Genomic DNA, 66,413 nt, shown 5'->3' with positions numbered 1-66,413 from the left:
AAAACTTTTTTTAAGATTTATTTATTTTATGTATATGAGTACACTGTAGCTGTACAGATGGTTGTAAGCCTTCACTTGGTTGTTGGAAATTGAATTTTAGAACCTCTGCTTGCTCAGTCCCTGCTCNCTCCGGCCCAAAGATTTATTTATCATTATACATAAGTACACTGTAGCTGTCTTCAAACACACTAGAAGAGGGCATCATTTCGGGTGGTTGTGAGCCACCATGTGGTTGCTGGGATTTGAACTCAGGACCTTTGGAAGAGCAGTCAGTGTTCTTACCCGCTGAGCCATCTCGACAGCCCCGACCTTAAACTCTTGATCCTATTGCTTCTGCCTCCCAAGTGCTGGAATTACAAGAATGTTCCATCACATCTTGCAAAATTGCATGTCTTTGAAAGGCTGGACTGAAAGCAGTGTGCTCAGAGAACAGTCCTTCCATTTAGGCATGGGAGGTAAAGAGGATTATAAAATACTGAAGACACAGAGAAATCTGCTTATCAGAGTTAGACCTGAGAGCCTGGTGAAGGAAGGGATAGGTGAGGATAAGACCTTAAAGACTTGAGTTTCTGGATGATTGTCTATAAGTTGAGCTGTAAAGTAGAGAAGTATTTAATTCTGCCATCCTTGGGATGAGGGTGGGAAACCAGACTTCTTTCTATATTTCCAGGACATTGCTTCAGAGTGTCAAGGCTTGGTACTCTTGATTTCTTCCTAAGGCTTCGTATGTTGCAACAGTTTGAGTCATAAAGGTTTGGAGTAACCACTGAGGTACACNGAAGAGGGATCAAGGACACAGGGAATTGAAAAGCAGCTTTGATGGTACCATGGGCTAAAATTTGTGGTGAGACTAGTTGTGTGTCCTCTTCCAGTGAGTGGTTCCACCATCCTCATGTAGGAGTTGAAGAATGGAAACCAGAACGGATTCAAAGCTAAAGGGGAGAAATCGCTGTTCTCTCCCCAGAGCTTCCCTTGCTGCTTCCTGATGTCTACCCTTCTATCTCTTCTTCCAGTGGCTGCCATCTGGCTTGGCCATCCTTGCCTCTCCTAGTTTATTAAGACCTGAATCACTGACTCAGAACTTTCTTCTTCGTACAACTCTCATCATTCTAGATGACGTTAGTGCTGTGGATGCTCAGACTCTTTGACTTCTCTAAAGCTTTAATCTCTCTGTTCACCACCCTGTCATTAACAGAAACTGTTCTATACCTGGAATTTCAGCTTGAAATCTTTCTTTCCCCAGTTGATTTGCTCAAGTACCTGCATGGTCAGTGTTTTACCCTCACAACTCTTCTGTAAGCCTCAATTCCTGTCTTCAGTTGACTGGATCCCATGATATATCAGGATTATGCCACTTCCTTGGTCCCTCTTATAACAATAGCCTTCCCTGGGAAAAGACCCTACATCTGGATAAATCACACTATCTACTCTGCCTTTGCTGGAGTAGCTGGATGGTTTTTGGAGAAATAACTCATCAAGCTATTTTTATTTTAAAACAAGGTCTTGGAAAATAGCTCAGTCAGTGAAGTCCCAGACATGAAACCCGAGGTTAGAACTCCAGTGCCCAAGCGAGATGGAATGTGGCAGCGTGTGCCTGTAATCCCATTATTAGGAAGGCGGAGGCAGGCAGATCCCCAAGGTGTGCTGGCTATCTAGTCTGGTTTCAGGTTCAGTGGAAAACCTGTCTCAAAAATAAGATGGCAAGAAATTGAGGAAAACACCTGATATTAAACTCTGGCCTCCACAAATGTGTGTATACAGGAAAACACAACAAATTTTGCCATGTAGTCCAGACTGGCTCTAAACTTGCTGTCTTTTTGCCTCAGACAACTGCGTGCTTAGGTTACAGGTGGGTACCACCTCAAAAAATTCCTTCCTTTCTCCCTTCCTTCCTCCTTTCCTTTCCTTTCCTTTCCTTTCTTTTCCTTTCCTTTCCTTTCCTTTCCTTTCCTTTCCTTTCCTTTCCTTTCCTTTCCTTTCCTTTCCTTTCCTTTCCTTTTCTTCCTTCTTTTCTCATTTTCTTCCCTCATTTCTTTCTTTCTTTCTTTCTTTCTTTCTTTCTTTCTTTCTTTCTTTCTTTCTTTCTTTCTTTCTCTCTCCTTTCCATCTCTCACTTTCTTCCCTTCTTTAGTCCTTTCTTAATTTTTAAAAATTGTTATCATATTTATATGTGTGGGCATTTTGCCTTAACATGTCTGTGCCCCAACATATGTGCCTGGTGCTCTCAGAGGCCAGAGAGTACCTTTGGATCTCCCAGAACTGCAGTCTCATGTGGTTGTAAGCCACCATGTGAATTCTGGAAATCAAACCCAGTCCTCTGCTGAGCCGTCTCTCCAGCCCTCTGCGTCTGCCGTTATACAGGATCTCACCATGCAGTTTAGATTTGTCTCAAATTCATGATCCCCCTTCCTTAGCCCCCGAGTGCTGGGATCACAGGCTTGTGCTATCAAGGCCAGTTAATGACATAATTTCACACATTAAAATGACCTTCCACACCGCTGGCAAATCCCGTTATGTTTCTCTAATGGGTCCATTTATCATTCTTTCACTTTGTTTGTTTGTTTATTGTTTTTAGTCCAGGCAAGGTGGTGCATGCCTTTAATCCCTGTATTCAGGAAGCAGAGACATGAGGATCTCTGAATTCTAAGCCAGTCTGGAGAACACATCTAGTGAAATCTTTCAAAAAAGTAAATAAATACATAAAACAGGAAATAAAAATATCTATGTGTGTGGGTTTTTTTTAATTTTTTTTATTACGTATTTTCCTCAATTACATTTCCAATGCTATCCCAAAAGTCCCCCATACCCTTCCCCCCACTCCCCTACCCACCCATTCCCACTTTTTGGCCCTGGCGTTCCCCTGTACTGGGGCATATAAAGTTTGCAAGTCCAATGGGCCTCTCTTTCCAGTGATGGCCGACTAGGCCATCTTTTGATACATATGCAGCTAGAGTCAAGAGCTCCGGGGTACTGGTTAGTTCATAATATTGTTGCACCTACAGGGTTGCAGATCTCTTTAGCTCCTTGGATACTTCCTCTAGCTCCTCCATTGGGGGCCCTGTGATCCATCCAATAGCTGACTGTGAGCATCCACTTATGTGTTTGCTAGGCCCCGGCCTAGTCTCACAAGAGACAGCTATATCAGGGTCCTTTCAGCCAACGCTTGCTAGTGTATGCAATGGTGTTCTATGTGTGTTTTTTGCAGCATGTATTTATACGTATCACATATGTACTCAGTGCCACATGGGAAGCAGTAGAGGGCATCAGAGCCCCTGAAACTGGAGTTACAGATGATTGTGAGTTCCCATGTGGTTCTGGGAACTGACTCTGTGTCCTCTTGCAAAAGCAGCAAGTGCTCTTAACCATGGAGCCATCTCTCTACCCCAGAATTCATTAAATCGTTGCTGAGTTGATTTCATTTTATGTTATATTGGTCTCTCTGTATAACCAGTTAGCCTCAAACGTGTTATGTAAATCAGGCTTGCCTCCAGCTCAACAGAGATCACCCACCTCTGCACCCTGAGTGCCAGTGTTAAAGGTGTGAGCCAGCCATCGGGCAAGAATTTTGTCCTTTCTCTTTCATTCCCCTTCCCACACAGCTTCCCAAACAGCTAGCAAATTCTGTGAACTCTAGAGACACTCTTAAATCTTCCTGCTCTTACCATTTCACCTCTACCACCCTTGTCCAAGAAACCTTGGTGTCTTCTCTGAGCCACTGCCCGCATCTCCTAAGCACTCACCCTGCTTCCTCCCTTGCTCCTGTCTGCTCCCCAAACACACGACTTACTTCAAACCACACTAGTTCTCTGCTGAAATCCTTCCTCTAAAGGCATTTGCTCAGAATAGAAGTCAAAGTTCTTTTTTGTGCTCTTTTGAGACTGGGTCTCACTTTGTAGATCTAGCTGGCTTGGAACTTTCTATGTAGACCAGGCTTGGCTCAAATCCACAGAGATTATCTTGTCTCTGCTTCTTGGGAAGTGACTTAAAAAAAAAATGTTAGTTTTTGAGACTAGGTCTCAAGTAGCTCAGGCTGGCCTTGAACTCCAGATCTTCCTGTCTCTCCCTCCCAAGTGCTGGGATTACAGGCCTGTGCTACCAGGTCTGACTAAAAGTAACTCCGCACCTGTAACACTGACCACAGCCCCGCTCCTTCTCCAGCTGCTCGCTCTTGTCTGAGAGAGGAAGTATTTGTTCTGCCCCTTTCTCCACTCACTGACCTTCCCACTACCATGTCCTGCTCCTCTGATCAAGCCTCTGCTTTTCAAAACTCTGAGTCTACCTGTCTTACCAATCCTGCATCCAGTTAGTTCCTTTAGTGTATAGGCTGTGCTGTTTCCTCCTTAATTTCCAGCAATGTCCCGCACATAGGAGATACTCTATAGATTTGTTGAATGGAAAACAGATTGAGGCAGCACTAGACTTTGAAGCTTTGTTGACTGAAACATGCTTCGATATTTTCTTCTCTGATGGTCTTCTCTGACTCCATTATTCAAGTCATGTATATTATGTATATTTGTGTGGCATTTTTCCTCACTGGATTGAAAACTCTGGGGGGGGGGGTAAGAAGACTGCATCTTACTCATCTTTCATCTGAACTGGTATCTAGGGAGTGTCTGGCATAAAGCAATTTGTTGGACGAATGAGTGAATGACAATAGTGAGGAAAAAAAAAATACTACACTTTTAAACGTTCCCTGAAGACTGAGACAGATTGAAAAAAAACAAGTTAAGAACAATGAAAACAGAGGCTAATTATATAAGACAAGAGCTGGTACAAATAAACAGGCAGGTGACAGGGCTGAATGAGAATGCAGGAGTCAATCAAGAAAGGCTCATGACATGTAAAATCTGAGATGTTTTCAAACACAAAAGAGACATAACTTAAGAGTAAATTAAAAGCCAGTCATAGAGTTTTGGTGAGGTAGGGCAAAATGAGCAATTCATAACTAAAGCTTGTTTGTTAAGCAGATCTGTTTAACACCAGGCCTTTTTCTTGGCTATCTAAGCAGGCATGTTCATTCATTCTGTGTCTTGGTATTTCCAGGGCCAGCCCAACATGAGGACTTTATGTTCTCTAAACACTCAAGAAAGGAAGTTTCTGTGAAAATATGCAAACGAATCTGTCCTGTGGGACTGAGCATTTTGCTAACCCTGGCTCTCCAGGGAGATGAACTTCCTCCCCATTTCCAGTGTTAACGACTTTCCTTAAAAGGTATGATAGGATAGTCTAGAAAACATTTTGTTAGGTGAAGATCCAAAGAAATCAAGGATGTATGAGTGAGGACTGAAAAATATAACTGATAGAAAGGCCTCTCCTAGACATGCTCTCTGCTCATAGGACACAGGTAAAAATCTATGGTGGTGCATAGTCAGTTTGGGGTTCAGACTGTTTTTCTAAGACGGAACACATGACTTCTTTCATTTTCCATCTCCTCCTCTTTCTTTCTTTCTTTTTTTTTTTTTTTTTTTTTTTTTTTTTTTTTTTTTTTTTTTTTTTTTTTTTTTTTTGGTTTTCAGAGACAGGCTTTCTCTGTGTAGCCCTGGCTGTCCTGGAACTCTGTAGACCAGGCTGGCCTCGGAACTCAGAAATTTGCCTGTCTCTGCCTCCCAAGTGCTGGGATTAAAGGCGTGTGCCACCACTGCCCGGCCCTCCTCTTTCTCTTAGGTAGGGCCTCACTAGGTAGATCAAGTTGACGAACTCACAGAGATCCATCAGCCTCTCCTTCCAGAATCCTGGGTTTAAAAGCATGAATCCTGGGTTTAAAGGCACGTACCATCCTACCTTACTCTTATAAATACTCGACTCTTAAGAAATGTTCCTCATTTTAAGAGCCAACATTTTACAGCGCGGAAGGCATATCAAGTCCCACAGAATCTCTTGAGGCTGAGTTGGCAACTGTCTACTAAGATAACCTAGTTTTCAGGGTCAGTTTTCTTAAACATTATGCCAGGTCCACTTCCCGGAATCCACCGCCTTTCTACCCTTCGTGGAGGTAAGACAATTTTTGTTTACTGCATGCATGGAGGAGCTGAGTTCAGATATTTTATTTCCTAACAGATTCCACAGTGGGAGCGCTTCAGCACAGGGAGGCATCTAAATCCCTTATGCTGCCCTGAAATCGACATGGCAGCAAACAATTTAAGTATAAACTGAGATAATTCTAAACCCTCAAAAGTCATCCCCAGGTAGTCAATGTCTCCCTGCGCTGCCCAATCGCTGGGATGTGATTGGGATGTTGGGGGGAAATCACACTGGTTTGGGGTGATGTCACACTAGCTGAGATGACATCTAACTGTAAGAAACCCGACCGCCACCAAACGCCGGTTAAACCACCTCGGAGACTGCTGTGCGGAGAGGACTGGGAAACCGGTCCCCACACACTGTCCACGCTGGCTCCCCACGGAGGCCCACCCACACCCGCGGCCCGGGGCAAGATGCAGTGATCTCAGTCCTCCCGCTCCTCCGCACTTCCGCCTCAGTAGGTGTCATGGCGCTAGGTGGCTGAATGGTTCCGGCGAGGCGGGGCCGGCCGGATGGAGGCGGTCGCTCGGGGCTCCACTTGTCGGGTCTGGTGACAACGGCGGCTGCGGAGCGAAGGGCCGGGCCGTGGCCCGGGACCGCAGGGGAGGCCGAGGCGGGAGCACTCGGCGCTGAGGCGGCGGCGGCGGCGGCGGGAAGGGGCCGGGTGGCAGGGCAGGCGGGAGGCTGGCGAGGCTCCGGCCGCAGGACGGGCGCGGGGACGGCTCCGGGGGGCGGGGGCCGGGGCCCGGGCCGGCTCGTGCGGGGGGTATGATGACCCGGCGGCGGGGCCCCGGATCGCGTCTCCTCCGCCGCCTCCTCGCGGCGGCCCCGACTCGAGGCTGAGAACTACACACACCGGCGGTGAGTCAGGCTGGGCGAGGGGCTGGGGTCGTGGACTGCGGGAGTCGGCGCCCCGAGGTGGGACGGAGCGAGCCGCAGACTCCCTTGGGTAGCCGGCTTGCTTGGGGTGCCTCTCTCGCCAGGCCCCGCGCGGCCCTAGGCGCTGGGTCCCGCGCGGCCAGGCGCGACTGCGTGCCGGAGAAAATGGGCAACTCCCCCTGCCTCCTGCCTTTCCCTCCCGATCGTGTTGTCCTCAGGTGACAGGGGTCCGTCTGGCATCTCCCCACCGTACAGATCTCCACCCCAACCGCGGGCTGCGGTGGCAGGTTCTTGTGCTTGTGCATGTCACCCCACTCCCTGTAGCTGTAGTTTGGGCGTATTTGTGCCTTTGGGGACTGGGAAACCGCATCTAGAGAAAATCGTGGTGGTCGGGCTGGTATGAAAGCTTTTCTGTTCTCTTGGTTCATGTTCTGCATCTTTGAGTATGTAATTTGTGATGGTGGTAACGCTGTGTGGGGACCAGCCCACCTATATGTTTATCTCTGCCAAAGCTAGAGGTCTAAACTTTTGCAGTCCGTCGTCGCCTTTAAAGCCAAGAACAACAAGATCCAAAACATTAAAGGAAAAGATGGAAACAACCAAAAGCCTTTGGGTAGGACCCACACTATAAACAGCTCCGTGGGGCAGCGTCCCCCTTTTGTGCTTGGCAACCGAGACCTAAAAACTTGGTCTCTAGGAGCGTTGGTCTAACCTCCAGTTTGTTGTGGTGACGAACCGTGAGCAATGGCCTGTGTGTTTATGCTGGGCGCGTTTTCTTTCCTGTTTGGGAATGGGTACTGGAACGGGAAGCGGGAGAGGGGGTGGGTGGGGGCAAGCTCCAGTAAGTGAATCTTTTCTCTACATAACCAGTGACTCAGTTGTGGATACTCATAAGATGCGCATTCTTGTCTCTTTGGTGACACTTTGAGAATTCTCAGTAGTGTAGTGCAGCCACAAACAAGAGTTTCAAGTGTAGACTCCGTTGCCCCAGTCCGCCCTTTATCTTGTTTCCTAGTAACTGATGAAAACAGCAGCATGGCTTCCTGCTCTAGACAGAGTGGGGTTAAATTAAGTGGCGGATGGCCTCAGCAAAACCTACAATTTTGTTCTTGTTTGTGTAACGTTATTTTTGGTTCATGGTCTGTAAGATTTTTTTTTTTTTTTTGGTTAAGATTATAGAGAATGCAAACCATTGCCAATTTTTTTGGGGGGAAGGGGGGGCTCAGTTAAAAGCCTAAAGCTTCCTGTAAAACATTTAGAAACCTAACGAACGACTCATTTTACCTCATCACTGTTATTCAGCTGGTTATTTTAAGACTTTGCATGCAATTTTCTCAGGACTCAGTGTTGCAATGTGATGGAGTCTTTTAGATACTCTCCTTGGAAGCACACACCTTTAATGCTGGCACTCCAGAGGCAGAGGCAGGAGCATCTCTGTGAGTTCAAGGAACAGCCAGGCCTACACATAGAAACCCTGTCTCAAAAAACCAAACCAACCAACTGAACAAACAAAAAAAGATACCTTCTTGGTTTGAAGAATATTTTGGTAAAGTTTTTGAGATTGAAGCTAGAGGCTGCCAAACCGGTAAAGCAGCTGACAAAAATGTTGGCGCTGGTTGGCGGGTTGTTTTTTTTTTTTTTTTTTTNATAGCGTCCTGAACAGTTGATCTCTGGACATTGTAGTTTACAGATTTTAGAGGAAGTTGATCAGTAATGAGATTTAAAATCAAACCAGATCTTCCTCCTGAAAGGAAAAAAAAAGAGAGTTGACATTTCTCTGGAAAACAGAATTCATTCCTTTTTTGTTTTTGTTTTTTATAAGCACAGAACTAGCAATGCTTTGTTGGTATCGATCAGTGAGCCAAACCTGCCTGTGAACTTACACTCGGAACTTGTGCAGCTTGTTAGCTTTGTATTTTAATTGGTTCTTTGGTAATTTGAATAATTTTGTAAGCCTGAGCAGCCTGATCTGTCAACTGTCCTTTATTTTGGACTGTGTGACAACAGTCTGTGTTTTGTTACAGACCTTTCCCCTACTGCTTCTTAGCCAGTTTCTCCCCTTACAATTCATGCCATTTTGGACACAAGTTATTAAAATCATTTCCTTGAACTAACACTTACTCTGATTTTCTTTTTGTTTGCTGTAAAGAGCACAGGCTAGTGCTCTGTTGACCAGGCTTGATCCCACTCCTGAGCTGAAGGGGTGGTCCTGCCCCAGCTTACTGAAACGTCACGGTGCCTGGGGTGGGTCTATTTTTGGTTTTGATTTTGTCTCTTATCTTTTTTTAGTTGTAGAAATTCACCTAGTATATGCAGCATAATGTATTTCTCAGTAGTGTATATTTGTTACATTTTGTGTATGCGTGTCTGACAGGCACGTTTGTTCAGGAAAAAACAAATTTTGGGAATTGGTTTTCTCTAATGTGGATCCAGGGGATAAACTCATTTTTTAAGGCTTAGCAGCAAGTGCCTTTACCCAATGAGCCATTTTGCTGGCCCTCTAGTGCCTTTGATACTTTGATTTTATTATGTTTTATTTTTTCCTTTTTTGGGTGCCATATCCAGCAGCTGTCCGTCTAAGAGTATTGAACCCCCTGTGGCTTCCCTAAAGGCACCTGGTACCGTATTTTCTTTGTTACTTTATGAAAGGAACCAGCATTTTGCTCATTAGCTCTGGGTAAAACTTAATTTGGCCTTTTTGAGTTTCTTTCTTTTCTATATTAGAATTAGGGATTTAAGAAAGATTTTTAAAAAGTAGCTGTAAAAGTCAAGTACTGTCTTTTTGTTTTTTTTTTTTTTTTTCTGTTTTTTTCTCCAGTTTGTTTCTTATTTTTTTTTTTTTTTTTTTTTTTTTTTTTTCTGTTTTTTTCTCCAGTCAAATACATTTCCTTCCTCTACACAGGCACTCGTTTTCCACATTCCTTGTAGCCTGGCAAAGGTACTTTATTCTTTCTGAAAGAGCCTTGGTGTACCTCCCATCTGCCAAACCATTGTTACCTTCTTTAAGCCAGGCTTCCGTTGGATCTTTGCTGGCTGATCTGATCAGGGCCCTCACTTGGTATTATTTGTGTTTTATGGTGATCTCTACTTGTTAGTCTGACTCTGCTCTTATGTTGGAAACTCTTAGTGCTGTCATTTTATTTCAAACTTTATAGACCTTGTTGGCTGTGTCTTGTATACATAGTAAAATAATGCCTTTCCCCAGTACTCTCCTTTTGTTTTATTGCTATCGATTTGCTATGCAGAACCAGTCTAAGCAGGTATTGAGACTTGGGAAAGCACGCTACCCAGAAGGGAAGTATCCTTTAGCCGGTTTACCAAAACAGCAGAGCAGTTTTTAAATGACTGAGGGTACACAGAGCTGTAGGTGTTCTCCTGGCAGCTAATCTCACCTTTCCACACCCTGTTTTGCAATACTAGTTGGGAAACTTGCTTGTAATCCGCAGGCCCGAATGCAGGGAGGAAGGAAGGAAATACTACTGCAAAGGGGTGGCTAACTTGTTATGCAAATGCTGTCCTTCAGGGTTTAAACTTAGTTTTTTGCTTCTGTGTTACTATGCTTACAGCAGTAATACTCTATGACAGACCATAGACTAGTTTGTCACATGTGTTTCTCTAATTCAGTTGGGATCATTGCTGAGATTCCCTTACATTGATGTAAGGAGCAGTAGTGTGATCTTCATAGTCAGTCATGTTAGGAAGTAATTGACACACACTGTATGGCAGCCATTATGATGGATAGTGATGCAGAAAAGAAGACAACGAGAAAAATAGCAATAGTGTCCCACTCACCACCCTGCTACTGAGGACCACCCTTACAGAAATTAAACTTGAGAAAAGAAGTTGGCTTTTATTTTTTAAATTATTTATAAAATATATTTATTTTATGCATATAATTACATTGTAATTGTCTTCAGACACCAGAAGAGGGCATCTGATCACTTTACAAGATGGTTGTGAGCCACCATGTGGTTGCTGGGAATTGAACTTAGGACCTCTGGAACAATAATTGGTGTTCCTAACCACTGAGCCACCTCTCCAGTCCTTAAAACTATTTTATACATGTGTGCGCACACCCGGCAAGGGACAGCTCTCTTCTACTCTGGTTCTGGAGATTAATCTACTCAGCTATCTCACTGGACCTGAAGTCACCTTTAAAATTTTCTTTCTTGGTTTTATTTATGTGTATCAGTGTTGTGCTTGCATGTGAATATGTACCATGTGTATACCTGGTGCCTGAGGAGATCAGAAAAGAGTGTCAGATTCCCCATAACTGGAATTGCATATGGCTGTGAGCCATCATGTGAGACCTGGGTACTGAACCCTGGGTCATCTGCAAGAGCAACAAGTGAGCCAACCATGGAGCTGATTATAACTTCCACCTCTGTCCTCAGAGGTCAACTTTTAAATAAGTCTAAATGGTGATGCTGGAAAAAGTTAGAGGAACTACCCCTGCTTGCCTCTTTGGGTTCTGCATCTGCCTTTCCCATTCTTCTCTTACACAGAAGATACAGGCTATACACAGAATATCCCTATCTGTGTACCAACTGTTCTTGGCTATCATTTAGATCACTGTTTAAATGCCAACACCATAAAAAGATTTCTTTGACCACCATCTCATGTTTTTTTCATAGCTTATCACTAGTTGCATATCTATCTGTCTATCCATCCATCTATGCATGAGTGTTGGGATGTACAAACTATCCACACTTGAATATGAACTCTAAAGAAGGTTCTCTCTCTCTCTCTCTCTCTCCTCTCTCTCAGACAGCATTTCTCTGTGTAGCCCTGTAGCCCTGGCTGTCCTGGAACTCACTCTGTAGACCAGGCTGGCCTCTAACTTAGAAATCTGCCTGCCTTTGCCTCCCAAGTGCTGGAATTAAAGGCGTGCGCCACCACTGCCACTAGCTAGCTCTCTCTCTCTCTTTTTAAGACAGGGTTTCTCTGTATAGCCCTGGCTGTCCTGGAACTCACTCTGTAGACCAGGCTGGTCACTGTCTCTTGTGTGTAGAACAGTTGCTAGCAGCCAGGCAGGCAGGTCTTCAGTGTATGCTTGTTAAGGGACTCAGTTAAAGAAGTGTGACTATAAAGGAAGTCTGTGCTGTGGGAGCCTTTCGGGAGCCTGACCGACTATAAAATAGCCCCAGGGAAGACTTCTGAGTATTTTTATCTGACTAAATAATCTAGTAGAGGAAAAATTGTTTCTGTTTTATGGAACAGCCTAATTGTAAATGTTCTATGTCACAGTGGTGTCCAAGCTTACTAACCTGCTCTCTGCTGCAGGGCCACTCACAGACCCATGCTTCTTCCAGCTTGTTACTCTACTATTACTTGGGTGTCATCTCAGGGTGGAAGCTTGGATCTCTGAAAGCCTTATTTTATGCATTGTTCTCAACTGGTGAGGAAGACTGGTCAACATAGTCTAGCCATGTGCCTAATAAAGGAGAAAGTAGATTTAGACAACTCAACAAGCCTAACACACTGAAGTAAGATTTATGTGGGAAAGAGAAGGCGAAGAAGGGACATGCAGTTCAGGAAGAGCAAGTGCATTTACGTGAACAAGCACTGGAACTTAGGACAGAGTGCCCTGGGGAAAGAGAAGATAAAACAAAGCGGTGAGAAATCACAGGTTGGACTTTATAAAGTGTGCTAATTAAAAAAAAAAAAAAAGAGGGAGCTTTTGGACTTTATCATGAAGGCTTAAATGGTGGGACAGATGTTTATTATTTTTCCAGATGTGCATTTTTTAAGCAGGCTAGTAAGTGAAGAGTGACCTGGAAAAGTGTGCTCTGACAAGATGCTTAAGAGCATCACTTGTAGGCTGTCTGACAGGTTCAGAAGGTGAGTGTTGGGCGAGTAGTGTGGGTGGGCTGGAGGAGGCTGAGAGGAGTCAAAGGTAGTTAGGGTTCTAGACAAAGAAGTCTCTTCCTAAATTTTCATTTTGCTTTTATGTTTGTAGGGAAAGGCATGACTGTGTAGAGACCAGGTTGATGCTGTGTGTCCTCTATTAGTAACCACCTTCTGTTCTGAGACTGGGCCTTTCACTGAACCTGGAGCTTGCCCAATTGGGCAGAGAGCTCCAGGGATCCACCTATCTCTTTCTGCCCCAGCCCGCCTGCACTTCAGCACCTAACTGGGTGCTAGGGATTGAACTCAGCTCCTCATGTGCACCTCATGTGCTTACTTACTGACCCCGCCCCCCCCCCCCAGCACCTCTTGTCTGTCGTTTCTTTCTCTTTCCTCCTCTTCTCTTCCTCACTTTTCTTTCGTTTGTTCTTTTGTTTATTTTATTTATTTTATTTTATTTTTGTGACTGCATTTCTCTGTATAGCCCTGGCTGTCCTGGAACTCCTTCTGTAGACCAGGCTGGCCTCGAGCTCAGAGATCTGCCTGCCTCTGTCTCCGGAGTGCTAGGATTAAAGGTGTGCGCCGCCACGCCCGGCTCTTGTTTTACATTTACAAACACTGCATTCTTGAGCTGGAAACATGGCTTAGTGAGCAGAGGTGCCTGTTAGGCCCCTGGCCTGCTATGGCCAATTGATGTTGATCCGAGGAACCTATGTAAAAGCAGAAAGGAGCTGATTCCTCACTGTTGTTTTCTGACCTCTAGACATGCACTGTGGCACATACGACCACCACCATGACATGTAGATACATGTAAATGTAACTTTTATTCTCCTGAAGTAATTGCCTCCATCTGCTAACCTAGGCCTAGTCCTGGAAGCTTCTAACAATCTATGTCTAGAATGTTTTCAGCTTCTGAGACTTAATGCCGAATTAGTTAAATAGCTCACCTTTTCTTGTTCTTTCTGATCTCTGGCTGGCTGGTTCAAAACTCAGCTGTTCTCTCTCGAACTCCTCGAGAAGCTGACTAATTCAATCTCTCTCTCTCTCTCTCTCTCTCTGCCTCTCTTGACCTCTGCACTTGACCTCAAGTTAACTCTAGCAATCGTTCTATCTTCTGGCTCCTTCTCTTTCTTTGGCTTTACCTTTAGCTGTGTCTAGCTTGTTCTCTCTTCAGCCTGTGTAGTCCTAGCTATCCTGGAACTTACTCTGTAGACCAGGCTGGTCTTGAACTCAGAAATCCGCCTACCTCCGCCTCCCAAATACTTGGATTAAAGGTGTGCACTACCACTGCTGGGCTTCTGCACTGCATTCTTGTTTTTTTTTTTTTTTTTTTTTTAAGATTTATTATGTGTAAGTACACTGTAGCTGTCTTCAGACACTCCAGAAGAGGGCGCCAGATCTCGTTACTGATGGTTGTTAGCCACCATGTGGTTGCTGGGATTTGAACTCTGGGATTTGAACTCTGGACCTTTGGAAGAGCAGTCGGGTGCTCTTACCCACTGAGCCATCTCACCAGCCCTGCACTGCATTCTTAAGTAGCTTCTCTCTCTTACCTTTTGTAAGAGTTGGACAGATCCTATTCTGACAAGTCTTTCTCTGATCTGCAACTCAATTAGACATCACTTTCAAACATGGCTGGCTGCTTCCTTCTACAAACTAACTTGACCTTCATTGTGTGATATTAAAGTGTTTACTAAGGGCGTGTCTATATTACAGCCAAGGGGATTAAAGTTGTGTGCTAAGGGTGGAGCCACACCACAACTAGAAACAGGTTTTTCCAGTAAACAACACAATCTTGGGCTTCACAAATGTGATCAAATGTCCTGTAATATATACACTCACTAATAATATATATAATAAATGAAAGCATGTTCTTTTACTTCCCTGTCTAATGTTAAGAATGTGTATCAGAGTGTATATTGGAGAATGTATACTTCCTTGACCATGTAAGTCAGGACTAATGACTGGAAGAACTCAATATAAGATATTGGTTTTAGGTTATTTAGGTCATCGGTTGTTAAATTGTGCCAGAGAGGAAAGATGACATTGAACAAAAGCAGCATGAATTTAGTATAGGTACATGGGGGAGGGGGTGAGGAAGTTACACACGCTTTTGGTCCCAGCACTTCGGAGGCAGAGGCAAGGGCATCTTTGAGTTTGAGGCCAGCCTGGTCTACAGAGTGAGCCTTAGGACAACCAGGGCTGCACAGAGAAACCCTGTTTTGATAAAAGGGGACAAAAGCTTTGAGAAAATGATTATCTTTGCTGTGACACCAAACCACTCCATTCAGTGTTACAATTTTTTAACTCCTTATAGTAATTGCAGTATGGAGTCTACGCTAGAGTAGAGAAGCTCTGAAATAAACCGTGTTTGAAAGCCTTTCGTTCCAGCAAAGGCCAGCTCTCTTTTGAGTAGTAAACACAAGTACTAAACAGCCTTTGCCTGTTAATTCTAGTTTGGGATTATTGCAGGGAGCAAATTTGTTATTATATCACATTAGTTGTCACTGGAAAGTGATTTTTTGAAATGAAACTTTGTTTATTGCTAGATCCAAGAGGTGAAACATTTCAGGAAGTCAGAAATAGCATTTGATTTATTGGGAGCTATCTTCTTGTGCACTGAAAAGTTTGTGGTTCAGAACAGAGCGTTCTATACAGGAAAATACCCACAGTTGTTAATTCTGCCCCATATTTTTTGGGAAATCTTACCTAGGAAGAGAATTGATCCTCATTTGCAAAGGCAGATTTGTGGGACAGTATCTGTGCCTAGAAATGACTTTTTAAAGCCTCACCTGAAAGAGTGGAGTATAAATAACAGTGTTGGGTTTTCTAGGCCATTTTGAGTCTGTGTTTACTTCTCACCTTGTTACTGAGGTCGAGTGAGTGTCAGCTACATGAAGAGTTTCGGTGCTGCAATATGTACCTGGGAGAACGGCTCATGAAATTCTGGGGTTTTTTCTTTTGTTTTTGGTTCTGTTTGTTTGTTTGCCTGGTGTGGACTAGGTGTGTTTTTCTGAGTAAATTATATTCAAAATGTCCTAGAACATGTTCTCATGTTCTCTCCCTCCCTCCCTCCCTCTCCCTCTCTCTCCCCCTCTCTCTTTCTCTCTCTTCTCTTAAGGTGAATTAAAAACTTGAAGTTTTTGCAATTTTGCTATAGAGTCAAAAGTTGGTGATAACATCATTCTAAAGATGTAATATTTTTTAAAGGCTACCTAGTTATGAACTTTACAAAAAAAAAAAATGGCCAAGAGTCATGGTGCCTGCGAATCCTGTGTTCAGAGGGTATCGAGAGGAGGAGCAGAAGTTCAAGGGCATCTTCAGGTACATTGTAAGTTTGAGGCCAGCCTGAGCTCTGTGAGAAACCATCGGAAAAAAACCGGAAACAATAAATAAAAGAATATTTGTGAGTTCTTTGCAGTGTGACTTTATGACCTTGTCTTTTTTGTTTTGAGGAAGGATCATAAAACCTATGCCAATCTCACAGTGGCCGCACTTAGCCTGATTCTCCTGCCCTGCTTTTCAAGTTCAAGGACTGCCAGTATGTGCTACCATGAACCTCTGCCCTTTTGTAGTTGCTGCAAACAGTAAATTTTATATTGCATAAATATTATGGTTGAATTTTTAAATTTCTATTTCAGTAGGGAAAACAAATCAGATGATTTACCTACTGTTTTTTAGTTTGGCTCAATTTTATGATGGCAAGTAATGCTTTGCATGTATTTTAATAGGTAAATTTAGTAAAGGAACTACTTGGTTTCAGGTTTTCTTTTTATATTTGGTTTTACATAGGTGATGAAAGTAGGCCAGGATGCTTTGCATATTCATGACTTTGTAAGTTGAAGTGCACTGGCCTTAGCTTTCAACTTGTGCTTTTTCTCTCTTTGAGGTTCATATAAATTATGGAAACTCTTGCTTAGAGTAAATTTAAGCACCATTTTAGAAATTGAAGGTTGGAGATATATTTTTTTCTTTGCAGCTGACTCCATTGCAGATAGCTTTAAGTTGTAATCAAGCACAGAGAAGTGCACACGTGTGCCCCCTCCCTGCTCTTTCTTTATACACAGTGCCAGGGATCAAATCCCAGTCCCATGCATTCTGGGCAAACACTATTTCAGACCTCAGCTTCAGCCCTATCAGCCCTACACAGTGCTTTTGATGCTCTGTAACATCCGTTGTCATGCCTCCTTCCTTTCTAATTGTATGTTTATTTACTTATGACTTGTAAAATTGTGCTATGTGGGTTCCAGTGGTGACTTCACCGATATCTTTTTTTTTCGAGACAGGGTTTGTCTGTATAGCCTTGGCTGTTCTGGAACTTACTTTGCAGACCAGGCTGGCCTTGAACTCAGAAATCCGCCTGCCTCTGCCTCCCAAGTGCTGGGATTAAAGACGTGCGCCACCACCGCCCGGCTACTTCACCCATATCTTAAGAACCATGCAGATAAAACAGAAGGACGTGTAAAGAAAAAAAAAAAAAACAAAGCGAAACATTTGAGAATACAACAGTTTATATACAAGTGATAGTGAGTTGTAGATAATGAAGTTGGTAGGCAGGAGTCCCGTCTTTCTTCCAGCAAATACTGCGTTTATGTTACACTAATAGAATGTGGAGGGACCTGGGTGATAGACGGGAAGAAGAAAACAGAAGGCAATTTATAGTGGAAGGGATGGCTGTGGGTCACTGAGATATTGGGGTGTGTGTGGGTGAGAGGAAGAGAAGAGTTTTGTGTTAGCAGCCTGATGGAGTTGCTTTGCAGGAACTAGTGAGCTGGGTATAGTGGCATATGCCTGTAATCTCAGCCCTCAAGAGGCTGAGGCAGGAGGAGGCGAGTCCAAGTGGGGATGCTGGCCAGCAAGGACATTCAGAGAGGTTTCTGGAGAGTCTGTGTACATGTTTGTGTGTTTGCAGGTATTACGGGTGTGTATGTAGGCTAGAGGTGGTTGTCGTGTGTCTTGTTCAATTGCTCCCCATCTGAGTTTACTGATTGAGCTAGACTGGACCACCACCAAGCCTCAGGAAACCTGTCTCCATCTCCCCTCTGTTGGGATTACAGGTGCATATTGCTGTGCCTGGTCTTTTTTGTGGGTGCATGCATCTTAACTCAGGTCCTCATCACCCCACTGATCTAGCCATCTTCCTTGCCTCTTGGTGAACATTTTTATCTCCACCCCCATGTACTGAGGATTGAATCAGTGCTTTGCACATGTTAAACTTTACAAGCTAAGCTAACTTTTTACCACTGAGCTATAGTCCCAGCTACTGCCACACCCACTCTTTCTTATTGTTATTTTTGTTTTTCAACTTTATTTTGAAACAGGGTCTCTCACTAAGTTACCCAGACTGGCCTTAAATTCAGTCTTAATTTCTTTTGATTCTCCTGTCTCTCAGCCTCTTGAGAAGTTGGGATTAAAGGCCTGCACCACAAGATCTGTTTTGAAGATCTTTAGCTTTAATGCCCAAAGAATGGAAAATTTCTGGGGGAAATGGGAAGAGATTAAGAAAAGAGGTTAAGAAAAGACTGCTTCTAGCCTGCTGTTTAAAAGCAAAGATGTCAAAAGTTCAATGCCTTCCTCAGCTACATAGCAAGCTTGAGGGCATCCTGGATACTAAAGGTCCTGTCTCAAAAACAAAACAACAAAAACAACCCCAGCAACAAACAAAAGCAAAGAACCCCTTGAGTATTTAAGGCAGTTCTTTTTTTTTTTTTTAAAGATGTATTTATTTATTATATGTAAGTACACTGTAGCTGTCTTCAGACACACCAGAAGAGGGCGCCAGATCTCGTTACAGATGGTTGTGAGCCACCATGTGGTTGCTGGGATTTGAACTCCTGACCTTCGGAAGAGCAGTCGGGTGCTCTTACCCACTGAGCCATCTCACCAGCCCTTAAGGCAGTTCTTAAGAGGCTGTTTGCATGGTGGAAAAAATGGGTGACTTGAATTATACTTAGACTATAGTTCAGCCAAGTAGTAGTCTGTGAAGAAAGGGGGAAGAGTGAGTATACATACAATGAGTATGTGCTAGAAGCTCCCGCTTTGCCTGTGTTGAATAGCTGCGTTCTCTGAATAGCTCCAAGAGGTGGCTATTGCTAGCGCTGGTGTACAGAAGAGGAAGCTGAGTGAGGCTCGTTGTCCCCTGGTTTTTGACTTGCGTGACTGGGTGTTTGGTGTATTCCATAAGTGAGAGAAAATTGAGTGCAGTGGAGGCTTGTAAATCTAATGTTGGACATACAAAATTTAAGGTGTCTGTCTTCTAATCAAGTGGGCATAAGATAAGACTTGGATAAGATTTGCAGATTTGGTGATAAGAGTAGAAAGAGGAGTGGAGAAGAGGAGTCTGGATTTGAGATAGAAATTTTTTAGATTTTTTTTTTCTTTTTTTGCAAGTGACATACTAGGTTATAATTACTGCAAAGAGGGAAAGTATAGGTCTAGGAAAGGGGTTTACTGTCGAGCTTCGAGGCCTCTGAAGTCCTGATGGCAATCGGAGAACAGATGAATGTGTGCTGGGGCTGGGTGTTTGGGTAGTCTTTGGGCTTACTGAGCTTGAGGGATCTGTGGGATATTCAGGGCAGTTGGACTGTTCTTACTTCCTCTCCCCATATCTTCTTTACATTCTTTACAGTTTTCTCTCCCTCTTTCTCTTCCCTCCCCCAACCCCCAATGTATCCAGCATGATTTCATGTATGTGATAAGTATGTCATGGTAAGACTGTGGGAAGACTGTGGAGGCCATTGGACAACTGGTGGGAGTCACCTGTCTCTTTCCACCATAAGTGTCTGGGAAGAAAACTCAGGTTGTTGGGATTGTCAGCAAAGCACTGAGCTACATTGGTTTGACTTGTACAGAGTAGTTAGCCGTTGCTTTGGCACAGTGTGGACACCATATGTGTGAATGGCGGTTGACACTGCGTTTGCCTTTGAGAGCAGGGAGACAGTACAGTGTGGTCTTATCAGCTACACCTGTCCTCACAGTGCTGTTGGTGAGCTTCGTATCGTGAGCCCTGTGGTCTCACTCTTCCTTCTCTCCATGTAGGTATGGCATCACAGCTGCAGGTGTTTTCGCCCCCATCAGTGTCGTCGAGTGCCTTCTGCAGTGCAAAGAAACTGAAAATAGAGCCCTCTGGCTGGGATGTTTCAGGACAGAGCAGCAACGACAAATACTATACCCACAGCAAAACCCTCCCAGCTACACAAGGGCAAGCCAGCTCCTCTCACCAGGTAGCAAATTTCAATATTCCTGCTTACGACCAGGGCCTCCTTCTCCCAGCTCCTGCGGTGGAGCATATTGTGGTAACAGCTGCTGATAGCTCAGGCAGCGCCGCTACAGCAACCTTCCAAAGCAGCCAGACCCTGACTCACAGGAGCAACGTTTCTTTGCTTGAGCCATATCAAAAATGTGGATTGAAGAGAAAGAGTGAGGAAGTGGACAGCAACGGTAGCGTGCAGATCATAGAAGAACATCCCCCTCTCATGCTGCAGAACAGAACCGTGGTGGGTGCTGCTGCCACGACCACCACTGTGACCACCAAGAGTAGCAGTTCCAGCGGAGAAGGGGATTACCAGCTGGTCCAGCATGAGATCCTTTGCTCTATGACCAACAGCTATGAAGTCCTGGAGTTCCTAGGCCGGGGGACATTTGGACAGGTGGCAAAGTGCTGGAAGCGGAGCACCAAGGAAATTGTGGCCATTAAGATCTTGAAGAACCACCCCTCCTATGCCAGACAAGGACAGATTGAAGTGAGCATCCTTTCCCGCCTAAGCAGTGAAAATGCTGATGAGTATAACTTTGTCCGTTCTTATGAGTGTTTTCAGCACAAGAATCATACCTGCCTTGTGTTTGAGATGTTGGAGCAGAACTTGTACGATTTTCTAAAGCAGAACAAGTTTAGCCCACTGCCACTCAAGTACATAAGACCAATCTTGCAGCAGGTGGCCACAGCCCTGATGAAGCTAAAGAGTCTTGGTCTGATTCACGCTGACCTTAAACCTGAAAACATAATGCTAGTCGATCCAGTTCGCCAACCCTACCGAGTGAAGGTCATTGACTTTGGTTCTGCTAGTCATGTTTCCAAAGCCGTGTGTTCAACCTACCTGCAATCACGCTACTACAGGCAAGTACAAAATACTGTGTTTAACATGCATAGTATAGAACTGTAACTGTTCTACCCAGGAGCCTACTTATTTCTAGATTCCAAGATGGCAGCAGGATTTGTCTCAGCTTAATGTGTATATGTGAAGTTCCTATAAGTAACACACAATTCTTGCTTCAACCCTATTTAGTACTAGCAAATAACTCACATTTAATTCTGAAGATTGCTGGCTGAATTGTGCTAGTATCTGGTTCATTCCTGACTACCATTACATCTAACTAACTTTTCCCACTTGAAGGACTGTACAGAGATCAATCTCCACAGATGTTGTTTTTCCTCAGCTCATACCTTTGTATGTAAAATGTTTTGGGAATATCTTTAGGTTTCACTATAAAAGCAGTTTATTCTGTTTTTTTTTTTTTTTCTCCTGATAGCAAAAATTGTATTAGATGATTGCTGTGGTCTTCTGTTTGAACATTCTCAACAAGATAGCTTAGTGATTTTTATTTCTAGATTAGTACTTCTAATACAAGATCCTTTTATGATATTAAAATTCTTATAACAGTACTCAAATGTTATATACACAATTTTGTGTGTACTATAACCAAGGCTTTAAAATATTCTTTTATTTTTCAGATCTTTATTTTATCTAATTATTAATCTTAAAAGAATCTGATATCTAATTTAATATATATAAATTGAATATTGATTATACAGGTGTCCAATCAAGAAATGAGCATGGGCTGGGGTACATACAGGGCTTGCCTAACCTGTGTGAGGCTGACTTTAATGCACCCCAAAATAAAGACCTCCACCAAAAATAAGTAGTTAACCACAAAATATGTTTTCTTTTTTTTCCTTTGAGGGAGGTATCTTTTTGGGGGGACAAGGTCTCACTGTCTAGCCTGGAACTTTCTGTATAGACCAGGCTAGACTTGAACTCAGAGATCTGTCTGAGTGTTTGGATTAGTAGATTTACTATCTGGTTTTTGTTTTGTTTTAAGATTTATTTATTTATTATAAGTAAGTGCACTGTAGCTGTCCTCAGACACTCCAGAAGAGGGAGTCAGATCTCCTTACAGATGGTTGTGAGCCACCATGTGGTTGCTGGGATTTGAACTCAGGATCTTCTTGAAGAGCAGTCAGTTCTCTTACCGGCTGAGCCATCTCTCCAGCCCCTGGTTTGTTTTTTAATTATTTTTATTTTGTTTATATTTTTTGTCAGTATGTGTGCGTCTGTGTACCAAGAGTGTACCTGGTGCCCTCAGAGGCAAGATCCAGTCCTCTGGACCTCGAGTTACGGGTGCTTGTGAGCTGCCATGTGGATGCTAGGAATTGAGCTTGGGTCCTCTGGAAGAACAACCAGTGCTCCTAAGCACTGAGCTATCTAGCCAGCCCCATCCCTAGATCCTCTGACTCTGAGGTCAGTCTACTCTGTAGCACTCATCAGGATGCCGCCCCTTGTCGGGTTGAGTGGTGTTACATTGTATGTACTTACATTTGTTTATCCATCTTTGAGAGGCACTTGGGTTGTCACCACCTTTGGGCTCCTGTGAGTGATGCTGCTGTGAACATTGCTGTCTGTGTATCTCTGTTCTTATTCTCAGGCCTATAGAGCGTGGGTAGACTTGCTAGGTCCTAGGGAATTGTAGTAGCTTTGAGACGCTACTAGACTTTTCCATTCCTACCTGCAGCACATGGGAGGCCCAGTTTCTCCATGTATCCTCCAACACTTATCATTTTCTATGTATTTTTATAGTAGCTCTCTTTATGAGTATAAAGGTCTCAGGTAGTTTTGATTTCCTAATTAGTGATACTAACAGTTTTTCATGCCCTTATACTTTGCTTGGAGGGATATTCATTCTATTCCTCTGACCAAATTTTCAGTTGATTTTGTTAAATTTTAGAAATTAAAAAAACCATTCTGGACATTAATAGATGTGATTTTCAAATATTGTTGTCTCTGTTTATAGTTTTTGAACCTGTGGCTAGTGTTTAATACACAGGTGTTCTGAGCCTTGGTAGAGTCTGGTTTGTCTGCTTTTTTCCTGTTTATTCTTCAGGTGTTTTCATTACAGATCCAGCATCATGTAGTTTAACTTCTTTTTGCTTCTCCAATTTTGGGCTTTTAGCTACTGCATTTAGCTATTTCATTTTGAGACAAGGTTTTGCTGTATAACCCTGGTTGGCCTGGTGTCAGTGACTCAGGCTGGCTTTGAACTCAGCACTTCTTTTTGCCTCAGCACTCATTGGAAGTGCTTGGATTGCAGGCTGGGCTAATGCACCTTGTTCAGTTGTTACTGTTTAAGGTGATGGTCAGATTTAATTCTCCATGGGATTGTTTAGTTCACACAATGACTTTTGCTCTAAAAACTGCTTGTTCCTCCACTGAGTGGTCTTGGGAGCTTTGACCATATATTTAAGGGGTCCCCCCCCCCGACTGCCTGTCTATAGGGTAGATTTTTCTATTTTTTCTTCAAAAAAAAAAATAGAATTTAATAAAAGTAACATTGACATAGTACTGACATTTAAATGATAGTCTTAATATATTCTCACTTAAAATTTTTTTATAGTTTTATAAAACTCTGACCTGTTTTACTTGCAAGGAACTTAGAGAGCCTGTGGTTTCTGGTTTCACGCCTCCTCTCTTGGCAACCTTGGCTAATTTTGAGAATTTCACTTCAGCTTATTTATGACTTGGGATATTGAGGATCCATCTACGTTTGCTCTGATCCCCTTTAAGTACACCCCCCCCCCACACACACCCCTTATAGTACCAGTGCACCACATGCTAACGGGTGTTGAAGGGCTGGTGCTTCCCCCCCCCCACCCCCCCACCCCCCCACGCTCACTTGACTGGGGAGGTTAGTGGGATCAGCTCTGCCTGCCTGAGTCTCAGTGTGTGCAGGTGCTCAGTAACTGTCCTCAGAAACAACCAAGCAGCTTTAAAACTGAAAAAGGCTGAGCAAAAGGAGATGCAAGTTATTTTACAAAATCATTTTTGGCACCATTTTTACATAAAGACTCAAAGCGAGTTGTGGGACAGAGTATCCTGCTTAGCCTTCCCTGATTGGCAATCCACATGACTAATTTTCAGTATTAGGTTGCAAGTCTTTGGACCTTTTCGTATCCTTTTAATTTTGGTATTGATTTTACAAAAAATAAGGTTTCCTAAGTTTTAAAGTGTTCTTCAAAGCTTCTTACAAATTTAGCTGTTGGCTTTAAGAATACTTTCAAGAGGAAGTAAGTTTCCTTCTTAAAAGTTCATTCTGCTCCGACACCATCACTGCATGCAACTCAGTGGCCAGGGGCTGTGACTGGGGCTAGGATTTTCCTGTGTGCTCTGTTGTCTCACAGTAGTACTTGATCCTGAGGCTGAGGCAGGAGGAAGAGCTAGCTGTGCAGGCTGACTGTGTGGCCCTCCCCACCACCAGTCTCTCCTCAGTGGGCCTTAAGCTGCCTCATATGCCTGTGTTGTCAGAGGTCACTAACACCTTAGATTCTTGTCTTTTGCAAATCTCTGTGAAACCCTTGGGGATAGTGAAGCTGCCTTCAAATCCAGCTTTCTCACCCTTCTTTTAAGTTTATGTTGCTTTGTCCTGATGATAAGTATGCTCAGCGACTGCATATTTGGCAGAAATTTGCCACACTGTTAGCCATAGGCATGGCAAAATGACTCAGGCCCTGGAAATGTTTCTCTAGCCTGCTGATGTACCCTGACTACTCCAAGCAAAGCTGTTGTCTTTGGAGCTTGAGTTTTAGGGACACAAGTTTGCCACACTTAACAGTCCCAATGCTTTTACTCTTTTAAACAAAGTAGCTAGCATTTATTTTAAGCTCAGATTACTTTGTTATTTATGGGCGGACACTGCCTAAAAGAGAAAAGTATAGCTTAATTTATCTGATACAAACAATCTAATTTCCTGTAACAGTGAAACTACAGTTTCAATTTAAGCCACAGATGCAGGAAGTCGGACTTTATGTAACATCTCTAATCTGGTAAATAAGTAGGTTTGGTGCCTCAGATGGGAAGAAAGAAACTGAGTGTGTGTGAAACCAAGCAGAGAATGATTTGTGCTCCCTTGCTGTGGATGCCAGGGAACAAGGGCTCTCTGACCTTGGAGGAGCTTTTCAGTATGAGGAAGTTGAAGTTCGATGAACCTGCGGGGGCTGCTGCTCTGCCACTGGGCTCTTGTAATTATGCCCAGTGTTTGTACTTTAAGCATGGGGTTGTACCCTCTAAGTTCTCAACCTTCCTGGTGCTGCGACCCTTTAATACAAATACTCATGTTGTGGTGACCACCAACCATAAAATTATTTTTGCTGCTACTTCATTACTGTAATTTGCTACTATTACGAATTGTAATGAAAATATCATTATATAAAATATCTGATATAAGACCCCCAAGGAGGTCACGACCCACAGGTTGAGAACCACTACTCGAGGGCTTGTGACCTACTACTTCCAAAGCACAATTGACCGCATTTTCGCCATCATGGTTGTCACAGCTCCAGCTTTCTCCTATCCTTGTAGTCTTTTATTGCCTTATGTTTACTATAATCTTAGAGCTGAAACAGATGAGTAATTACCTAACTCTTCCTTTTTTAAAATTTTATCTTATTTTTGAGACAGAGTCTCAGTTATAGCTGGGCTGGCCTTAAACACTCATCCCTCCTGCTTCTGTTTCTTTCCTAAGTGCTGAGACCACAGGTGTGTACTTGGCTCACCCTTCTTATACAGAGTAGGACCAGGGTTTTCATGTCCATAGGATCAAATGCAGGGCCTTGTGCTTGTTAAAGATGGTCCCTACCACTGAGCTATCCCTCCATAGATTTTATATTGAGAGTGGAGAGAAATTAAAGCCAAGAGGAAAATACTGTGAAACTTGGAGGTTAATGATGTCATTTTCCAGTAAAGGGGAAATGCTCCCTCCTCACATCCTAGAAGTGAAGGTGAATATTTATAGTTTTAGGTCCAAGTGATGAAAACACCCAGTGAAGCTTTCTTTTTCTTTTTCCTTTACTTATTCTTTGCCTGCCTGCCTTCCTGCCTTCATTCCTCACCCCGCCCCAGTCCACTTTTATCTGTATACGTTTCCATTAGTTTAAATCCTGCAGTTTTCTGTGGTCCTTGCCTCTGAGTAAGGGAGAGCTGTTGTCAGGGCTGAGCTCTCCCAAGAGTCCTTAGCTGCTTTTGTCATTCCAGAACCAGCCAGAACCAGCCAGAACCAGCCAGAACCAGGAGACTGGAAGATTCCAGATTCCACCTGATCTTCCTTTGTTTTGTTGTGTTTTGTGTTGGAAAAGCTGGGGTTACTATTAAGCTGTGTTTTTTGGCCTTTCCTCCTGATCTACCTTTTCAAAACTGTCTTCTTATAAGATGGAACCGTTAAATCCACCCGCTGCTCAGTTGATGCTTTGGAATGTTCTCAACCCAGTTTTTATTTTGGCACCAAGCCGTGTCCACTTGCCCTGCCAGCTATTTCTGGTGTTGTCATGAACTTGGAAATTAATGTTGCTGCACACTGAAAGTCAGACATTTTTTTCCTTTTCACTTTTAGAAAAGCTTTTATATTTTTTCCTGGGTACTCTCATTCTCAGCTTTATTAATGCTCCTATCAGGTTTGTGTGATCATAAAGGCATACTATAGTGGTTGGGATTTAATTGAACTGTGAAGTTGCATCCGTCATAAATGGCTGCAGTTGCTTGCAACATCGTACAACACCTTTCTTTCTTTCTTTCTTTCTTTCTTTCTTTCTTTCTTTCTTTCTTTCTTTCTTTCTTTCTTTCTTTCTTCCTTCCTTCCTTCCTTCCTTCCTTCCTTCCTTTCTTTCTTTCTTTCTTTCTTTCTTTCTTTCTTTCTTTCTTTCTTTCTTCCTTCCTTCCTTCCTTCCTTCCTTCCTTCCTTCCTTTCTTTCTTTCTTTCTTTCTTTCTTTCTTCTCCTTTCTTTCTTTTGTTTCTTTGGTGTTTTTGTTTGTTTTTTGTTGTTGTTTTACAGACAGGTCTTAGAGCTACATTGTAGACCATAGACCAGGCGGGCTTCAGATTTGCAGTGATCTTCCTGCTGGAATTACAGGAATGTGCAAGCATACCCATTCGCGGTATACCTTTTGAGGGTTGTTTGTTTGTTTGTTTGGTTGGTTAGTTGTATTTTTTAGTGAACAAAACTGAAGTTTCTATCAAATGCTACAAAAGCTGCTATTAGCTGTTCTACTCTAGCTGTCTAGTAGAATGAGTTTCAAAGGCCTAGATTTTCTACTATTTCAAGGTAAGGATCAGAAAATGGCTTAGAATCTCTGGAGTTTCCCATTCTACCTGTTTCCTAAAGATATTGATATTTGATTGCTTGTAGAAGCTACCTTTTGGGGAAAATATCCTAGCTAAGTCATGGTGATGCATGTTTATAGTCCTAGCGCTAAGGAAGCCAGGAGAATCCCAAGTTCAAAGTTATACTGGGTCATAAACAGTGTGGCTACACAGCAAGACCCTGTTTCAAAATATCAAAACAGTAGACAAGAAAAGCCCAACCACAATAGTAATCAGTGGGTCTTTTGTTGTTTTTCTGATACAGGGCTTACTTGTGTAGCCCTGGCTGTCCTTAGAACTTGAGCTGTAGACCAAGCTGGCCTTGAACTCAGAGATCCACCTGCCTCTGCCTCCCAAGTGCCAGGATTAAAGGTGTGTGCCACCACTGCCCAGTGGGTGCTAAGATTTCAGTGGTTTTGTTTGTTTAATTTGTACATGGGGGAACATGTATCTGGAGGTCAGAGGATAACTTGTGGAGGTGTTTCTCTCCCACCATGTACACTTCTGGGCTAGAACTCAGGTCTACAGGCCTGACTTTTCTTTTGATCCATCTCACATTGTGTGCACCGTCATCTTAATCATCATCTGAGAAAGCCCATTTATGCATGCCACCATTCCAGATACATTTATGGAGATGTGAATGTAAATACCTTTTATGTATTGAAAGTTAGCATGGTATATTTAATTCTGGAGTCAGATTTCTTTTTTTTTTTTTTAAGATTAATTCATTTATTTATTATATGTAAGTACACTGTAGCTGTCCTCAGACACTCCAGAAGAGGGCGCCAGATCTCTTTACGGATGGTTGTGAGCCACCATGTGGTTGCTGGGATTTGAACTCTGGACCTCTGGAAGAGCAGTCGGGTGCTCTTACCCACTGAGCCATCTCACCAGCCCCAGATTTCTTTTTTTTTTTTTTTTGGTTTGTTTGTTTGTTTGTTGTTTTTTTTGTTTTTTGTTTTTTTTTGAGACAGGGTTTCTCTGTGTAGCCCTGGCCGCTCTGGAACTCACTTTGTAGACCAGGCTGGCCTCGAACTCAGAAATCCGCCTGCCTCTGCCTCCCAAGTGCTGGAATTAAAGACGTGCGCTACTGTGCCCGGCTGGAGTCAGATTTCTGAGTCAACTTTATCAGTTACTAACTGTAGTTTTAGGCAAATCTGTGCTTGTTCTGTTTCCTGCTCTATCAATGGTGGTGATAATTTCACTTCAAATGTACTTGAAGCATTATAAATGAAAATGAAATTTATAAAAGTATAGTTTCAAGACTCACAATCATGGAACTCTAATAATAGTTACTTTATACCTAACATTTACATATGCATATTGTGGGCCAAGCCCTTGCCCAAGACTTTACTAATTTACTTAAACTTTGTGGTGACTTTGTGTGCTACTGTCTCCATTGTCTATCAGGAACCCAAGACACAGAGTGGAAGGTAAATGGTGGCAGCTATTAAGTGATGAGCTCAAGTTCAAACTCTCTCAGGGTGGCTTTTGAGTCTGCTGCAAGTATTATCTTCTCAGAGATCATTTTTATGAATGAAGATAGTAAAACAACTAAGGTGTTCAGAAGAAAAATTATGATCTTATATATATAATTGTAATATTAAAAAACAGATATTAATATGCTCAATTATGTGGCACTGTCATGAACTCCAGTGGAATTATGGGATATGTAGATTATGTTCTATATTATCTTTCTGCAGTTCAAAACCTGTGAATTCTGAAACACATCAGGCCGTAGAGTTTTGACTCTATAGTTGTGTACTGATGGTTGGTTTCCAGTCCCTTGAACAAGTATGTCTGTTGCTGACACTGCAGCAGAATTTAGTTACCACAGTTAATTTCCCCAAGTAATGTTTGTTATTTTATCCAATATCTTTGTGTTTTGCTATAGAGCGCCTGAAATTATTCTTGGATTACCATTCTGTGAAGCTATTGACATGTGGTCACTGGGCTGTGTAATAGCTGAGCTGTTCCTGGGATGGCCTCTTTATCCTGGTGCTTCAGAATACGATCAGGTAAGAGTGCTTATTTGTATGGACATGGAAGGCACCACCCCTTCAGATTGCACAGGTCCACACATACAGAGAGTGCTTTCACAACAATTTGAAAAACAGACCACACAGCCCAGGAATATTGAAAAAATTAAGGGTGTCCGAAGTACATAAAATAGATGTTGACAAATTGTCTATTATTACCTACAAACATACTCTCTTTTAAAAATACTTCTCTCTCTCTCCTTTTTTTTTTTTTTTTTTTTTTGAGGTTGTAATTACATCATTCTCCTTTACGAATCTAGTCCTAAAGCTTAAAGCTTTCTGAAAACTTACCAAATGACCACCTGTGATGCGGTTTTTTTTTTGTTTTTTTTTTTGAGACCAGTCTCCCTGCCTAGCCCTAAGACTCACTGTGACTTTGTAGACTAGGCTGAGGGATAGGATTAGAGACCTGAGCCATTCTTTTTTTTTTTTCTTTTTTTTAAGATTTATTTATTTATTATATGTAAGTACACTGTAGCTGTCTTCAGACATTCCAGAAGAGGGCGCCAGATCTTGTTGCGGATGGTTGTGAGCCACCATGTGGTTGCTGGGATTTGAACTCTGGACCTTCGGAAGAGCAGTCGGGTGCTCTTACCCACTGAGCCATCTCACCAGCCCGACCTGAGCCATTCTTAAACAGAAACTCAAACATGACAGTGCAGTGCTAAACCCTAACTTGGTGTGTACTGTGCTGTTGTAGCCATCTGGCAGACACCTCTTGGTGATGATAGACTTAACTCAAAGGGCAGTGTGCACCACTTAAGATGTTGTGTGCCAATAAGCACTTGTCTTGTTGATAGCTAGAAAAACTTGATCTCTTGTGCTATGTGGTAATGACCTCTTTATAGTTTTGGTAAGGTTTCTGCCTTAACACTAGGCGATAAGCAGCTAAGTTTGGGGGATCCAAATCAGGGCAGAGATGAAGCTTAAGTGACAGTGCACTTGTCTAGCTACCATGTGGGAGAGCTGAATTTGATACCCAACGTTGGTTTGGAAGGGGGATGTGCAAGACTGACTATAATACAGGATGGAGCACTGGTGCCTTCGTCCTGGTGTGGTTCAAGGGTTGGTCAGCTGTAGTTGTTAGTGCGATAGATTCTAGAGAAAGAAATGTGCTAACAGTGATTAGGTAGAAGAAAAGGAGTCTAATTGTTACTGAAGGTTCAAAACTTTTTTTTTTTTTGGCTAGGCGGTAGTGGCACACACCTTTATTCCCAGCCTTTGGGAGGCAGGGGCAGGTGGATCTCTGAGTTCTAGGCTAGCCTGGTCTACAGAGTGAGTTCCAGAATACCCAGGTCTATACAGAGAAACCCTGGCTTGAAAGCAAAAACAATTTTTTTCCTCTACCACTCATTTGATCTAGAGTTATGTTTTCATCTCTGTGATAAACAAGCATTTTATTTTCTATTTCCTATGATTGGCATTCTCCTAGCTCTGTACTGATTAATTCTGATTTAGTCAACTGTACCTTATGAGTTCAGAGATGAAAATGAAGTAAGGCTTACCTGGAGTTCGGGGACTTGGACTCACTCAGAGCTTTCATTATTTTATTACACGTTAGATCCTGAAGGCTGTGTTGCAGATTAACTCTCTTCTGACACAGGTTCTATGAGAGCCATCGTCTGAGGTAGAAAATAGCTTTTGAACTTACGGTGGTGTAGAGACTGGCCTTGAATTCCTTTTCCCCTGGCCTCTCCCAAACCCTGGATGGGTGTGTGCCACCAACTGATGAACTGAAAAAGTAATGCTAATATGTAAGGTGAGCTACTGTTTCTGAAGAAATTGAACCATCATTCAAGAAAGTTTGGCTGTGGAAATAATTTCAATTCCCATTTCTTGCTCTTAAAAAAAAAAGGCTGCACAATAATCGTCAGCTCTTTAATAGCAAAGACTTGCAGTTCACTAGTCTGCAGGTGCATACGCTGCTGTTTTGTTGTTGTTGCTGTTTTGTTTTTTGGGTATTTTTGGTGTTTGAGAAATAATTATTTGTAATTAGAAAGTAAAAAGGCAAACCCTTTTCTCTTACCATTGAACTGTCTCCTTTTTGAAGCAACTTGGAATGAGTTATGAAATAGGTTGTTCGTAAGTAACCAGTTATGTTGTGCTTTGTAAGTTTTTAATCTTTCCTACCTTGCAAGAAACAAACTGGCTTTCTAATCTACAAGAAAAAAGTACAAGGGATAGGAAATGATGCACATTCATGATCTCGATGGACTCAGAACATTCCTAGTCCTTTTAAAACTCTTTTGAGAATATAACGGAAGCTGTTGATTCTGCCCACCAAATAGACACACTTTGATTTGCACATCTTGAGGGGATTCGTGGATCCTGCTCTAAGCAATTATAGCCTCCAGGAATGCAGTTCCTAGCCTAACTATTGTGTAGCACCAGCTCAAGTGTCATAGCGGTCCTAGGAAGTGGAAACAAGAACAATTGGATTTAGAAGCAGAGATAGTCATCAGAGCTTTCCTTGTAAAGAAAGGATATGGTTGGTCCTTGTGTAAATTTCTGTGCAATTTGTTAATGGGAGGTAGGAGGAAGTAGTTTGCCTGGGCCAAATAAATAGGATGCTGCTGGCGAGCAGGATTTGGGAATAGATTATTTTGGTCCATCTGGGCAATACAAAAGGATTCATATAGCAGGGTCCAACTAAGATTTTTTGTTTGCTTTTATAAAAATAATGATATAGAGTTAGAATTTACATACTGTCAAACATTGACGTGTACAGGTTGGTGGGTTTTTTTTAGTGTGTTTACAGGAATCCACAACCATTATCAGTTTTAGAACATTCTGTCATTGGATGACATCTGGAATCTGTTAGCTGTTAATTTTATCCTCCAAACTTTTCAGTTTCTCTTAGTTCTATACAAGTACTAATCTATTCTTTCTCTCTATAAATCTGCCTACTCTGGCATATCATAAATATTCATCACATGGAAAGTGTGCTGTTGTGTGACACACATCCTTTACTTGTATCAGAGCATTGCTTTCTATGGCTCAGTGATGCTTCATTGCGTGTTCACACCACGAGTTGTCTGTTAGTAGCCTGCCCATGAGTACTGCTTCTGAGTAAATATCCAGTGTCCATCTTTCCTTCCTTTTTCCCCTTGGTTTAATAGTGCTACATACAACCTTATACATGTAGGTAATTATTCTGCCAAATGAGCAAAATCCTACATTTTCATATGTAGCTTGGAGTGGAATTGCTAGGTCACAGAGTAGCAGTACTTCCCTTTCTGAAGGGCCACTAAATATTTTGGAAAGAGACCTCAACATTTCAGCAGCAATACCTGAGTGTTTCCATTCTTCCCAGGTAGACAGTATGTAGTTTTGCTTTTTCTAAGATTAGCTATCTTTGTGAATGTGTTCTGTTGTCACTTAGATTTGCACTTCTAAATAGTTAGTGATGCTGGACATTGTTCTCCATGCCCTTCTTGATCATTGGGATATTTTATGTCTGTTTAGGTTCATTGCTGATTTTTTTTACTGTGGTTATTGGTTTTTAGTTGTTAAGTTGTAGTTCTTTCTACTCTGTATTAACCATTGCCAAATGGGATTTTCCCATGCCTCCTTCCACTCTGTGGGCTCCTTTTCAGATTGATGATGGTGTTTGGAACACAAATATTTTTTACTTTGATGCTTAGTTTGCCTGTCTTTGCTTCTTTTGTTTGTACTTTATGGTATTATAGCCAAGAAATAGTTGAAAAAAAACCAAACAAACTAGTATTATACAGCTTCCATATTAGTTTTCTTCTGATAGCATTATAATTCTAAGTTCTTATATTTAGGGTCTTTGATCCACCCAGGATTTGGGTTAGTGTAGGAACTCATTGAGGAGTAAAAAATGTTTGTCGTCTCTCAGGCTGTAGATCAAGAAAGACATTATAAGAAAGATTACATGCTGATAACTGCATAATACACTTGATAAATTCTTTTAAATGTATATAGTTTGAGTGTTTTGCCTACATGTATGTCAGGGCCCTTAGAACTGGGGTTAACAGTTGTAAAATGCCCTGTGGGTGCTGGGGACTGAACCCAGATCCTCTGCCAGAGCAGCAGTGCTCTTAACTGGAACCAGTGCTCTACTAGTGCCCACAGTTCCCACGTAATTTGCATGTGTGTGTGACATGCACACGTGAGACTGCATTAACTGTGGCCTCAGCACCTCTCAGCTACATCCCGGCTTTCCACTGCTCCTGCACTGCTCCAGGCTCTTCGTTACTTATTCTGAACTAGGCTAGGAACTGTTCTGCTCTGTCCCAGAAATCTAGGTTTGTTTGTTTGTTTGTTTGTTTTGCAACTTTTTATTAAAAGTCTGACATGAGAAAAAAAGATTGCACTAAAAATATTTCAGAACTGAGTTTTGTTAAAAATTGTACTTCACAGTAGTTACTAAGTAAATAGTTGGCTATTCCCTATGGCTGTGCATTCTGTGTATAGATTTTTACAGTGCATTTCAGTTGTGCTGGTCAGAGAGTTACTTCATGACACACTCCTTTTCTGGCCAGAGTTACTATTTCAGTGTAAAAGCTTTTGATAATTTTTTTCCACTTGAAATTGATGTTTGATGGTTTTGATGTTTCAGATTCGCTATATTTCACAAACACAAGGCCTGCCAGCTGAGTATCTTCTCAGTGCCGGAACAAAAACAACCAGGTTTTTTAACAGAGATCCTAATTTGGGGTACCCACTGTGGAGGCTTAAGGTATGTCTTCCTACTGTACAGCCCATTTCTGTACCCCTACCCCAACTTTGGATTTAGATTTTAGTGAATAATGTCTTGACTTAGAGGAGGGAAAGTGGGGGAGGGGTATGTTTGCAGGAGAGAGAATCCCTTGAAAACTTATTATAATCTGTTTAGCCTTATGCTGGGATAAAAACCGAGATAATGAAGCCAATTCAGCTGGCTGAGGCTGTGCTGCATAAACAGGATCAGTAGCTGAGGGGAACTGGAGAGCAGTGCTCAGTAAGTATGGGAGCTAGGGAAGTGGAGTGATGGCTGCCACGGAGATCTCACTTCTAACTCCTCACACTCAGGCCTTAGAGGTCTCCTGAAATAAGAGTCTTTAATTCTGAGCCTACTCCTTCATTGTGAGAAATCAAGTTACCTCAAGATCCTCTGCCTCTGAGTCTAGTAAACAGTATTGGCATATGGTGTCCATGTTCAAGAAGTGTTAAGAGACAATAACATCCCAGTCACCTGACCTTCAGTGCTCTGGGGCATGACCGCACCAGCCCCCTTTAGAATTGCTGAAAGGATGGCCATACTTCTCCACTGCAAAATTTTCAGGGTGCTATCTTTGCCTTCTGTAGTTGACACTGTACAATACAATCTCAGTATTCTGGCTTCAGATTAAAATGAAAATGTAAAAATAATGTAAAGTTGTAAAAAAATTCATGTTTTATAGACACCTGAAGAACATGAATTGGAAACTGGAATAAAGTCAAAAGAAGCTCGGAAGTACATTTTTAACTGTTTAGATGACATGGCTCAGGTAAGTGTGACATGCTTCTCTAGAGACATTTTTAATAATTATATGTGCTAATACTTTGCCATGTGTTAAATAAAAGTGTAAGGGTCAGTTGTGATACTTCAGACTCAAACAATATGGAAGAGCAGAAGACCAGGGGTCCCTCAGTCCAAAATGAGCTCTCAGGCTAGATTTAAAGCACATTAGGGGATTCCTGGTGACCTCTAGCCTACTCCATCTCTAAGGGCATCCCATTACCTGGCATGGGGGTTGGAAATTGTTACTGAGCAAGTCTGGGGTAAGTGGCCTTTATCTTAGTCCATCTTTGAGGACATTCCATTACCTAGGCGTGGGGGCTGGAACCTGTTACAGGGACCTGGAAATCCCTGACCCATTGTCCTTGCTTCAGGTTAGGTGGCCGGGCACTTTCTAGTTCCTGACTAGCTTCCTGAAGCCTGCCTGGGGTTTTTCCTAGACCACCAATTTGAAACTTTTCATGGAGTTAGCCTGTCTCAAAAGAACATCTGAATCCTAATAGTGGATACTGTGGTCCTAACAATCTAAGTTTATCCCTGACTAGCTGACACATAGATGAGGCTCATACCACGGTTATTTTATATGGCTCTGACAATTACTGGGGTCACCTCTAATCTACTCTGCTAACTGCTGGCCTGGCTACCTCCCCAGCAGTGTACCCCAGATACTTGCTGTTTCTTCTGGCCATGTGCTCATGGGTCCTCTCCCCTCACCTTGGCTTCCTCCTTCTTCCTCATGCCTCCTCTCTCCTCCTCCAGCCTAAATCCACCTACCTCTAATCCCTCCAGTTATTGGCTGTAGTCACTTTTATTTAACAAGGAACAAGGTTTACACAACCAAAGCTTGTAGGCCTAGACTCTTGGGAATAGAATTTAGCATTACAATGCATAGTGTTAGACCAAATCTCAACAGGATACTTTGAAGATGCTTGATTTGAATTTTCTTTAACCCAAACATCATGAAACTCAAATCTGTAGCTCTTTAAGCACCAAGAGGTACTAAAAAACCTTTCAGATTTTGAAGGTTTCAGAGTTGGAGTTTTTGGGTTAAGGTTGTTAAACTGATGAAGACTGTGCAGATATTCTGAATTAGTTTTTATTGTTGTTTTTGCTTTATTTTGTTTCAAGACAGGGTTTCTCTGTGTAACCCTGGCTGTCCTGGAACTCACCAGGCTGACCTCAAACTCATGGAGATTCACCTGCCTCTGCTTTTGAGTGCTGGGATTAAAGCCCCCAAGCTTGGCTATAAATATTCCAAAATCTCCAGGCTCTAAAACCTGAAACCTTTTACCCTCGTAAGCAGCAGTCAGCCTGCGTCTGTTCTCCTTTGTTTTTGCTTACTGATCTTGTTATTTTGGAGGAATATTTATAAAGGTTTCTCTCTTGTCTTGTCTTGTTTTCTCTACCTCATAAGTAATTGTCTAAGAGCTCACATTTACTGCCAATTGTGTTAGCTAATGAAGAGAGCTAGCATTACATTTGAAAGTTTCGTTCTGGGCTGACAGGATGGTTCCATCATGAGGAAGGGGGCCTGCTACCACACCCCACATCCTGAGTGTGACTCCCACAGTCCACATAAGAATGCTTACTGCATTCCAAATTTAACTGCTTTGTACTATGCCATTTCATTTTTTCAATAATAGAAACTTGTTTATTTCAATAATAACAAACTTATTTTTGCTGAATAACTTTCAAAATGTTAATGCCAACAGTCAATTTAGCTCTTTTGTACCACATAGGCAGAGAGTTTCCTCCTGTGGAATTATTATTCTGTAATTAAACTTAATTTCCCCAGTTTTTTCTTTTCTAAAATGCTTATATTAAATATCTGCTTTCTCTTGTTTGGAGAGAAAAGCAGACACAGTAAGCTCTTAATCTACTATTTAAGTCAAGAAATACAATATTTCTAATTTTCTTTGCTTCCAAAGGTAAATATGTCTACAGACTTAGAGGGAACAGATATGTTAGCAGAGAAAGCCGATCGGAGAGAGTATATTGATCTTCTAAAGAAAATGCTGACGATTGATGCAGATAAGAGAATCACGCCCCTGAAAACTCTCAACCACCAGTTTGTGACAATGAATCACCTCCTGGACTTCCCACACAGTAACCAGTGAGTATGGGATAGTCGGGTTTGTGCCGTTGTGTGCCTCTTGGTGGAGTTGCCATCTTATTTTCAGGGCGCTGTCAGGTCAGCAGTCATTTTGTTGCCGGTGTATTGACTCACTGGTGCTTTTCTTTCTGAAAAGTTGTGGGACTCTGAGAGAGGTGTCTATTTTTCTTCTTGTTATAAAAACCCTTGGTTCTTCTTTCTGAAAATATTTGGAAACAAATACTTTGTTCCATGTCTGTTTTAAATTTTTTGTTGTTTTAACTCCAGCATTCATTTAGTGTATTTCTAATCTTTTTCAGCGTTAAATCCTGTTTCCAGAACATGGAGATCTGCAAGCGGAGGGTTCACATGTATGACACAGTGAGTCAGATCAAGAGTCCCTTCACTACACATGTCGCTCCAAATACAAGCACAAATCTAACCATGAGCTTCAGCAACCAGCTCAACACAGTGCACAATCAGGTACTCAGTGAGGGACTGTGGGAACTCGAGCCTGGGTGGGGCAGAGGCAGTAAGAGAGACCAGTCCTATGCTGCTATTTCTGTTGCTTCTTTAGCATTTTCTGCATTTTCTGTGTGAGGGCCTGGGCAAGATGGCTCATCAGGTAAAAGTCCTTGCCATGCAAGCCTGGGGGCCTCAGTTTGATCATGAAAAGTCATGGTAGAAAACTATGTTTGTCCAAAAGTTGTCCTCAGACTGTGGAACACGCATGCCCACACTCACAGGTATCATGCATGTGTGATAATAATGCAGGCCATTTTCGGGCTCAGTCTTCTCTGTTATGAGAAAAGAATTGGCAAACATAATAAAAGACCAACTAAAGGTGTACCTGCCAGCCATATTCGGACAGTATTTAAATACATGTCCTTATAAGACTGAGTGTACATGGGCTCTGAATATTGAATTACTTGTTGCTGCTAGATTACTAAGCTTGATCAAGTAATTTACTCTTTTTCAATAGGATTTTATGTGTACTCATATACATAAATAAACCTTTAAAAAAAGTGGTATTATATTTGCTTGCTAATAAGAAAAGTCTCTCTAAAAGTCTTTCTAAGAATATAAGCTCAGTTTTTTAGTTTGGTGTACTTTTTAAAAACCTGTAAGTGCTTATGAGTTTCAGTGGACTCTCCTATGAAGCATGCTGCTGACATAGCAAGCTTTGTGACGTCACATCCCAGACAGAACCAGTGTAACCATGTGCCACTCCTCATGTGCTGACTCTCCTTCCCTTCATAGCACCGCTCTCTGCTTGCTTATTTCTGGTTCTGGAGATGGGATCTAGGCAAACACTGTATTACCGTATTCCTGAGCTGTGTATTCCTGGCCCTGGAAAACTTAGAGAGTTATTTCAAAGATAACTAGTATTACATTTTAAAGTTTTGTTCTGGGCTGACAAGATGGCCCCATCATGAGGAAGGGCGCTTGCTGCCATGCCCCACACCCTGCCTGTGACTCCCAGAACCCATATGGTAAGAAGGGAGCTCTGACCCTCCCTCAACTTGTCCTTTGACATCATTTGCAGATGGTGCAATAAACAAATAAATGCTTTAAAAAAATAAAAGGCTATAAAGCTGGATGTAGTGCTGTACACCTTATTCAGGCAGAGAGAGGTAGACAGGTCTCTGAGGTCTCAGCCAGCCTGTCTACATGATGAATTCTAGGCCTTCTAGAACTACATAGGAAGACCTTGTTCTAAAAAACAAAACAAAGTAAATAAACCTTTTGTTCTGTTTTAATTTTTATTTTTTTAAGACTAGGGATATAGCTCAGTTGACAGAGTGCTTGCTAGCATGCATAATGGCCCAACATTATATCCTCTGCATTGCATAAAGCAAGTATGGTGGTCCCATACCCAGATGATGAGACAGGATCAAAAGTTCAAATGTCACTCTTGGATAGATAAGGACTTTGGTGCCAGCCTGGACTACATAAGAGTCAGCCTCAAAAGTTTTTCTTTAAAAAAAAAAATTTGAGAGCTAGGAGGGCAGGGTGTGTGAGTAGTGCACATGCCTTCAGTCCCAGCACTTGGAAAGGAAAAGACAGGGGGATCTCTGTGAGTTCAAGGCCAGCCTGGTCTACAAAGTGGGTTCTAGATCAGCCTTGGGTGCACAGACAAACCCTGTATGGAAAAACAAAACAATGAAGATGTGCATATTGTGTACTTCCATCTTCTAATACCGTCTCTGTGTGATCTTGATGTTTCAGGCCAGTGTTCTAGCTTCCAGCTCTACTGCAGCAGCAGCTACCCTTTCTCTGGCTAATTCAGATGTCTCGCTGCTAAACTACCAATCGGCTTTGTACCCATCGTCGGCAGCACCAGTGCCTGGAGTTGCCCAGCAGGGTGTTTCCTTACAACCTGGAACCACCCAGATCTGCACTCAGACAGATCCATTCCAGCAAACATTTATAGTATGCCCACCTGCTTTTCAGAGTAAGTGCAGAAACTCTTCTCTCTGTAGAATTATACATTGGACTTGCCTGCTCTAGAAGATCTAGTTGTTCAGTTCTGATCTTTGACAAGTTTAAACTCAGATGTAGATGACTGAAATTGGGAGCTGCCACATAGATTTTTTTCCCTTTACATTGATTTTTCTTGACGGAGTTGCTGTATAATGTGTTTGTTTCCATTGAAGGAAAATATTTGTATAAGCATATACATGGCAGTCTATAGAATATATATATCTTTAAATTGTTATAATCAGAATTTTTATGTGTTGACTCTAATGTGACTTTATTATAGGATATAGTTAAGAATATAGAAACTAAAAATGTCAGTCATACAGATTGCTGTTTTTTGAACTGAAAAATTGTACAAAAGGAAGCCCTTGTAGGGACGGCACGGAGACATCTGCTGAAGCCTGGGATTCTTAGTTTTCAAACTCCATTTCCCAATAGGATTAATTTTCATATTTCCATGTTTCCTTATTTTTCATGTTGTTTTGTAATCCAGTCTGTTCAGTTCTTTTTTTCCCCCTAGAACTTGGGAAATGTGTGTTGGAAATGTCTTTTGGTAAGCTATTTGGAAGGTTAAATTATTTTGACTCTTTTCTGACAACACACTTAGCTTTCCCTTAGGAAGTCAGTGACAGGGTGGTTGTAGTGGCTCAGACCTGTAATCCCAGCACGAGGACTGTGGAGCTAGTCAGGTGTTAGAGTAAGACACTGCCTCCAAAACCAAGTCAAAGTAAAAACAAGAAATAAGCCAGACTCAGATAACAAATACCATGTTTTCTCTTATATGTAATTTTTCTTATATGTAATCTATAGTTTTCTCTTATATTTAGACCCTGGATTTAAATATGCATTCTGTGACAGTGCATGAGTCAGAGTGTGTGTGTGTGTGTGATAAAATCAGAAGGGGGATTGTGGTAGGAGAAGAGATTTGTTTGTTTGTTTGTTTTTTGAGACAAGGTTTCTCTGTGTAGCCCTGACTGTCTTGGAAATCACTCTATAGACCTTAAACTTAGAAATCTGCCTGCCTCTGCCTCTGCCTCCCAAGTGCTGAGATTAAAGGTGTGCACCACTACTGCCCAGCGGGGGAAGAGATCTTAAGGAAGGTGGAAATGGAGAACATGTAATTGGAAAGCAGAGGAGGGACTCTTAGTCCTTACTGCTGTGAGCAGATACCATGACCAAGGCAGTCCTTGTAAGGACAACATTTAATTGTGGTTGGCTTACAGCTTTAGAGGTTCAGTTCAATATCATCAAGGTGGAAACATGGCAGTGTCCAGGCAGCCATGGTACAGGCAGAGCTGAGAGTTCTACATCTTCATCTGCTGTCCTCTAAGAGAAGACTGACTTCTAGGCAGCTAGGAAGTGGGTCTGATAGCCCACACCCACAGTGACACACCTACACCAACAGGGTCACACCTTCTAATAGTGCCACTCCCTGGGCTGAGCATATACAATCCATCTCAGGGACTAACTGGGAGAGGGAAGAGAACTGCCTGCCTGGAGTCGGGAGGGGCAGGACACTAGGAAAGGGAATGAATGAGACGAAGTGTTATGGCGTGTCTGAGGGTGCTATGATGAAACCCACTGCTCTGTAGACAAACTTGAAACCCTTAATTTTGAAAAAAGAGAAAGAGAAGCTTGGTATGAATGTGGGAATAAACCAGGATCCAGGCTTCTCATAGCATTTTATATAGAAGCAGGTAGCATTTTTATCTTTTTACTTAAGTTACTTATTGATTGTGACTTTTGTTTGTTTGGTTTCTGACAGAGTCGGAGCAAGCGGAAGGAAATGAGGGTCTGGGGGAAACTGAGAGCTTCCCGGGAGGCCAGGAGAGCGGTAGCGGTGTAAGCCAGGGAGAGACCACAGGGGGAGCGCAGGAGCAGATTCACAATCCGTAAATGCAAATTTAGCCTAACTTACCAAATTATTTTCTATATATACCTCATAGGAGTAGATTCTATATTTTGGGTTGTCACAAACTGATTCGTCTATAGACTGTAGCAAATTAGCTATCCCTCTTCTCACCCTTTCTAAAGTAAATTCTGTGGGAACAATTTTCAAATGTAAGATTCTGAGATTCTCTGCCCACTCTCAAATGATACTGAGATAAAATAATATAAGAACATTTGAGTTCTTTACAGAACAAAATGTAAACTCAGACAGTACGGGAAGTGTGGGAGAACTCATTTTGGTATAATTTGATAAATGTAAGCTTGGGAGTTGGGGGTTGTGTGTGGATCTTCCAGTTTAAGAAGTCTAGATAACCTGAGCACCTATAGAACAGATTTAAAATGTTTGGATGAGAAGGGGTTTATAATAAGGTGGTGATGATGATACCTGAAGTCCATTATCATATGTGCCAGACAGTCCTTTACAGGTATCAGTTTATCCTTATGTATGGCTCTAGGAGGTGGGTCAAGTCAACCCATTTTATAAATGACGAAACCTGCTTAGGCAAAAACCTGTTTATGCTTTTGGCCAAAAGGCCAAAAGTAGTATAGTAATTTATGGTAGAACCATTAGAACCTAGGCAGTGGGGTCATCGTCACGTATGTATTGAAATACTCCATACTGCCTTTCAGGATTAGTTGTATAAAGTTGCTGGTTACCCACCAACCTCAGCCATGAGTTGATTTTGTCCAATAGTCTGTGACTTCAGAGTGCTCACTCTTCTATCTTCTTTTACAAAATGGCTTCACTTAAGACTATCAGGCAGTGTTTACCTTCTTTCCACATTTCTCTAGTTCTCTATTTGAAGTACTAAATTCAGAAAAATAAAGATAACAAAAATAACTCCTGTTCTCTTAGCTCAGGATTCCAGGACAAATGAATGCCCTTTGGTAGTCTTGTTTTTATTTGTGGTAGAAAGAAGCAGCTAGTTGTAACTTAGCCACACTGCTGTGCTTGTGCTTCAGCCTGAGCAAATGCAGCAGTCTGGCATTCATAGGTCAGTTCTGCAAATGCCTTTCCACACTTCTCCAGTTGAGCAGTGTAGTATCCGTGTGCTTGGTTGTAGCTAGTCTGTAATCCTGTCCCCGTTTATTTTACCACTCTGGGAGCCATAGATGAGCTACTACAGTGAGCATTCCTCCCAGTGTCTGCTTCATAAGTTCCTATGAGTTTTGGGAAGCTAATATACAATACTGTCCCAGAGTCAGTCATTGTCCAAAGACTGTATACAAGAGTTTTGCATGGGTTAGCTTTCTTATTGGATAATAGTGCCACAGGCTGCATGGCTGACAACTTTAACATTTTAGCATCTTAATATCTTTAAATTTTAATTATCTCCAAAAGTTTTAAATCTGATTTTACTATTCCGTTTTTGAACTTTTCTAGAATACTTTTTTTTTTAAATCATAAAGTACTAACAGAAAATTGAAGGACTGACTGGAAATAGCAGTACTGCGCTCACGTGGCACTCTATAGGAACGCTCAGAGTAGGCCAGGAAGAGGGACACACACCTGTAGTCTCAGCATTTGAAAAACCAAAACAGGAAGATCACAGAGTCGTACCAGTTGGGGCTCTATGGGAAGACACTGCTAGAGTGAGGGAAGAGGCAGAGAGGGATTAGGATTGCCCATAGCTTAGGAGTCTTCTAATTAACATGCTGTGTCTTCACTTAGGCATTAATAGACAGGAGGGAGGCTGGACAGAAATGTGAACTCTGGTGAGAGGGCTGGCAGGAGGGTAGGTACATAGAAATCTTCCTGGGCTCTGTAAGCTTGACCAGATGAACTGTGTGGGGCCCTTTCCCCCAGAACAAGACAATGCCATTTACAGGAAATGTTGTTTATGCCAGAAGCACAACCGGGTGAGATAAGTAAGACTGCACTGTTGGCAAGCAGCAGTTCACTCTCCCAGCTGCCCTGTAACTAGGAGAGTTAGGTGAGAAGCTCCAAAAAGAGCCACGAACTAGAGTAAGAACCGGGCTCTAGAGGGCAGCGTGCCTGCTTTTTATTCTAGGCATCACATCTTCTTTGCTGTTGACTTTACTTTTTTTTTTTTTCTTTCTTTTTTTAAAAAAAACAAAAAAACAAAAAAACTTCTATATTTAGCTATGACATGTAACTAATATTTGAGCTAGGTTATATTTTTTTTTGAAGAAAAATGCCCATTAAGACATTCTACACAAGAGGATACCAGTATAAAGTATCAAGTGATGTTCAGTTCTCTGTTCTTGATAGATTACACTGTGACAGCTCACTCTTCCTCACCCATTCCCCTAGTGAACTGCAAGGTAAATGTGACTTAGGAGTGGAGGTTGTCTGGCTTTTGCCTGTACTGATAATGGGGATGAAATAGGTATTTGAACAGTGAAGAGTTTATATTCCCTTAAGCCAGCCTTCCCTGCATTGAATGCCTTGCACTAATTTCACTTGATGGGAGCAGCCTCCTTTTCTTAACTGTGGTGTCTTTGAGTGGAAAGGTTTTGTCTTAACTGTCCAGAGTTAAACCTGAGCAGTGAAGAGAACACACAGTAATGACCCAGCAGAGAGGTTTCACTGTCATGTTTGCTTCACCAGCTGGACTACAAGCAACAACAAAGCATTCTGGATTCCCTGTGAGGATGGATAATGCTGTGCCAATTGTACCCCAGGCGCCTGCTGCTCAGCCGCTGCAGATCCAGTCAGGAGTACTCACACAGGTAAAAGCCGGAGCAGCACTATTGAGAAACAAATATTTTGTCCTGAAAAAAAAAAAGTGGTATTTGCTTTGACTATAAGATCTTTCTTGCTCATGATTCAGACGTCTTAAAATGAAATCTCTCTAAGAAAACAGAATATTTATTCCTGTCTTTTACAACTCTCATTGTCTCTTTAGACTTGTAGAGATGGCACTCTGTACATTGAGAAATGTCACGATAGTACACAGAGTTTTCCCGATTGAGAAACTGAGGTCATAGACAAAATCATGACGGATGTGTATAGTATACAACATTACACTTTGAATTCCATGTGTAAATGTTTGTGGTCCACAACATACCAGAAATTCTGAAATCCAAAAACTTATTTTGTGAGTAGAAGGAAGATTTCTTCATAAACGAAATGCCTGTGTTTTATAGGATGTTCTGAATCTGGTCCAAGACCTATACCTATAGCTTATACCTAAGATTCCTATACCTCTTTTTACCTGATATCATTGACTTTTGGCATAGTGGGCTAAAGCCACTCACGGCTGAAAAGGAAAGGTTGTGTTTGGCATGTGTGCTTAGGTGGTAGGAAATTAGCTCATTGTCAGATATAACTTGGGGGGATGCAAACCCGTCTGAACCCAGATAACCTGCCTCGGTGTTCATTCACTCACCTGCCTGATCTACATTTCAGGGAAGCTGTACACCACTAATGGTAGCAACTCTCCACCCTCAAGTAGCCACCATCACGCCGCAGTATGCGGTGCCCTTTACCCTGAGCTGCGCAGCAGGCCGGCCGGCGCTGGTTGAACAGACTGCTGCTGTACTGGTAATTCCCTCACTTGATTGTGTTACTAACGGAGTTTCTTTGGTTTCTTTCTTTTTTTATTTTTTCCTGTTTGTTTTTGTTCTGTTCTTCTGGTTTTCTCATTAAAAAAACAAAACCAAAAAACCTAGCTTAGTCTTTGCAGAGGGCATGGAAGCATGTGCCATCTTGTGGCTGTGTCCTTGCTACATCTTTAATGTCTCATTGTTTCCTCCCCAACATTTGCTGAAGCACTGTTTGACTCTGAGGATCTGTGTGGTTCATCTTTGCAAGCCTGGTGTGGTTAAAGCTCTCTGTGTAGCTGCAGGCAAGCTTCAGCACTCCACCTGTTTTCTGCCCTCTCTTACCCTGGTCTTTTGAGATGGAAGCAAATGAACAGCCTTCCATGTGGCCCTGCCACAGGAATCCAGATGCCAAAACTTGAACTCCCTGTCAAGCTAGCTGCTCCTTTTTGTTATTGTAATCTCCTAATACTTTCGTGTGTATGGAAATCTTTAAAATGGCCTTAACGTATGGCTTTCTCATCCCGTGAACTTCCTTCTGTGACTGTCTGAAGATAGTGCTTTTGCCATTCATGATCAGTGGCACCTTTCATCTTCCATGTAAGGGTATTCCCATTAAATACACTTAGAGCATTCTGCTCATCAGAAATTAAAAGTGGACCTATTTGTAGGAATTGTTCTGACAAATTATCTTACAAATAAATTGCAGTACACAGATGGAAATATGGCTGACAAACTTGTAAGCACAGTATCTTTGTTTAGAAGTCCCAAGGAGAGAGTCAGCTCAGATAGCTGAGTGGTGGGTGTGTCCAGCTCAGAGATGGAAACAAGACAGCTGGCTTTGCAGTGTATTCTAGGATTTGTAACCTCCAGAGTGATTTAGGCTGTGTTTTGTTTTGGTTTATTTTGGTGAATTAGTATTATTTCAAATCCAGCATTTCATTATTTGACACTTAAAATTAGGTAAGCCTCTGCAAACCTAAATGATACTTTTGAATCTCCTGGTATTTATCTTTCGCAGTGGATTTAAATTTCTGTTACCTCTCAAGTGTTCATGAATGGAAACGCTTTCTGAAACATACTTGCAGGGAGCTTGTTTGGTTTGCAGTTTAAGTCTGTGCCACCTGTGGGTTGTTTCTCATAAGCATCAAACCTGAGTGCCAGGGAGTCAGACACAATTCCAGCTTGGTCAGCCCACCTTTTAATTTGCTCACTTATAATAGTTTTGAGATTGGAAATGTCAGTTGACCTTTCACCTTTGCTGCTCTTCTTAAGTTTGCTCTAGCCATTTGTTAAGCTTTGCATATTTTTGTTCTTCCTCTGTCAAAACAGTTCGTCGCTTGGAACGCCAGATTTCTGCCTCCCATTGGAATGTTATTTCTTGCTCTGTATTAAACTACACGCTTTGTCTTGCGCAGGTGTTGGCTTATGGAAAGACGCATGGTGTGACTTAACATCTCTTATTTTCTGTTCTGTTCTGTTTTGTTTTAAATTCTGCCTATGGTAGCAGACGTGTTTGCAGTTTCTCTGCTCAGAAGGCTTCTTGTTTGGAACCAGTATTTGTAACAAGTGGATCTGTTACTTGCAGAAATATTTTTGAAACTGTTTTGATGGGCTTGCAATTTGAAATTCTTGAAACAGAACCATATGGTACCCTAGTAGGTGAATTGCACCACGGAACTCAGATTTAAAAAGGAAACTTGCTGTTATATATGTTTTCAGAAAGTGCCAGTTTCTATAAGAAGTACAGAAAATGAATTTTTTACTCAGTCTATCCTAAGCACCATCATTGTCTCTTAGAACTATAAGTTCTCTGTTTTCCTGTAGCGATTAGTTTGGTGTTAAATTCTAATGATACATAAAACATATGTTTTGGGCAACCTTTGAAAATAATTTGGTGCTTTAAAAATTATTTAGAAAAATTTTTGTTCATTGACTTAATTTTTAATTCTATCATATAGCTAAAATAATGTTTTTATCTTTCTTTTGCTGATATCAGCTTATTTACCCAAGCATTTAGTATTTGGTCATCCATGTCTGCTATATTTTATTGGTTGAATTGATCTGTTTTCCTACCTGATTGGCATTCAGATTTTAGAATTTCTGTTTTCTAAGCCAGTCTTCCTATAGGCTTTTGTGAAAAGAATATTATTTCACTAGGGTTTCCTTGAGTCTCCATGTTCCTTTTCTTGACAGCACAGAGACCCATACCTGGGTCTGGTGGTCGCCAAAGGCATGCCAGCAGCCCCTCTCCCTTTCACTGCTCTGGCAGCCACCAGTAAGCCCTCTGCACTGCCTCTCTCCCCTTTTTAATCTCTGCAAGTTAACAATCTACATTTTTTTTTTTAAAGATACAACTTTTTCTTTCATCTGAAAAACAAAATAAAAAGCTACGAATGAGTCAAGTCTGGATCTTTTATGTGTTTCCTTGCAGCAAGCCTGGCCTGGAGGAACCCAACAAATTCTCCTGCCTTCAGCCTGGCAGCAGCTGCCCGGGGTAGCTCTGCACAACTCTGTCCAGCCTGCTGCAGTGATTCCAGAGGCCATGGGGAGCAGCCAACAGCTAGCTGACTGGAGGCAAGCACAAGCAGCCCACCCCTCCCTCTGCACATGTGGTGGGGGCCTAGAGAGGAGGAGTACTTGGTATGAAGAGACTAGGAAGAAAGGAAATTTATTATGTTTGAAGGCCTTTGAGAAAATGAGTCCTCATTCTAGAAAAAGAGTCAGAAGAAAAATAGCAGATATTTCTGAAATATAAGATTCTGTGATCAGGAATCATGAACTTCATATTTAAACAGGCCTTACCTGATTGGAAAGGACACAGTGAGATCTTAAAGCCTTACAATCCCAGCGCCTGACTGTAAAGAGTAAAAATAGCTGTGGTTAAATGGCTTTAATGCCCACTGGGTGCAGCATGTTAGTGGTCGGGGGGTCACTCTTCTGTTTCTTTATGTTGGCACAGGAATGGCCACTCTCATGGCAACCAGTACAGCACTATCATGCAACAGCCATCTTTGCTGACCAACCATGTGACCTTGGCCACTGCTCAGCCTCTGAATGTTGGTGTTGCCCATGTTGTCAGACAACAACAGTCTAGTTCCCTCCCTTCAAAGAAGAATAAGCAGTCTGCTCCAGTTTCATCCAAGTAAGTCTATGTTAGGTCCTGCGTTTAAAACTTGGAGAGTATCGTGGTCTGGCATTGGTCGTCATAGTATAGGTATTTTAGTTTGAAGTAGCAAGTACCTGCCAAGTTGAGCATGAGCTGATCTTTTCATCTGGGCGGTGTGTCCTCGATATAATCATCTTTTGTGTCTGCTGTCACTTTAGATCCAGGCCACTTTTATAATGTTTTAATTTTTGTTGTATTTACTATTTGTGTGATGTGAAGTAAAGTGAATGATTTTTGTGTGGTTGTGTGTGTGTGTGTGTGTGTGTGTGTGTGTGGTGAATATGCCTTGGCAGATAAATGTAGGTCAGAGGGCAATGTCCAAGAGTCAGTTCTCTCCTACCATATTAGTCCCTGGGATTGAACTCAGGCTATCAGGTTAGGGTGGGAAGCACTGAGCCTTCTGGCTAGACATGTTTTCATTTTTCTCCCTACTTTTATAGAGTAAAACTTAACCTGGGGACAGAGGTGCATAAACATACAAATTTTTATCTTTGGAAATATGTTCTTATTGGAATAGTAGCCAGAATGGTTAGTTTTTTATTAGAACTTTTATAGTTAAATGTATTATTGATTAGGTAAAGAAGAACCAGAAAGCAATTAGAAAGTCAGAGGAAGGAATGTGCAGTCGGAATGGTGGGGCAAGGGCCTGCTAGTCTTAACTTGTGAACCTTCCCACAGATCCTCTCTGGAAGTCCTGCCTTCTCAAGTTTATTCTCTGGTTGGGAGTAGTCCTCTTCGTACTACATCTTCTTATAATTCCCTAGTCCCTGTCCAAGACCAGCATCAGCCAATCATCATTCCAGATACTCCCAGCCCTCCTGTGAGTGTCATCACTATCCGTAGTGACACTGATGAAGAAGAGGACAACAAATACAAGCCCAATAGGTAAGCTAGGCAAAAGGTTGTCAGGCGTTGTCTGCCTTTGTTAACATCAGCACACCTTAAGTCATTGACTGATAGCTGTATTCAAGGGCAATTTTGACTGAAAACAAAAGACAAAGAGCAGACAGAAGAGAGGTAATTTGTAAGTATAGCTCTGGATAAGTTAGTCAAACACAGAAGTTCTCATAACTGAGCCTTGTCAAGTTCTCTTCAGTGTTATTCATCAATTAACTCAGGTTTGTATGGCTCCTCTGGCTTCAATTCATGTTAAGTTACAGGCGTGCTCCTAGCCTTCAGGGGGCTTATTCTGAAAACAGTTCGTTGTAGTGAATTAGGTAGGTAGATTATTTGAAACTTGCATATCTTATTCTGAGAAAGCTTCCCTGGGAGAGGGAGGACAGGACCCTCAGTTGGTCTGAAAACTGACGAAGCTTCCTTTTATCTAGCGTTTTTGCCAAGTATATTAGTTATTTTTCTGTTGCTGTGTAGAACATCTTGACAAAAAGCAACTCAGAAGCAAAATGGTACATTTTGGCTTAGAGGTTCAGAGAGCATAGACATGGCCAGTCTCATGGTGGGGAAGCCATGGAAGCAGGAGTGTGAGTCTGGACTGACAGGAAGCTGTCGGAGCACACTTGCTTCACATTGAAGAAGCAGACAAGGAACAGGAGGTGAAGCCAGGCTGTAAAATCTCAAAACCTCTCCGTGGTATGCTTTCTCTAGCAAAACTCCACCTCCAAAAGGTTCTGTTAGCTTCCCAAGCTTTGACACCAGCTGAGAACCAAGTCAGCTGATGGGGGACCCTCGGTATTCAAGCCACAACACTCCTTAACTAGGCAGTTTACTGAGTGGGTACCAGTAAGTTTAAGAACTATGCAGCGTGCCTTGATTGATCTGTGTGATGTTCTTTATTGAGCTTTTGGTGTCGTGTGACCTTTTACCTACAAAGGTAAATGTCGCATAGGAAAGTAAATTAAGAGACTTTATCAAATTATAACTAAGTGAGCTTTAAAGATTTATTAATTTCCAGGTATTGGTGGCATATGCCTTTAATTCTAGTACTCAGGAGGCAGAGGCAGGCAGATCTATAATGAGTTCAAAGGCAGCCTGGTCTACATTACAGATATTAGGCTAGCCAAAGGGGCTATACAGTAAGATCTTGTCTTAAAACAAAAAAAAAAAATTATGAATAAACAAATAAGCAAATAAGATAAAGATTTATTTATGCTCTTGTGTGTATGAGTTTGGGTGCCTGTGGGAGCTGAGGAGGACATGGGGTCCCTTGAAGCTGGGGTGATAGTGCTCATGAGCTGCCTGACTTAGGTGCTTAGAAACTGAGCTCTGGACACCGGAAAGAGCAACAAGCTCTTAATGAGCTGCCTCCAGCCTGCTGAGTGAAGTTTGAATGAACTTAGAAAAACAAAGTTAGAAAGCAGTTCAGGCCTTTTAGGTGAACTTGCAAGTCAGCTTTTGAAGGTGCTCATGAACTGATTTGGGGGAGAGAAAAAAAGTAAACGTTTTGGTGAAAGAAAGTGACAGACTAATAGGAAAAGTTACCTCTGAGGTGTGTGTAGCCCCTTGATTTCTCCAACTGAAGCCAATACTACTGAAAAATCAGGAAACTGAGAGCCATTTTGGAATCTTTTTCAGAGCAGCTCAGCTGGGCATGGGGGTACAGTACACACCTGTTATTTCAGCATTTCGGAAGCAGAGGCAGGAGAATTTGGGGTTTTAGGCCATACTGGGCTACATATGGCCAAGACTCTGCCTCAAACAAATGAAAAACAAAACCAGACCTACAGTGAGACGTTTGCTTAAAGACAGAAACCTTTGAGTCTAAGGAAATGATAAAGGAGAAAGAGCAGCGCTTGAAGACTATCACTGTCAGAGCTAAGAGGCAGCGGGAACTGTGGACTCCAAGATGGTTGTACCCTAGCTCTGCGTGCTGTCTTTCCTATTCATTCTTTGTATGATCTTGTATAAATCCCTTGTCTATGTTTTAATTTCCTTATCTACAATAGGGATGGGGTAATACTGTGCAGGGTTGAAAAGATTCCCCAGCTAGTTAGTGTGAGAAAGCAGTGCCTGATGCAGACTAATACTTAGCCTCTAGCTGCTGTGGTAACTGTCATCAACTGTTAGGAGAGAACTACAGACCAAGGAAGGCGCTGCTTAAAAGGGCAGTTATAACTGTCTGCATTTTCTTCTCCTCAGCTCGAGCCTGAAGGCGAGGTCTAATGTCATCAGTTATGTCACTGTCAATGATTCTCCAGACTCTGACTCCTCCCTGAGCAGCCCATATCCCACAGACACTCTGAGTGCTCTGCGGGGCAACAGTGGGACCCTTCTGGAGGGACCTGGCAGACCTGCAGCAGATGGCATCGGCACCCGTACTATCATTGTGCCTCCTTTGAAAACACAGCTTGGCGACTGCACTGTAGCAACACAGGCCTCAGGTAAGTTAGAATTGAATTTTCCTTGGATGTGCATATATTTAATATTTAGTTATATTATGCTAGTGGTTAAAACTAAGCATAGATATTTTTAAATAGTACTTAATTCAGAAATCAGTTCCCTACATTTTTCTTCCTACATTTATTTGCTTGGATTAATATGGGAATGAAGTTGTGTTTTGTGTCAGCATAGCGTTCTCAATATATTCACCTCTCGTGGAAAAAATTGATAAGACATTCTTTAGTAACAGGAAGCAGTTTGGCTTGCCACACCTGATTTGGACTTAATTATCTAGATAGAAAGGACTTGATAATACTAAAGATGACTGGGAGCTGAAGATGGTGAGTTAGTAGTTAAAAGTGCTTGCTCCTCTTCCAGAGGACCTGAATTTGATTTCTATTACCCACATCAGGCAGCATACCACTGCCTGTATAACTGTAGCTCAAGGGGAAGCAAGACCTTCTGGACTCTGTGGGCATCCTCAAACATAGACACACATACACACAAGGGTAAAAATCAAATAAAAGATTTTTAAATGACTTTAACATGCCCTTTTAGACTTTCAGCCGTAGCAGTAATACTTTTTAGTTTGATTTTCACCTAATTACTTTCATCTACTTTGTTTGCTGTTGGATACTGAGCTCAGGGCCCTTACTTTAGTTGTGTGTTCGTTGAGCAGTACTAGGGCAGTAACAAGTCCCAATTTCATAGCAGAGTTTACTCTTACTTACACCACTTCCCACTGCAAGCATCTCTGGTTGCTAGGCTTGCATGATTCTTAGCATCCTATTGGAAGTTTGGAGGAGATAAACCTTTCTTTACCTCTAAATGCAGAGAGGCCCAGGAAAGGCAGTCTGATGAGGCAGCTGCTTCCCATTGGCAACTTTATTGCAAAGGGAGGGAGGGATGTTTTTTGGTGTTAGAATAGCCATCTGTGTCTTACACTTAGTGTTTTATTATAGGTCATTCTACTTACTGTTTATAGGCCATGAAAGGGTTCTAATTTAAGAACACTTCTGTTAAGTCAGTGTACTTCTCTGTAGAGATAGTCTGCTGTCTTGAAGACAAGGTAGAACATAAAAGTACAGGCTCATTGGGGGCATGGAGTGTGTTCCCTGTATCTCTGTTTCCTTATGTGTAATAAGACATTAGATAGTTTTACTTAGGTTGCTATTTAAGGATCTCTGTGGGTTTGTGGCAACACAGAAAAGAGGTGGATAAAACAGTTTTTGTTGTTCTGGTACAAATGTAATTGAGGAAGTAAGCTGTACTGAAACTTAACTCTAGCAAATGACAGACAGAATGAAATGACAGACAGAATGTGACCTAATGTGATACTCTAAGGTTAGATGAGTGCTTCTAAACCTTGACTCCTTTTTAGGTCTCCTTAGCAGTAAGACCAAGCCAGTGGCTTCAGTGAGTGGGCAGTCATCTGGATGCTGTATCACTCCCACAGGGTACCGGGCTCAGCGAGGGGGAGCCAGCGCGGTGCAGCCACTCAACCTTAGCCAGGTAAGCGCTAGGGGCTGCTACCTTCTGTTTGAGTTCTTCCCTGTTGTTACTCTTTGGAGAACCCTGCTTCTGGCTGGACCGCTGAATAAAGCCAAATGAAGCTCCTTTTGTGTCAAACCTCTGGTGTTCTGTGGCTGGCGTCGTACCTGCATGTGCTACGTCTCTTCATCTGATCAGTGAGTGTGAGGAGATGTACTGCACCGCCATACATGCTTTGAACCAGATTCTCCCTTTATCCTCAGGCCATAAGTAACTGGAGCCTTATACTCTTTACCTGAGTCAAGACAGAGAAAGCCACTTACTTAAATCAGCGGTTGTAATTCTAACTGTTCCTAGAGCTTGGGACACGCCCTGCCGTGTGATCCTCTGATGGGATAGTGAGGGCTTGTGTAATGTCTGTCAGAAGTGAGTATCAGAATGAGGGTTTAGCTGGTAGGCGAGAGAGTGGAGATCACACGCAGGTGCAGATGGAAGTTGAGTTAGCGCATGCCCTTGAGGTTCCATCCTGAGCCGAGGCGAGCTTAGAGGACAAGAAACCAGTAAGAAAAGTCAGTTAACAAAACCCCGCTGATTCCAGGACAGGATGACCTAAGTCACTAACCTGTAGCTGTGGAAGAACCCCCACTTCCTCTCCTACTTTTATGCTCTTGCCTTCTTCCTGAGCCGAGTTAGGATCTGTTCTTCCAAGAGGCAGAGGCATAGTTGGCTCAATTAGCTTCCATTGCCTGACTGGGAGATTCCAGAAACAATACCTGTGAGACCCTCAAGGCCTTTGGCGCCATGAACCAGAGTGACCTCAAGATTCCTCATTCCCTTCTTCCTCCTTCCAGAACCAGCAGCCATCGTCAGCTTCAACCTCGCAGGAAAGAAGCAGCAACCCTGCTCCCCGCAGACAGCAGGCATTTGTGGCCCCGCTCTCCCAAGCCCCCTACGCCTTCCAGCATGGCAGCCCACTGCACTCGACGGGGCACCCACACTTGGCCCCAGCCCCTGCTCACCTGCCAAGCCAGCCTCACCTGTATACGTACGCTGCCCCCACTTCTGCTGCTGCATTGGGCTCCACCAGTTCCATTGCTCATCTGTTCTCCCCCCAGGGTTCCTCAAGGCATGCTGCAGCTTATACCACACACCCTAGCACTCTGGTGCATCAGGTTCCTGTCAGTGTCGGGCCCAGCCTCCTCACTTCTGCCAGTGTGGCCCCTGCTCAGTACCAACACCAGTTTGCCACTCAGTCCTACATCGGGTCTTCCCGAGGCTCAACAATTTACACTGGATACCCGCTGAGTCCTACCAAGATCAGTCAGTATTCTTACTTGTAGTTGATGAGCACGAGGGGGGGCTCCGTGGCTGCCTGCCTCTAGCCCTGAGTTCTTAATGGGCTCTGGAGAGCGCCTCCATTATCTCCTCATGAAAGTTCCTAGCCAGCAGCGTGTTCTGCAGGGGCCCACTGAAGCAGAAGGCTTTTCTCTGGGGAACAGCTCTCAGTGTTGACTGCATTGTTGTAGTCTCCCAAGTCTGCCCTATTTTTTTAATTCTTTATTCTTGTGACAGCGTTTTTGGACGTTGGAAGAGCTCAGAAGCCCATCTTCTGCAGTTACCAAGGAAGAAAGATCGTTCTGAAGTTACCCTCTGTCATACATTTGGTCTCTTTGACTTGGTTTCTATAAATGTTTTTAAAATGAAGTAAAGCTCTTCTTTACGAGGGGAAATGCTGACTTGAAATCCTGTAACAGATGAGAAAGAGTCATTACTTTTTGTTTGTTTAAAAAACTAAAACACAAGACTTCCTTGCCTTTTATTTTGAAAGCAGCTTAGCAAGGCTGTGCTTATGGCACATGGAAACTGAGAGTGATTTCATTTTCATGTCGTGCTGTCCTTACTGGGCAGTTGTTAGGGTTTTAGTACAACGAATACTGAAACCTGTGCAGCTGCTGGGCTGCTGGGAAGGAAGGTGAGGGTGAGGACTGTGCCCACCAGGATTCATTCTAAATGAAGACCATGAATTCAAGTCCTCCTCCTCTCTCTAGTTTAACTTCAATTCTCCTTATAGAAAAGCCAGTGAGGTGGTGAGTGTATGCTGGTGGTTTGCATACAATAGTATGCAAAATCTCTCTAAAGTGAGATACTGGCACTGATAAACATTGCCTAAGATTTCTATGAATTTTCAATAAATAATACACGTCTGTGTTTTCCTCATCTCTCCCTTCTGTTTCATGTGACTTATTTGAGGGGAAAACTAAAGAAACTAAAACCAGATAAGTTGTGTATAGCTTTTATACTTTAAAGTAGCTTCCTTTGTATGCCAACAGCAAATTGAATGCTCTCTAAGACTTATATAATAAGTGCATGTAGGAATTGCAGAAGATATTTTAAAAGTTTATTACTGAATTTAAAAATATTTTAGAAGTTTTGTAATGGTGGTGTTTTAATATTTTGCATAATTAAATATGTACATATTGATTAGAAGAAATATAACAATTTTTCCTCTAACCCAAAATGTTATTTGTAATCAAATGTGTAGTGATTACACTTGAATTGTGTATCTAGTGTGTATCTGATCCTCCAGTGTTACCCCGGAGATGGATTATGTCTCCATTGTATTTAAACCAAAATGAACTGATACTTGTTGGAATGTATGTGAACTAATTGCAATTCTATTAGAGCATATTACTGTAGTGCTGAGAGAGCAGGGGCATTGCCTACAGAGAGGAGACCTTGGGATTGTTTGCACAGGTGTGTCTGGTGAGGATTGTTCAGTGTGTGTCTTTTCCTTCCTCCTCTCCTCTCTCCCTTATTGTAGTGCCTTATATGATAATGTAGTGGTTAATAGAGTTTACAGTGAGCTTGCCTTAGGATGACCAGCAAGCCCCAGTGGACCCCAAGCTGTTCGCTGGGATTTAACAGAACAGGTTTAGTAGCTGTGTTGTGTAAATGCGTTCGTTGTTCTCAGTCTCCCTACCGACAGTGACAAGTCAAAGCCGCAGCTTTCCTCCTTAACTGCCACCTCTGTCCCATTCCATTCAGTTCTCACAGAAGCATTCCCCAATGTGGCTCTCTCACTGTACCTTGCTACCTGGCTTCTGTGAGAGTTCAGGAAGCAGGCGAGAGAACAGTGACGCCAGTGCTAAATATGCATATTTGAAGGTTTGTGCAATCACTTAGGATGGGATTCCTTTTCTCTCTTCCATGTGATATGATAGTCCTTTCTGTGCATAGTTGTCGTTCCTGGTAAACTTTGCTTGTTTTTTGGGGTTGTTTTTTTGTTTTGTTTTGTTTTGTTTTGTTTTTAAAGCATGTAACAGATGTTTATACCAAAGAGCCTGTTGTATTGCTTAATATGTCCCCATACTACGAGAAGGGTTTTGTAGAACTACTGGTGACAAGAAGCTCACAGAAAGGTTTCTTAATTAGTGACGAATATGAAAAAGAAAGCAAAACCTCTTGAATCCGAACGATTCCTGAGGTTTCTTTGGGACAACATGTTGTTCTTGGGGCCCCTCTCGCTGTAAAATTGTCCTAGTATTCAACCCTTCTATGGATTTGGGTCAAGTTGAAGGTACTAGGGGTGGGGACATTTCTTGCCCATGAGGGATTTGTGGGGAGGAGGTTAACCCTAAGCTACAGATGTGGTCCACCTGAATTGAAAATTATATCTGAGTGGTAATTCTAGGATTGGTTCTGTGTAGGTGGTGTCAGGGAGGTGCAGGATGGAGATGGGAGATTTCATGGAACCCGGTCAGGAAAGTTCTGAACCAGGTGGAACACCGAGGGGCTGTCAACGAACTTGGAGTTTCTTCATCATGGGGAGGAAGAGTTTCCAGGGCAGGGCAGGTAGTCAGTTTAGCCTGCCAGCAACGTGGTGTGTGTTGTCTTTTCTTTAATCATTATATTAGGCTGTGCGTTCAGCAGTCTGTTGGTTGAGATAACCACGCATCATTGTGTAGTTTGTCACTAGTGTTATACTGTGTGTGATCTTTGTGTTTCCTTTCCCCCAAGCATTCTGGGTTTTTCATAATTTAAATACAGTTCTAGTTTCTAGGCAAACATTTTTTTTTAACCTTTTCTCTACAAGGGACAAGATTTATTGTTTTTATAGGAATGAGATGCAGAGAAAAAACAAACCAACCCTGTCCCCACCTCCTAATCTCCCTAATCCAATAAGCAGTTATTGAAGATGGGAGTCTTTATGGGAAAAGAGGATGCCTAGGAGTTTGCATCGTTACCTGAGACATCTGGCTAGCAATGTGACTTTACAGACTTTGAGTTTGTCACTCTGCAAACTGACATTTCAGATTTTCCTAGATAACCCATCTGTGTCTGCTGAATGTGTATGCGCCAGACAAAGTTTTACATTCATTCCGTCCTGGGGCTTAACATTGACTGCTTGCCCTGATGGAGTGGAGGAAAGCCCTATGAGCATAGGGCTGACCTGGGTCGGCATTGCCCGACCTGGGAACAGCTTAAGGCTTTAAACCTTCTCTTAGAACATGCATTTCCAGTTTCTCCCTTCCCAGGTGAGAGAGGAACTGGAAGGGTTGCATAGGCACACACCAGGACACTTAGTCACTCCAGAGTCCCCAGTTGCAACTAGGAGGTGGTTACCCTGTTAACCCCAAGAAGAAGAACCCCATTTCAAACAGTTCTGGCCATTGAGAGCCTGCTTTTGTGGTTGCTCATCCNTCATCCTCCGCTAGAGGGGCTTAGCCAGGCCAGCACAGTAATGTCTGTTCTATTCTGCATTAGTATGCAGGAATCTACTAGTTGAGATGGTTTGTTTTAGGATAGGAGNTGAAATTGCCTCTCGGTGACAGGAATGGCCAAACCTGCTTTGTGTTTTTTTTTAACTGATGGATGGTGCAGCATGTCTCCATGTTTCCATGGTTGTTTGTTGCTAAACTTTATATAATGTGTGGTTTCAATTCAGCTTGAAAAATAATCTCACTATATGTAGCAGTACATTCTATGTACATTATATGTAATGTTAGTATTTCTGCTTTGAATCCTTGATATTGCAATGGAATTCCTACTTTATTAAATGTATTTGATATGCTAGTTCCTGTGTGTGGTTAAACTTTCTTTCTTTCTCCCTTTTCTGGTTGTGTGCTTCCTTTACAACAAGCTTCTAGAAAGAGGTAGTTCTGAGAATTACTGATCTATGTTTGTAATGCAGGTGTACTTAGGGAGTATGTAAAATAATCATTTTAACAAAAGAAATAGCTATTTAAAATTTAATACTAACTATGGGAAAAGGGTCCATTGTGTAAAACATAGTTTATCTTTGGATTCGTTGTTGTCTTTGGTTTTACAAAGTAGCTTGTATTTTCAGTATTTTCTACATAATATGGTAAAAAAGTAGAGCAGTTGCAATGCATCAATAAAATGGGTAAATTTTCTGACTGTGGCTGGTTTCAATTCTGTGTTAGGACATCGAGGGGACCGACACGTGGCCTCTTTGAAGTGCCTAAGCATTCTGTTTGAACATGAGTAGAACACTGCTACATTGGCACATCTTTGTACACATTTCCATACTGGAAATGAATACAGTTCTGTAGGAAGTATTTCCCTGACTCTGACCCCTTGAAAAGGCAGATGCTTTTGAGATAAACTAACTTCATTTCCTAGCTAATGACACCAAACATTCAAATCAGCACAGTGAAAATGAAACTTAGGGAAAGATATTTTTGTCTGTCTCCTTAGGCCCTGTTAGAGCTGTCACCTCTTCAGGGACGGCTCTGTGGCAATGCACCTGCTGCTCTTATGAAGGGACTGAGTTCCATTCCCAGCACCCAGTCAGACCCTCACACGTGATTTATAACTCGCTGCAGGGCGCTGGCCTATGCACACCCACACAGAGACACATAATGAACAAGAAGAACCTCTGATCCAATTTCTCTTGATTCCAAAGTGAACAAAATTTTCTCCTGAAAAGAAACAGGAATTTGTCTGATTAATCACTGCAGGCCCCTTTGTAAATGCTGCATATTTGACTTCTCCTGATGTATGTTCCTCCCTAGCTCCCCTGTAGCTTTAGCTGGAGGGAAAGGAGGAACATGGGCTGGAGAGAAGGCTTAGTAGTAGTCGAGTGTACTGTTCTTTCAGAGGAGAGGGGCTCAGTGCTCAGGAACAATAGGCAGCGCACAATCTCCTAAAATTCACCTCTGGAAGATCTGACACCCTCTTCTGGTCCCCACGGGTACCTGTATCCCATGCAGATACCTGCATACAGACACATAAAAGCATACATAACTGAAAAAACATTTTTTTTTTACTTAATTTTAAAGAAATGAGAGACTTACAAAAACCCTACTGAACCATAACCAAGAAAGGTGATTAATAGTCTGTTCTCTCCCAGTGATAGGAAGGTCAGAACATATTTGTTTTAGTTTAGACTATGTTGTACATATTTTTTTTTTCAGGTTTCTCCCCTAAATCCATGAATGTAAACTAGCATGTCCTTGCTATTTGGGAAATACCTGGAAAGTCATGTGAAGGATATTTAAGTCAGCTAGCTTAAAACAAAAACAAAAAACCCCACCTCCACTTCTCAACAACCCCCAGTTTTGTTTCTATTCCTTTCCTTGGGCTAAATCAGAGATTTGGTAGGGAGCCCTGTGATTTGGCTTGCTTAGGTAGAGATTCTCCACACGCTCAAGTCCTAGCCTGATTTCTTTGCCATGGGAGATGGCCCCAGAATTCTCAGCACAAGGTGGCGCCAATGAGCTATAGAAAGTTGACTTCCCTCTGCCCCAGCCCCCATCCCCTCAAACCTCATCTCCTGTGTTTCTGGCTTCACTGAACAAGGCAGAAAATCCACTCTGTTATTTCTGGAGAAGGGATAGGTTAATGAAGGGTGCTGGGTTCTTACAAAGTCAGCACTGGAAGCCCTCTCCTAAAACGAATGGAGTTTGCTGAGTTTCCGGGGGGTCTCCGCTTCCTGCAGCTTGCTCCTTTTTCAGAAGGCCTCTGCCTCCAGATTGCCATCTCTCCCCTTTCCGGAGGAGTTCACAAGTCTAAGTTGCTGGTAGTTAAGGCTTCTGGCGACTGTGCAAAGGGGCCATCTGTGTTTGATCAGGCCAGGCGGGAAGGAGGGGGTGGGGGTTGTAAAGAGACTGAAAGCATTCCAGAGTAGTGAGAGACACCAGAGATGGGAAGGAGGAGGCCCCGCCCCCTCCCCGCCCCCAGAGCTAACGGGCTGGAGGGAAAGAGGCCGAATGCACACTCCTCCTCTGGCCCCACTTAAGGCTGCCATGGGGCCCAGTGCTCCTCTGCTGCTCCTCTTCTTTTTGTCATGGATCGGACCCCTTCAGGGACAGCAGCACCACCTTGTGGAGTACATGGAACGCCGACTAGCTGCCTTAGAGGTGAGGGACTTGTTTCTCTTCTCACCCGGGATAAGTAAACATCTATAGGTGCAACTAACTGTCAGGGCTCTGGGAGTGACAAGTTCGGGTTGTGTGAGAAATGACGAGTAGCCTCCTAACTACAGACTTTTATTTCCCCAACATAAGACAATTGCCCAGCAAATAAACACAACACCGCTCCCTCAGATTAGATGGAATAAGGGGGCAGGGGAAATGAGAGTCAGAATCAGGCTGCATCTATGCTGCTATACTGTTCAAGTTTCCCAGGCAATCTGCCTGCAACTTCCTGTCCATTTCTTCCCCACACCCCACATCTACTCCCTTTTGGACAATTTGAAGTCTGTAGCATCCTAATTTCCTGGAGGCTCAGATCACTGAGAACGCAAGGCGAATTAAGCCAGGTTCCTCGGATGGGATGGTACCACTGACTAGTTTCCTTTGCTGTGGGAGCATGGCTGAGCTGGTCCCTTTCCTGGTCCTGACTCCCTGGCTGGGCCTCTGCTTGCCTGGGAGCTATAAACCTGCAACTCCCCCTCCCTGACTCCCCGATCCCTTCAGGAACGGCTGGCCCAGTGCCAGGAACAGAGTAGTCGGCATGCTGCCGAGCTCCGGGACTTCAAAAACAAGATGCTGCCTCTCCTGGAGGTGGCAGAGAAGGAGCGAGAGACCCTCAGAACTGAAGCAGACTCCATCTCAGGAAGAGTGGACCGTCTTGAAAGGGAGGTAGACTATCTGGAGACACAGAACCCAGCTTTGCCCTGTGTAGAGCTGGATGAGAAGGTGACTGGAGGTCCTGGAGCCAAAGGCAAGGGCCGAAGAAATGAGAAATACGATATGGTGACAGGTAAGTGATCCCACAGAGGTCCAGACAGTTTCACAACTCCCCTTTCCTGCTTTTCTTCTTGTCCCAAGCCACCATAGCTCTATCTTTCAGAATGACACATTCATTGAGAGTTTCTAGAGGCCTGTCCTTTATCGGTACTCCATCTCTCAACCTTCCTCCGTGAGTGGACACATGCAGGGAAAAGTGTGTCTCTGTTCTCCAGATGGCCCACTCTGGGGGAAGTTCCTGTTATACACATCTAATTCTTGGCCTCTGTTTCCTTCTCCTGTGCTTTCTCCTCTTCCCCCACTAGACTGTAGCTACACAGTCTCTCAGGTGAGGTCAATGAAGATCCTGAAGCGGTTTGGTGGTTCATCTGGCCTATGGACCAAGGATCCGCTGGGGCCAGCAGAGAAGATCTACGTGTTAGACGGCACCCAGAATGACACGGCGTTTGTTTTCCCAAGGCTGCGTGACTTCACCCTTGCCATGGCTGCCCGGAAAGCTTCCCGAATTCGGGTGCCCTTCCCCTGGGTAGGCACGGGGCAGCTGGTGTACGGTGGCTTCCTTTATTATGCTCGAAGGCCTCCTGGAGGACCTGGAGGGGGTGGTGAATTGGAGAACACTCTGCAGCTGATCAAATTTCACTTGGCAAACCGAACAGTGGTGGATAGCTCAGTGTTCCCTGCGGAGAGCCTGATACCCCCCTACGGGCTGACAGCAGATACATATATCGACCTGGCAGCTGATGAGGAGGGCCTGTGGGCTGTCTATGCCACTCGAGATGATGACAGGCATTTGTGTCTAGCCAAGTTAGACCCACAGACACTTGACACAGAGCAGCAGTGGGACACACCATGTCCCAGAGAGAATGCAGAGGCTGCGTTTGTCATCTGTGGGACCCTGTACGTTGTCTATAACACCCGCCCTGCCAGTAGGGCTCGTATTCAGTGTTCCTTCGATGCCAGTGGTACTCTCGCCCCTGAAAGGGCAGCACTCTCCTATTTTCCACGCCGATATGGTGCCCATGCCAGCCTTCGCTATAACCCCCGTGAGCGCCAGCTGTATGCCTGGGATGATGGCTACCAGATTGTCTACAAATTGGAGATGAAGAAGAAGGAGGAGGAGGTTTAAGCAGCTAGCCTTGTGCTCTTGATTCTTATGCCCAGACATTTATATTCCTGTGAGATCTCCTGCAGTTCATTCTTCAAAACGAAGGCCAGTGGTGGTAGCTCATATACCCTAAGTTTTAAAGGACAACCAAATCCTCGTGCCCCTCTGTTTTATGCAGAACTCCAGATCCTGGGTAGCATTTTAGAACTGAATAGCAAACAAACACCCTGAATCTTCACTCCTGCCCTATGTCCACAAAGTTTAGTTCCAAACTCAGAGCCCTGTCCTTTGGAGAGGGTCAACCCCAGACAGCAGGCGACAGCATGCTTGCCCTCAGTATGACCCAAGGGAGAGAACTCAGAGACAAAGCTGCCCTCCCTCCCTTCCCCCTCCAGTGTAAGGGAGAATGGGGCTTTCCCCACATCACTTTGTATGGTAACAGTTTGCATTAAAAGAAAAACCCACCATTCCTCTCTGGTGTATTTGGGGTAGCCCTCTGATCAGAGTTCTCGTGGTTCTGCCTTCTTCCTCCTGCCCCAGTCTCTGCTCCTTAGCCACGTTAGGGCTGGGCTGGCCCCCCTTAGCTCCCTCGGGAACTTCTCTAGTTACACATTTTACTGTGGGGCACTGTTGGACAAAGGCCTCCCCCTCCACACTCATGTGCTCCACAGCAGCCGCAGAGAACCAGCAATGGCACTCAGCCTCTGACTGCTGGACACTGGAGCCCAGAGCCAGGGCTTCCCATTCCACCTCTTGGTGGATTTTGAACCAGAAAGTGACTCTTACTGGCTGTGGAGTCTAGTGTAGAAACCAGCGTGCAGTATCCATGTGTGTCTAGCCTCACCTCTGAAGTGGATTCTGTCTCTGAGCCCAAGTCCCCACTCCCACCTCCAGCACTGGGTCTTCCTGGGTCTGGGTTGCACAATCCTTGGTCTGAGCCGCTCCGATTTTCCTGCTGCCACAGCGTCTGCGGTTTGGGCAGGGAGGAGGGGCAGTGACCATCCCAGATGTTGGTCTGTCTCACCAGCTCCCCAACACATCCCTACTTTCCTTCTCTCCACCCTCAGCTGCGCACCCTCCCACCCCAGCCCTGGAAACTGGAGTCCTGGAAACTTAACCCCTGTTGGTCTAATATGCACCCGACTTCAGGGGGGCAATCCAGGAGAGATTGGAAGAGCAAGAGGCTTTGGATTCCATCTCTGGGAACCTGCTTGTCTCTGCACGATGTCCCTTCCCAGGTCTCATCTCCATGGTCAACTCCCAGGCAAATAAGGCTAGCTGATGGATAAAAGTCAGTGGGGGAGTTTAACCTCACGCAGCCCTTCTGGATTATCACCCAGGGAGGAAGGGGGACAGGAACACAGCCTTCTCTCCCAGTAGAGCCCTCCTTCTTTCCACCCCAGGATGGGGTGGATCAGCCAGCACTCCTCCTTTTGTCTGTCTTTCTTCTCTCCACAGGCAGAGCTGCTCCTGACGTAGGTTGGTGAGGAAGAGGAAAGAAAGGCAGCAAAGCACCTCACAAAGGCGCTATTGTAGGGAGCCTGAGGCGGGTGGGGGCCCTCTCCCATTCAATTCTCTCCTAATGTGGGGCTGGCAACAGTAATCACCGCCTGTCAGCCCATAGAGGGGTCTGCCCACGGAACATCTGGCTGCAATGCAGGGCATATCGGAGGGCTGTGGAGGAGGGGATTCTCTGTGGAGGCCTTGAGGAGAACAGGTCCAGGGGATGACAAGGTGTAGAGTGGCGCTGTGGCGCTGTGTGCATGTGTAATGTGCGTGTGCACATCTCTCTGCATGGCTGTGCGGCTGAGCACCTGTGTGAGACTGGGCTACCCAGGGAGACTTCATGTATACAAATGAGTGGCTCTGTTAGGCTGTGTACATGCGACCAGAAGGGATTTTAGGTTTGAGAAAGACTGAGGAGGGCAATGAACTCCGAGTGTGTTGTGTGACGGCATGCAACTGCACGTGTATGAGCACATGACAGTAGCTTGCCCCCTTCCCAGTGTGGCTGTGTGCCTAGAGGGTGGGCCTGGGTCTGTGCCTTTTTGATGCCTCTAATGAGGCTGGCTCAGGTGGTGTATGTAAGCAATATCAGTACAGGCAAGTGCATGGGCTGTATCTTTAATAAATGGCTGCATTGTCTACAGCCTGGGTCCTTCAAACAGGTGTGGGCTTGTGACATCTTTGTTTGCCAGAATCCTTAATGGGGAAGATAAAACAGCAACTCGCTTTTGTTTTTTTGTTGTTGATTTGTTTGAAAATTTCCTCGGAAAGGCTTGCATAGTCTTATGTGAAAGGGCAGGGACTTGGTCTCTCACTCTCTTTTTTTTCTTCCCATTTTGGCTCTTGCACAGTGGCTGGGGGTTATTTTGGAAGTCTTTCAGAAGCTGAGAGGTGCTGTGTGGGTAGATGCCGTGAACTGTCCAAATTCATCAAATGAAATGATCTGCTGCTCAAGGAGACAGTCTTGGCCGCTGAATCCCATCATTAAAATCAGCCTTCTCTATCCCCAGCCCCACCCCAGACCTCCTAGGCCTCCCCATTAGCTGAAACAGGCTGTGACCTCTTGTTGGCTAAAGGAGCTTGGGAAACCCAGACCCTACTGGAGGAGAGTGAGTTAAAAGCCCACAAAGAAATTCCACATTTCCCCCCAATTGCAGGCCAGAAGACATCCACCATTTAAAACCAGGAAGGGTCCTAGCCCTGGAGCTACTGTCCTGTAGACTAGTGGTCCAGCTGCGCTCTGCCGGCAGGAGTTGAGAGGACCTTCTCACCCCACTCCAGGCCCCCAAACTTTCTGCCTCACTGTCTAAAGCTCTCCTTTTTGCTTTAATGTGCTTGCCTCCTTGGTGCCTGCCAGAGAAAATGAAGTGCTTGTCCGCGCCACTTAATGGAGACCCATGAGCCCCGGGTAGTGGGGGGAGAGAGAGAGATAGAGAGAGAGTGGCATTGAATCAGCTCTGTCCCGGTTTCCTCTGTGATGTGCGTGAGCTAGTCAGGAACCAGAGCCCTTTCCCTCGCTTCCTCCTTCAGCCTCAGATTTTTCAGACCTCTTTCTTCCTGGCCGTGTACAGGCGCTGTCCTGAGGCTCCTAGGAGTGTCCCTTTTCTTTTTCTTTTTCTTTTTTTTTTTATTTTTTTTATTTTTGTTTTTGTTTTTCTAGACAGGGTTTCTCTGTGTAGCCCTGGCTGTCCTGGAACTCATTTTGTAAACCAGGCTAGCCTCAAACTCAGAAATCTGCCTGCCTCTGCCTTTGCCTCCCGAGTGCTGGGATTAAAGGCATGTGCCACCACCACCCGTCGAGTGTCCCTTTTCATATCTCTCTATTTTTCTAGCTGGCTTAGGTCAAAATAGAGAGCTTCTGAGAGCTGCTGAGACTACCCTAGTGTTCCTCCTGGCCTTTCCATTGGGTCTCTAAGGCTTGCTATTCAGCCTGTCTGGCTGCTTTACGGCATGCTCTCCGTAAGCCTGCCCTTTCTTCAGCTGGAGGGCAAGACCTGTTTATCTGGTTGGAATCTTCTTGGTGCCGGCAGCCTGGGAGAGGATGCCACGTCCTTTGCTGCTGCAGCTGCCTAGGCTGGTAAGCTCTCTCTTACACATGCGTTCACTTTTCTCTTTAATTTGTCTTATGCATATGGATGGTTTTGTCTAGATGTATGCTGTGCAGGCCTGGTGCCCACAGAGTCCAGAAGAGGGTGTTGGACCCCAGGAACTGCAAATACAGGTGGTTGTGAGCGTCGTGTGGGTGCTGGGAATTGAATCCAGGTCCCCTCTCAAAGAGCAGCCGATATTCTAACTGCTGCGGTATCTCTCCTCCCCCTCTTTAATGCCTAGACTCACAAGGCAGAGCTTCAGAGATTAAGTCTTTATTTATGGATTTAATAACTGCACAGAAGAATGAAAACATAGATTCCAGTGTGTATCAACTAAAGGGCAGCAGAGGGACAAAGGAACAGGGAAGACTCCCAGCCCCAGCTCGCCAGAACAGAACCCGGGCCTCAGGGGTCTACCCCCTTGAACATTTGCCTCTCTGAGAATAGACTTCCTGACCACAGTTGTGATGCTCAGGAAGGGGCAAGTCAGATTCTCCTTTCTGGACATTTTAGAAATGACGGATCAGAGAACTTAGATCCAAGGGCACTTTCCTTCCTCAATTTAAAAAAAAAAAAAGTCATCTCTTTGGAGCCACTTTTGTCTGCTGCAGAGGGATGGTGAAAGCCAGATTTCGGGCCAAAGTGGGCATTTGTAGAGAAGTAGGCAGGGAAGAGGGGCTGGCCCAGGTCAGTGTTCACAGCCCGCCTACAGCCATCTCTCCTGGGTATGGGGGTACACAGCACATTCTACCTCACAGGTCCCACAAAGTGTCTGCAT

The 66,413-nt window shown here is 43.3% G+C and overlaps 2 protein-coding genes across 4 annotated transcripts; both read left to right on the top strand.

The window, feature by feature from the left end:
• Positions 1 to 6,380: 6,380 nt before the first annotated feature.
• Hipk1 (homeodomain interacting protein kinase 1) lies at positions 6,381 to 58,135 on the top strand. 3 transcript variants are annotated; one of them, XM_021158974.2, is made up of 16 exons: positions 6,381 to 6,478; positions 19,786 to 20,863; positions 29,045 to 29,168; positions 33,775 to 33,894; positions 34,598 to 34,684; positions 36,624 to 36,808; positions 37,108 to 37,270; positions 39,017 to 39,242; positions 43,791 to 43,912; positions 44,592 to 44,726; positions 47,160 to 47,302; positions 47,688 to 47,870; positions 48,573 to 48,779; positions 50,991 to 51,232; positions 52,612 to 52,742; positions 53,573 to 58,135. In XM_021158974.2, exons 2-16 carry the CDS (start codon positions 19,788 to 19,790, stop codon positions 54,059 to 54,061), a joined length of 3,633 nt encoding a protein of 1,210 aa, XP_021014633.1. In that variant the 5' UTR covers positions 6,381 to 6,478; positions 19,786 to 19,787; the 3' UTR covers positions 54,062 to 58,135. The 3 variants fall into 3 exon arrangements, with proteins under 3 accessions (XP_021014633.1, XP_029330841.1, XP_021014632.1); XM_029474981.1 differs by lacking the exon at positions 6,381 to 6,478 and adding an exon at positions 6,601 to 6,882 and having other exon boundaries at positions 54,294 to 58,135; XM_021158973.2 differs by lacking the exon at positions 6,381 to 6,478 and adding an exon at positions 6,601 to 6,882.
• A 1,702-nt stretch (positions 58,136 to 59,837) lies between these two features.
• Positions 59,838 to 62,504, top strand: Olfml3 (olfactomedin like 3). Its single transcript, XM_021158418.2, has 3 exons — positions 59,838 to 60,103; positions 60,662 to 60,947; positions 61,240 to 62,504. Exons 1-3 carry the CDS (start codon positions 59,954 to 59,956, stop codon positions 62,058 to 62,060), a joined length of 1,257 nt encoding a protein of 418 aa, XP_021014077.1. The 5' UTR covers positions 59,838 to 59,953; the 3' UTR covers positions 62,061 to 62,504.
• The last annotated feature ends 3,909 nt before the right edge of the window (positions 62,505 to 66,413 follow it).

Source organism: Mus caroli, chromosome 3 (genome assembly GCF_900094665.2).
Source record: "Mus caroli chromosome 3, CAROLI_EIJ_v1.1, whole genome shotgun sequence".
In the NCBI taxonomy this organism is placed as follows: domain Eukaryota; kingdom Metazoa; phylum Chordata; class Mammalia; order Rodentia; family Muridae; genus Mus; species Mus caroli.
This window is presented reverse-complemented; position numbering and strand designations above follow the sequence as displayed.

Bases quoted from the DNA above. Each gene is read 5' to 3' on its own strand.
- Hipk1 (XM_021158974.2), top strand. From the start codon at position 19,788: ATGGCATCACAGCTGCAGGTGTTTTCGCCCCCATCAGTGTCGTCGAGT. The intron at 33,895-34,597 runs GTATGTCTTCCT...CATGTTTTATAG, and splicing joins ACCCACTGTGGAGGCTTAAG to ACACCTGAAGAACATGAATT. The intron at 48,780-50,990 runs GTAAGCTAGGCA...TCTTCTCCTCAG, and splicing joins AACAAATACAAGCCCAATAG to CTCGAGCCTGAAGGCGAGGT.
- Olfml3 (XM_021158418.2), top strand. From the start codon at position 59,954: ATGCACACTCCTCCTCTGGCCCCACTTAAGGCTGCCATGGGGCCCAGT. The intron at 60,104-60,661 runs GTGAGGGACTTG...CGATCCCTTCAG, and splicing joins GCCGACTAGCTGCCTTAGAG to GAACGGCTGGCCCAGTGCCA. The intron at 60,948-61,239 runs GTAAGTGATCCC...TTCCCCCACTAG, and splicing joins GAAATACGATATGGTGACAG to ACTGTAGCTACACAGTCTCT.